The sequence below is a fragment of the Hermetia illucens genome, chromosome 4, assembly GCF_905115235.1.
Source record: "Hermetia illucens chromosome 4, iHerIll2.2.curated.20191125, whole genome shotgun sequence".
Classification (NCBI taxonomy): domain Eukaryota; kingdom Metazoa; phylum Arthropoda; class Insecta; order Diptera; family Stratiomyidae; genus Hermetia; species Hermetia illucens.
The window spans coordinates 136,791,395-136,855,375 of NC_051852.1; the positions used below are offsets into that span (position 1 = coordinate 136,791,395).

The window sequence follows — 63,981 nt, forward strand, 5'->3', positions numbered from 1 at the left end:
CTGTATGGGAGAGAGTTCATGTTTCCCACGTTTCCACCGAATCTGCTGCCAATAGGTGTAACCATTTCGAAGAAAAATGCTTATAACCGACAGACCGACAGACGGACAGACAAACCGATTTTAATTAGATTATGTTTTAAAAAGTGCAAAATATAATTCTCTTCAAGAATTAATTACCTCTAATGCCTTCCATTCTTCATCGATGACGTCTGAACAACGGCCCACTTTAACTGCAGCAATGAACATCAAAACAACCAGAGCTGGGTTCATTTTGAAGCTGAAAGTATAGACACGGATTTGAAATTAAAATACTTTTGACCATCAATAGAAAGGTTTTATTATGAGGAAGACGGAGCTGAGCATCAATCTAGCCAAAACCAACATAGAACCTTCTACTAGGAAGCGTAAGCTCGATCACCTGAGAACGATTTGGTTACACGGCATGGAGGTGAACCTAAAAGCAGAGATCAAACAGTTGGGAACTACAGTAGACCAACAATTGCTCAGGAAGACACAAGGTGGAAACAATTGTCTGAGAGCTACCATGGAGCTGATGACTGGTAGGTCCATAACAGAGAAAAGTGGGGTCCCATTCCGAGGATACTACTTTGGATATACACTGCAATAGTAAGGCCAATGATAGCGTATGGAGCGGTAATCTGCGCAGAAAGAAGTGAACTTAGCACAACAGACAGCGAGTTACGCAATCTTCAAAGACTGATTTGCGTGTGTATCAGTGACGCAATAAGGTCATGCCGAACAGCATCACTGGAGACCCTTCTGAGAACAATTCTTCTCTATCTCAGCATGTACAGGTGAGGGCAGAGAGGGCGACTGATAAGCTTTTTAGGCCGCACCCCGAATTACTGATGCCAGGGGCAATAAGAAGATGACATTTCACTTCAATAAAAAGTTTTAAATACGTTGGGGTAACAGAGCAAACTGGGAGAGCATGGCTGTGACATAATACTCAAACCAGCAACTAATTAACTGGTACACTGACGGATCCCTCGCAGCACTGGGACTCCGCACCGGGATCATTGGTCGAAGGAAAACGTATTTTGAACCAATGGGCAAGCACACTAGCATATTCCATACGGAAATAATCACCATAGATAAATGCGTCCCTTTAGACCTCCAAAGGAACTGTAGGCAGAATATTGCTATTATGGCCGACAGCTAAGCGGCGATCAAGGCACTTAGCTGCAGCCAGGTGAATTCCAAACTAGTGGTCTGGATACTTCGAGTCCAGACCATGTTGGATCGAAAGCCAATGAGACAGCGGACTAGCTAGAAATATAATAGAATAGAAAATAGGGATAGAAATTTATCGGCCAGCACCCTGGAAATTCTGAAACTTTATTGTTACCGAAATGTCAACAACGCCTCGGATAGGAACTGACCTCACAGCAACGATATTAGCCTATCGAAATCGGACTATGATTAGAGTCTGAAATGTGCGCATGCTCGCCAACAACGGCAGCAAGACACGTTCTCTAGACCTAGTAGCCGGTTCTTAACAGACTTCTAACTGCAAGATTTCGGCCCAGTTTAAGGAGTATCACAATTGTACAATACTACGCACTAACGAAGATATCCAATGTGGTGGAGAAGGATGTTCTGTACGCGCAATGAAACGCAGGGTAGGCATCCTAAAGGGGACATTGTGATCGCGATGGGTGACCTGAAAATGCCACCTTGCTCGGACATGTGATAGGAAAACACGGCCTTGGCGATCGCAACGGTGAGATGTTCGTGCATTTCTCCAAATTTCCACCGACTAGTCATTGGTGGCACATTGTTTAAGCACAGAGCCATTAATAAGTTCAATTAGGTTTCAACTGACCGACACCGTACGAACAATTAGATTGCCCACTTCGCGATCACCAGAAGATTTAGTAGTTGTCTCAAAGCGGATCACTATCTGATTGTCGCTTAAGTTTGCTTGCGGGTTGCGTCCGCACTTCTTGCATGGTTAGGGACCTGTGGCCGATGAGCATTGGACCACCATCAAAAATGCTCTTTTCTTGGGTGCTATACAGGTTGTTGACCACTCGAAGGGGCATCATAACATCTGGCTGGTTGCGGAAACTTGAAAGGGGATCAATGAGCGGAAGGATCGAAGGCTCTGCGGTCCGCTGCGAATGATTTCGAGTGTGACGCGTTCGAATTGCGATGCCGAGTAAAATCTGGTTTAGTGTGCGTCATGACAAAAAGGAACGCGATGATTTCAGAAGTGTATACCGTATCACGAAAGAACTTTCATGTGGTCGCAGATCTTTCGATGGACCTGTGAAGAAAATTAACAGTGGACTCTCATCCACGATGACGAGCAACTGGAGAGATGGAAAGAACACTTCACTACGGTTCTTCACCAGTTCCTCCTCTTGCCGATGAAATCGCTATTCATCGTAAGATGCGAATACGGACTGTTCCTCCCAATAGATGAGAAATCATTTCGGTCATCAATGCGCTCGAACGGAGTATAGCACTTGGGCTTAACGGTATCCTCGCTGAGTTATTCTACTCTTACGGAAATCTTGGGAATTCGAGAGCTTTCCCAGAGAGTAAAAGAACGGGGGTGATGGTCAAGATCCCAAAGAAGGGGACCTACTTTGAGTGTGACAATTGAAAGGGTATCTGCCACCCGCCGCCGTCGAAAAAATAGTAGCTAAAATAATCCCGGAAGACAGCAAAGAACGAACGTTTGATCGACAGAGAGGAGGCTGGTTTTCTCTCTAGATCCTCTTGCATTCAATGCGCGAAGTGTAGATCTTGGGTGCACCTACTCTTATTGATTTCGAGAACGAAAGGATATCTGGAGTGCTCTACGTATGAGGGACATCCCGGGAAAATTAATAAATATTAGCAGAGCGACATATGATGGCGCAAAATGTCACTTACTTAGCGGACTTTAAATCTAGGAGGGTTTTGGGACTCAAAGCGGAGTCAGCCAGGGTTGCATCCTGTCACCGATATTATACCTTCTTTTTATTCGGTTACATTCTTCATGCTGCCTTGTGGACGTGGAGGAATTCAATGAACGATTACATATTTTCTCAAACACGTCGACAACGCTGATGACAATTGTTTACTCTCTCAGCAGATTTTGGATCTTGGCCAAATTGTTCTGGATTTGGAAAGAGAGGCAAGTAGAATTGAACAGAAGATAAACATCAACAAAACCAAAGTTCTCAGTCTGATGGGTCATAGCATTCTCCTCATCTGCATTAATGGGCAGAGCATCGAAGGCGTCAATTAATTTGTGTATCTAGCAAGCGCGGTTTCTGCCGACAATGGCACCCAACTGCATGTTATTCAAAGCATTAACAGCGCTAGATCCGATTTCGCTGGCTTGTCACAAATTTGGAAATGTAGTTATTTCAACATCAAGATCAAGTTGAGACTCTTTTGTGCTAATGTTTTTTCTGTGTTGCTATATGGGAGTAGCACATGGAAAGTGAACTCTCTCTCTCTCTCTCTCTCTGTTACTCAAAGGTTCTAAGCTTTTATCAATACCTGATTGCGTCATATCATCGGAGTGTGCTGGTCTGACACTATCCCAAACGAATAACTTAGTTAGCGCACAGGGTTGGCAATTGTACGCACTGTGATCGGAAGAAGGAGGTGGAATGTGGTCACACATTAAGAAGGAGCGATAATTGCATCGCGGGCTACGTCATGCAGTGGAATCTACTCTCCCAAGGTGGCCAACGAGTGGGTCGCCCCAAGGGCAATTGGCGCAGAATAATAGAGGAGTAGTTGGGCCGCCCGGGAAACTCGAAGGGGTGGTGAAGAGCATTTCAAGTAACCGCGATCGATAGCGCGTACCCCGTCAAGGGGTGAATGGTAACCATATTACATTATAAAGGAGCAACTTAGGTTGGGTCATATGACAGATGTCCCCAGAAAAGAAGTCCATTCTGTGCGTAACAATTATTTGCCACATCAACAATCTCTTACTGTGTGGACCCACGTTTTAATGAAATGGTGAAAGTTTAAATATGTGATTGCCGCAGATATCGAAAAGATGTATTGACAAATCGGTGTACATGAAAAGGGTCAGGGTTTACAACGTATTTCGTGGCGGAATTATTCTTCTGAAACACAACAGCCCCCATCTGACTATTCGAGCTATGCAGTAGTTAGCGAATGAGGAAAGCTTGAATTTTTCGAATGCATGTCAATTGTTGGAGGAAAACTTGAATGTTGACGATGTTCTGTCAGGTGGTACCACCGTCGAGGAAGTAAGTCGGATGCAAGAGGGCCTTATAATGGTACTCAACAAAGAAGCCATCGAGCAATTAAAAAGATTCTAAAAAGTTTTTGAACCTATCCGTTGGCTACAATCGTGTATCATCACAGGCAAAATGATATTGCGACAGTTATGCATCAATAAATCCGGGATAAGCGCATTGACGACGAGCTCAGTAGGAGGTGAATTTCCTTAGCTCTTGCTTGCCTTACGAAACTTGTCAATTCCTCGTTCCACGGGGTTACCAGAAGACTGGAATAAATAATCGAGAAGAACCTTGAACACCGAGGAATCCACGGCCAGCAAGGCAAGTCGTAATGGCAAATTATGCTTGTGGGTGTGAACATTGATCGAGGACTTGACTTCATGGCAAGATTTTCATCTGTCATCTACCTCGTCAGAGTAGGGTAAGGCTTAGAACCGGCGCTAACATATTCTTAAGTAAAGATAAAATGCGTGAAGTTGAAAAGGTGGGTGTGCGAGAAGTGCATCGTAACGTTTTCCCGGGAAAATTATGCAGGTGACAGGTGACATTAACGGCATCCAATATAAATTGGTTGTCTCCATTACCGCGAGGCATCATTCATTTTCTTTTATAGTCGGCTGGCATTCAGAACCATAGGTGGTGACAGGGCGACTGACACTGCGGTTTATTTTGGATTTGAGACGTTCGTTGATGTATCGATCACAAACATCATCTGCATAAATTAGTGTATAAGGCGCTGAACGTTAGATAGCCCATGTGACAGTGTTCATAACAACAACAAAGAAGCGTGACTACACGGCATTTCCTTGATAAGCACCGACGGAGAAACGAAGCGGTTTCGATATACCTGCCACACTTCAAACTTCACTTTCCGGATCGTGGTAGAGCAATTTAACCCAGATGTTGTCGCAGAGCATGCTAGATGAGCTTATGTAGCACACAGTCAAACGCCATCTCTAGTTTTAGGAATGCAATCTAGAGAGGACGATGCTTTTCATGGTGTTTTTTCGTGAGTAACCGCACAGCGTGTATTGTGTCAGTAGTTTTGCAGTTCTTGAAAAATCCGACTTTTTGCGAGGACAACCGAAAAAATAGTGAATCAATTAGAGAGAAAGACGAGGAAGAAGTCGAAAATGATAACAGTTTGTTTTACTGTATCTTTTCATACTTTTCATAAATTTTGTCAATATGACCATCCGCAAGGGGTGATTTTCGAGGTTGTTAAAAGTGGAAATGTTCAAAAGAATGTTAATTAACGTTTCAAATTAAAAACAGCCTTAATTTACCACATTCCAATTCAATAAATAAATTAATTTATGGTTTTCTAAGAAATAATTTTGTGCGTACTTTTGAAATAAAAGATAACATGAATTTAATCTCGAATTTTCACGTAAATCCATGTTGACTAAATCCAAGCACTCCATCATATATCACATTCCTTAAGAACACACAATGCAGAGCGCTGCTCTTGCTTCTTTTGGAGCTCATTTTTCTTACACCGTGGGAATCTTTTCCAAAGATAAAGCCATGTGGAGTGGTTGTAGTCTTGTAGCAACTACAGGATTGTTTCATATGTGCTTCAAGGCGCAGTTTCCGTTGCTACTTACCCTAGCCATCCCAATAATATAATACTTCAAAATATCATAAATACTTGTATCGATCCAGCCTTTATGCTGAAGTCTCGAGGTGTCAGTCCCAGCACTTCTTGCGGAAGCCCACTGGAGGTTTCCCTCTCCAATATTGGAAAGGACGACCTGATTGCCGTTGTGGGTGTAGTGTTCGTTTTGGTACAAGATCACCACACTCACAAAAGCGGTACTGATATGCGTCAAGGTGATAATTAGTCGCCCCTTCCGTTTGGTAGATGATTACGTTCCCAACATCGATCCGTGCCATAAAGAAGATTCTGAGCCGTCTCGTAATCGTTGAGGTTAACCAGTGTCTCTCTTTAGAAATCTAGACTTGAAATACTATTTTTCACAGGACACTCATTGCCCAAAAATTTGTAACCAAATAAACCGAGTTCGATAATACATTCTTCCCAATATTACCACAAACTAATTATCACACGTTGAAGGACTTAATAAATTTATATATAATTTACTAAAAGGAAAGAAGAGCATACAGGAGCCATATTTTTCTAAACTCACTTACTAATATCCTTTCCGTTCACAATTCAACACTAAGATACTTTATAAGGGCTAAAATACCCTAAACTGGTTTGAACTCTACTTCCAAATGATGTAAACTATTCTGTCATACCCTTTTTATACCCATGCAAAACATAAACAAAATTCCATTTCATTTAGACATCAGCCACATTTCCAGACTGGATAAAAGCAAAAGTAGCAAAATGCGAAAATAATGTAAATTTACATCGCAAATTTAGATAAATTCCGTTAATCCGACGAATTAAAGCTCAACATTTTATCATATTGTTTATAATATAAACGTATCACTCAGCTGCCTCGTGATTATTTTGAGGGTTAATTGTACTAAAGCGTTTTTAAAATGTGCCCATTGTGAGCCTAGATTACAAGGTTGAAATTTCCAAACGGCAGTGGATCGGATACCTCCTTACTCCCACCTACATTTCTGTAAGCTAACGTATAGCACAACATGGCTTCATGGAATGGACGACGTAGATTTCATCCAGAGCACAGGCAACTTATCAGACGCTGTCTCACCTCTGTCCTGGGGCAGTCTGTTTACATGGTATTATTTGCCTCCTTATATAATACATAAACACGTCCCGATGACCCCAATTTTCTGAATATTGCCGACTATAGAAGACAATGAACGATACCTCGCGGTAGTGGAGAGGAAAATGTTACGTTGGACTGTGTAGTGTCATAAAACGCCATCATCATCATCATCATCAACGGCGCAACAATCGGTATCCGGTCTAGGCCTGCCTTAATAAGGAACTCCAGACATCCCGGTTTTGCGCCGAGGTCCACCAATTCGATATCCCTAAAAGCTGTCTGGCGTCCTGGCCCACGCCATCGCTCCATCTTAGGCAGGGTCTGCCTCGTCTTCTTTTCGCCAAAAATGCCATGCCCACATCAAAAGTGAGGACATCTGCGAGAAATAGTCAGAAAGGTGTTCTCAATGGTATGGCATGTAATCCGCGCTGATGGAAGCTTACTTGGTAAGGTTGGTCTGTTAATGGGAAACGACGAAAGGTCGGCCGAAATGTTAGATGATGGTTTGAGATCCTCTAGACTAGATCCAGATGAGACATGTGACGGAAAACCTAGCACAACCGATGAAAATGAGCTGACCTCGCATTTGAGAAGGACAAAGGAAAAGGAAGATGGAAAAAAAACGAATTCGCTTAAAAAATCACAAAATTAAACTTAACTTTTAAGGTTCGGGTAAACCCATTAAGGTACTCTGAATGGCAGGACAAACTCTAGGCGTTTTCGCCAAATGCGGTGAATAACTGTTCGTAATAATCAGTCGTCATTATTAAATCGATTTATCTTCAGAAATGTAATAGATACAGGTACAGATAGAGGCCATTTGTAGGGATTTATGGATGCCAACGTAGGGATTTATGGATCGCCAACGTCGAATAAACTGAGAAAATGCAAAGATCAGGTTTTGTCCAAGGATTTTTCAGTTCCAACTTTTGAAACCAAATATAAATTAATGGAATTCAAATTAAGTTACAACATAATCGGAGCAGACGCTAAGTAACTTCCGTAGATAGGTGAGCAGCAACAGCCATTAACCACGAACTGCGGCGCTGGCGTATGGCATTTCCGATAGCAGCATACTAGCGCCGGAGTTGTGAACCATCGTTGAGGCCCCGCTTTAATTCCTCTCAAGTTGTCCGTGGGGTTCACGTTATAGCTTGCGAGGACCAATTCTCCAGGAGGTTAGTGCCTCGCTAAGGTCAGCGAAGCCTGGGAGGGCGTAAAGCTAAAAGTTATCCCCTACAGCGAGGCTCGCAGGAGACCGAAGATCCGTATCGATAAGGAGAACCTCATCCAGTCCCTGCGCCTTAAAAAACCTGGATTTCTATGGACAACTAGGTAGTTATCAAGGAAGATGAACACCAGACGAATAGCGAACCTTTTCTGCTCTGTATAAACGGAAAGTGCCTGAAGGTACTAGAAAAGGAATAGTGTAAAAGTGCAGTTCTGAATCAGTAACACACAGGTGAAAGTGTTCCGGATGACGACCTGGATCTAATCGACGGCGCCAATGAGCTGTTGTAGGAGATGAGGATCGACGCTAGCAAGCAGAATACGCTGAGGGTAGAACAGAAAAAATTACAGCACTCGAAGTGAATCTCAGTCGATCTGCTTTTCTTATTCCTAGAGGAAGACATCGACATCGGACTAATACACGAGCCCTGGATTGGAGGCGATCGAAGCATCCAAGGACTGGAAAGCAAACATTACAATATATTCTACAGCACAGGAGACGCTGATCAGGACAGACCTTCGGAAGAAAGAGTCTCCACGCTTTCCTGTGTCCAGATCTGAGTTCCAGCGACCTAGTCGTAGTCAAACTAGAGCAACCGGTGGCAGACAACGTGTATTTTTTTCGACTTTGTAACAGTGTGAACTAACCATTAAATGTAATACATAGTGTGAATTAACAATTAAGTTTACTACAACTGTATTTAATATACATTCAACTGTCAAATAAACATGATTCCACAACATACTGGCGACGAGGACGGTCGTGTTTTTCGTTTTTCCGAGCGCGAGTTAAATATGGACGCCACACAGTTTGCCGAATTTTTACGTGTGCAGGCGGAGCAACAAACCGCCATTCTAAAAATTCTTGAAAATTTCGCTACCGTGACGGTTGGTAGAGAAAACATCTCTACAGAGGTAAAAAAAACAAAACATCCTAAAAAACTTTAAATGTGAGAAATATGATGGCGTTACAACGGCTAGTGTTTTCGTAGATTATTTTGAAGCCCAGTGCCACATGTGGGGAATCGCGGATGATATAAGTTCGAAAAGAGAATTATTCGTATCATGTCTAAAGCCGGAAACCTATCGTGAACTAAAAATTGCATTTGCGGACGCAAAGAAAAAATTTGAAAACCTGACTTACACGGAAATCGCGGAAAAATTCGTGAAGCTTTTTGAACGAAAAACCACGCGCTTCAAAGCTCTAACGAACTTTTGGAATTGTGTGAGGAAAAAAGATGAGTCATTCGAATCTTACGCGAGCAGGCTAAAAGACATAAGTCGCGATTGTGGCTACGACGGCGACATGCTAGAACGTCAATTACGTGATCGGTTTGCAACGGGTCTCAACCATCCCCCACTTGAAGTGGAATTGAAACAAAGGTGGCCAGAGCTAAAAACATTCGATGATATTGAAGGCATAGAAAACGAAGTGTCGTTCACGGAAGTTTTCAAAATAGCGCTATCAAGAGAGTTGGCGGAAAAAGACATTGTAGAAAGTAAATGCGCGAAAGTGAAAAAGATAGTAAAACGTCGTGCGAAAATCGGTAAGCGGATCCGAATTTTGTCGGAAGAACAATGTTTAAGATGTGGTGCGCGTGAAAGACATTCAAAAGACAACTGCAAGGCGGCGAATCACAATTGTGAAGCGTGTGGCAAACGTGGGCATTACGGGTCGTGCTGTATAAGAAAAGGCAGAGCTAAATTGATCGCGACAAAAAGAAACAACAGCGTATTTACAACGTAAAAAATAGTGATACATCTATTTCGAGTTGTGAGCAAGTTTTCAAAGTAATGAGTGCCATTGCTAAGAAAAGAAACATTGACGTTAAGATAAACGGTGTCACGTGTACGATGGACTGGGATCCGGGCGCGTCAGTTTCCATTATAAGTACAGATTTTTGGAAACAGATCGGATCACCAACGCTTAAAGGGAAGCCAAAACTACGGGCTTATGGCAATTTCGATTTACCTTGCCAAGGGGAAACTACAGTGACAGTGACGCTGAACAAGGGAACGCGATATTTGAAAGTAGTCGTGGTGGACAACGCGAATCCAATGTTATTTGGCTTAGAGTGGAATGAAGCCTTCAATTTGCCACTGCCCGAACCAGTGTACAACGTAGATCGTGTCAACAACCACGTGCAGCCGACAACGAAACCACTGCATCAGAAGTTAAATGACATATTGGAAGAGAACAAGCAGCTATTCGAAGAAGGACTGGGAAAAATAAATAACTACCAAGTTAAAATTCACGTAAAGGAAACAGCAACACCAATACATATTCCAGCCAGGCCAGTCCGATTCGGAATTCAAAAAAGCGTGGAATTCGAACTTGAAAGGTTACAGCAGCTTGGAATAATCTCACCTGTTGACCCCAACGAAACACCGATCGAATGGGCAACACCCACTGTCAACGTGGTTAAACGGAACGGAAATATACGTATTTGTAGTGATTTTCGTGTTACACTGAATCCAGCACTAGTAACAATACGACATCCAGTACCAACATTCGAAAACATCCGTCAGCAGCTTGCCAAGGGTGAGAAGTACACGAAATTAGATCTACGCGATGCCTATCTACAATTCGAGATTAGTCCAGAGTCAAGAAAATACCTAATCATATCCACACACAAAGGGTATTTTCAGTATAACCGTATGACTCCTGGTATATCGAGTGCACCCGGAACATTTCAAAATTATATGGAAAATCTACTTGCTGGCATACCCAACGTTGCAATCTATTTCGACGACATAGGCATTACAGGTCCAGATGAAGATAGCCATCTAAGATCATTAAGAGAAGTTTTTAAACGTCTGCGTGAAGCTGGTTTTCGTATCGAAAAGAACAAATGTAGCTTTTTTCAAGACAGTATCGACTATTTGGGCCATCAATTCAACCGAAAAGGGATCTATCCAGTGGAAGACAAGCTGATAGCAATAAAAAATGCTGCAATACCCACTAACAAGAAGGAGTTACGATCCTTTCTGGGATTGGTCAATTTTTACGAAAAATTCATACCCAACTTATGATACATGGAGCATGTTCCGAACTACACGCGTTAACTGGTACAAAGTCGCAATGGCGATGGTCAATAAAGGAACAGAAACAATTTGATAATGTTAAACATATGATAGCTAGCGCCCGTCATCTAACTCCTTACGATCACACAAAACCGCTTTATTTGGCAACAGACGCATCCGATGTAGGCCTTGGTGCTGTTTTATATCATCAGGACGAGGCTAACAATGAGTTACCTATCGCCTACACGTCACGAAAATTGAACGAAGCAGAACAAAAATACGCTACCATTGACAAGGAGGCATTAGCAATATTTTTCGCCGTGAAGAAATTGGATCCATATTTACGTGGGACAAAGTTTACATTAATTACGGATCACAAGCCGCTTCAACACCTGTTGGGAGACAAACGAAATTTGCAAAAAATCGTAAACAACTGTCTGACGAGATGGGCACTAATGTTAGGTGCATACAATTACGATATACAGTATCGTCAAGGCAAATACAATATTCTAGCTGATTGCTTATCACGCTTACCAAACGCACATGAAGCAATTTCGGAGGAAGCGCAGAAGATTCATAAAATTTATGCGGTAATTCAAATACGGAAGCTTGATGATATTGTACTAACAGAACAGGAACTTAGGAAGCAGACGAAACATAACCTAATATTACGACGAGTAATTGAGTTAATTGAGTGTCACTGGCCAGACACGAAGTGTATCAACAACGAGCTGAAACCATACTACGACAAACGGGAGGAACTATCATACGAAAACGGTATTTTGATGTGGCAAGGACAAATTATCGTGCCCGATAATCTTCAAGAAGTAACATTGAGGCATCTTCATAGAGGGCATCCAGGCATTGGCTCTATGCGTGCGTCAGCGAGGTACTATGTATGGTGGCCGAACATCGACAAGGACGTGGGACATACAGTGAAATCATGCATGGCATGTCAACGTCAACGCCCAAAACAATCTGAACTGCCAATCTACTTTTGGTCCCTGCCAGAGCATTGTTGGCAACGACTGCATGTGGACTTTGCAGGTCCCTTCGAAGGAAAAATGTGGATTGTGCTTGTTGATGCTTTATCAAAGTGGGTAGAAGCAGATGTACTTTATGCTGCCACCACAAGAACTTTGTGCGAATTCCTAGAGGAGAAGTTTATAACATTTGGTTATCCGGAAATTATCGTGTCGGATAATGGTAGTCAATTTACGTTAGAAGAGTTTCGAAATTATTGTCAAAGTCATGGAATAAAACATGTAGCGTCTTCACCGTACCATCCGAAAACCAACGGACTAGCCGAACGATTCGTACGAACATTCAAGGAGCGCATGAAAGCCAGTGAATATGATGGTTTATCACAACGTCAGCGCTTGCGCACATTTCTATTTACATATCGAAACACACCACACTCCTTTACAGGGAAGGCACCATCTGAATTTTTGCTAGGTCGACGCCTGCGAACTTTATTTGACAATCTGAAGCCTAATGTACGGCGAGAGATGCATTTTAAACATGTAAAACAAAATCTTCAAGCAAAGCAGTCTAACAGAGAGTTCCAACCAGCACAACCAGTATTCGTAAAGACAGACATCGAGAAAATGTGGGAACCAGCCAACATAGTCGAAAGAACAAATCGATATTCCTACCGTGTTCGAACAAAGGACGGTGTAGAAAGAAGACGACATGCAGATCATATCCGAGAACGGAGGGTAATACCACCATCAATCGACTTCCGGGATGTCTCAGATTTTAGGCGAAACAGTTTCCATTACCAATCTGCAAGCCCAACAGCAAATGATGAACAGGAACATCAGCAGTCTATGCAGCCCGCTATACCGTCGCATGAAAACGGAAACATGAGTGAACAAGAACAACACACCGAAGCACAACAAATTGAACATCCAATACGGCGAAGCCAACGGCTAAGAAATCGACCCAAGAGACTAGTCGAAGAGATGTAAAATTACTGAAGGAAGGAGAAATGTAACAGTGTGAACTAACCATTAAATGTAATACATAGTGTGAATTAACAATTAAGTTTACTACAACTGTATTTAATATACATTCAACTGTCAAATAAACATGATTCCACAACAGACTTACATGGCTCACGATTGATCAGCTCCGCCAGAAGAGCTGCAACATTTGATGACTACTATAGCCGCAAAGAAAGCCAACTTATTGATAGGTTGCGACGTCAATACAAGGCATACGCTTTGAGGCAGCTCGTAAATCAAGAAAGAGGTGAGTCTTTTTTCGATTTTATTATTAACACATATCTATCAGAGTGAAACAGGGGCAGAACGTCAACCTTCCATTTTGTCAGTTCGGAGAACTCACCCTACAAACTGACAATGGCATTCTTAGGTGGACTGGAGAATGTCTGACCAGAGATCCCTTTCAGATCATAGCTGGATATCATTCAGTCTAAATTTGGCCACAGAGTCTCCAAACCTTTCAACGACCCCAGGAGAATCAACTGGAGGAATATCGGTATCAAGAACAAACTCTTCAGCGCCTAATTTGACGAGATTGGTACGACAGGCGAACTGGAATCCAAGATCGGGGCTCTGGAAAAGGCGGTATCGAATCCGCCTTTAAAGTCTTGTGCCCTGCTAAATACAGCAAGAAGACACTTCCAAAGTGGTGGAATGAAGGTCTGTTCTGCCTCAGGGAGGTAACTAGGGAGATCTTCAACATCTGCCATTCATGCTACAAAAGCAGCAGGAAAGGCTTATGCCGTGGCTTGTCGAGATTTATAAGAGTCTTGGATACGTGCGCGAGTGATACTCATACCGAAAACGGGCAGACGCGGCATGAGCCCGTGAAGGACTTTCAACCAATCTGACTCACCTTTTTCGTGTTGAAGACCCTAGAGCGCGTGTTGGACATCCACTTAAGGACTACTATGGTGACAGCTTCTTTCTCTAAGTCCCCGCATACTTTCCTCAAAGGAAAATCCACAGAAACCGCTCTCCACGAGACAATTGCACGGCTGAGTGGTCACTACACTACAAGCAGGAGCATTCAACAATGTTAATACCGACGCCATCAGGGAAGCCTTGACCAGTATTGGATTGAAGGGATGTCGTACATATTGGACAATATCCATGCTAAGAACCAGGATAATCCAATCGGATCTGGGAGGCAACCACTAGGTCAGAACAGTAAACAGAGCAATGCCCCAGGGTGACGGTATCTGTCCGGTGCTCTAGTTAATAGTAATGGACGAAATTTTACAAATATTGGACAGCAGCAGGGTGAAGGTAGTGGGGTATGCCGATGATATGGTGATATTAGTGACATTATAAGTGACATCATGGAAGGAGTGTTAGGAGAGGTGCGTCTGTGGGCCGCAAGATGCGGATTCGACATAAACCCAACCACAACGGAAGTGATGCAATCTATTACCAAGCCAATGGTAAGCGAATATCATCTCCCGCGACTGAATGAACAAAGATTGGAGCTTTTTCGTAAAGTAAAGTATCCGGGTCTTGGATCCAAAGCTAAATTGGAAAAAGAACACAGAACTGAGGGTTAAGAAGGCTTGTACAGCCTTTTATGCCTCCAAGAGAATCTATTCAAAGAAATGGAATCTATGGTCGAGGATAGTTATCTGAATGTACACAGCTGAACGCATCCTATCTTAACGTACGGCTCTATAGCATGCTGGCATGCTTTCAGCAAAAAGTCCAATAGAACAATTCAAAGAATCCCGTCTGCAGGTGTCACATAGGCTACACATTTATGTCCAGCAGATGCTCCCAACATACTCCGGCACCTCCTCCCCGGACTTCCACAATAAATATCTGGTAGCGTATAATAGAGTCCGACAACGCGAGTCCCCGCGGTGGGGTGGATAGCAAAGCTTTACGGCCATATCCACATCCTAGATGAAGACCCCCAACCCATACATCATTTTCAACGTCAAAATCTCCTCTATACTAGTGATCACGAATTAAGCTAGTTTTGTCGAAATGCTGAATGGCTAATCTGCGTATCCCTTGATACACTACTCTTTGGCCTCTCCGTATCCTTTTTGCGATGTTGAGAAAAAGCGCGTTCAGTCGACTTTCAAATGAGATTTCGTGACTGATTGTTCTTGCGTATACTTCTTTGGGGAAAATTACCTTCATGAATTCGCATTTTAATTTATTGTTGTTGTTCTTCTTGCTAATTAGCAAAATTAATGTGGAAATTGTTTAGTAAACATCAAAACAGGTGGACAGTAAATGAGCCCAGAAGCATAAACACATTAGAGAAGATTGCTTGTAGAATGACAGTGCATAGTGCACAAGAAATGATCAGGTTTCAGAGATCTTCCAGGATGTGTTTAGATAAGATAAAATAAAACGTTGATAAACATTGCAATTTACCCCGCTGACTGTAAAAAACGAACATAGCCAGTTTGGTTTTTATGACTATGGACGTCAGTTTGAGTATCGCTGCTGGAGTGATATGGGAAAAAGTGCGTCCATCTCTTTTTAACACGTACTGGTCAGTTGGGAAGGAGAAGAAAAGCCCGTGAAAGAAACATTGAAATTTGGGATGAGAAAAACCCAACAACAAAAAGAAAACATCGAAAAGCGGATTCGATTTTGTATTTTGTTTTCGTGTTTTTGACAGAAGAACCGAGAAGTGGGTGACGAGTGGCTGTCGTCCGATGAGAAGTTTCGTGGTCAGTGGAGTGGAAGCGACTTATTATTTGCGTTTAGTGGCTCAAAGTGGTAGAACGTTGGACGAATTCGTTAAGTGATATTAATTTAGTGTTATCCGGGATTTAGTTTTAATAATTTTAAGTTAGAATTTCTCAATTCGGTAAGTAACAAGCCAACCATCTTTGGCTGTTTTACACGTCCTTGGACAGTTTCTTATTTCGCATTTGGTACAAAACAAAGAAACCGCATTATCATAGGCGATCAGATAAAATTGCGTATCACCGTTGTTTTCTCTGAGACGTGTGTCAACGTCGGCTGTTTCTGAATGGACTGGACTGGTTTGTGGATGGGCAGCTACGTACCAGCCGCGGCTTCATCTGCCCCTTTAATTGCAAATATTGCATCATCCGCGTCCAGGGCAGATGGATGGTATCTGGAATTTGTTTATTATCCAGTTATGAAGCGCAGTACTTTTGAAACACATCAGATTATGTAGGAAAATTGTTTATCTAGAAATGAAGCGACGCCTGCAAACTGACGGCTCCCAGGGAACCGCTCGCAGATTCTTTTCCGTATCAGGGTTTATCTGCTTTCCGAGAATTTGTGGTGACACATTCGTTGCTGTTTGTGGAAAACAATTATTTTGCATGTAAAATATCAAATTTGCTTTTTGCCAGACGTTTGGGTTGTTTGTTACGCGCTGATATGATTCACGTGTCATCGCTCCCCATTGGAGCAGTCGCCAATGCTTTGTTTTCATTTTCCGCGCATAATTTTGCATAGAGTACAGTTTCGTGCCACTCTTTTTGGTGAAATCAATGTCATGTGACTGTCAAGTGGTTGGTCAATGGATCAGCGGTCGTAATTTGACGCTGGTGACTGTTTGGAAGGGCGAACAAATAGAGCAAATTCATTCGATATTTGATCCAACTTTTCAATGATTCAATCGACGGAAACTACCCTTTGGATACTTTTGGGGAACCTCGAATGTTTCTACATGAGCCGGCCTCCAACTACAATGAACTGAAGGCCATTTCTTGGTTATGTGTTCCGACCTTTAACCGAGGCTTCATGAAGTTTACGTTTCTTTCCATTGGTTCTATCGTAGGCCAACCATTCGTAAAGGTTCCTACTAAAGGGTGGAAGCGGCAGTGAATAGACGGCACATCGAGGCAAGAAGTACGCATTCACTTCCTACCATTTCGACTTAGAACTAAAACTTGTTAGTTGGTGAATAATTAGAAGATGAAACGCAGTGTCTACAACCGGTAGCGATGGCTCCAAGAAAGCTGTCGGCTCCCTACGTTCTACGGGGGATTTTCTCCATCATAGATATTGCGTTTATGCAATGAAAGAAAAAATATCAACCACTTATTCCAAGAAAATGATGAAAACCGGTTATTCAAAGTATTAGTCAGAAAGTATTAATTTTCCGCGTAATTTACGACGGGAACAAGTGATAGATGTTGTCCAGTAAGGGTAGACTCCTTCTATGTCAGTAAAGTCTCATTGTTTAGGAATAATTTTTAAGGTTTTGTGTTACGAACTGCGCCTCGTGCCGCTATTTGTAACGTTCCTCCGTGGGCAGATAAAAACAGCACGGTCCACATCCTTCGGAATCATCACACATGTCGGGCAATACGGAGAGTCTTCACGCCCGAAGCGATAAAGGTATGCACGGTACCCTCTGTGCACTTAGGAATTGAGTTAGGTGGTAATTACCGAACTCAGCACACAAGCCAGGGAATAAGCTCCAAAGGCTGGCTTGCGGGTGTATCGTTGGGGCTATGAGGACATGCCCAACGACATCGCTGGAGGTCCTTTAGGGATTAACCTCTCTTCATCTGCACATACAGATGCAAGAATACTTGGTACACTGACGGATCCCTGACAGCAGAGGGAGCGGGTGCCGGTTTCATTGGTCCAAGGAAAATGTGTTTTGAGCCAATGGGCGGAAATATACGCCATAGACAAATGTGCCTCTTTAATCTGCAAAGGATCTACAAGGGACAGAACATAGCTATTCTCACCGATAGTCAAGCAGCGATCAAGGCACTTAGGTCCAGCCAGGTGAACTTTAAACTAGTGTGGGAATGCCTTGAGAGGCTGAGTACACTCGGCTCGGCCAACAAGGTCTGGATACTTTGGGTTCCAGGCCATGCTGGGATGAAAGCCAGCGGACGAACTAGCCAAGAAGGGAGCAGGGACGCCTTTACACGGGTCATACCCCTTCTGTGGAATCGGAAACGGTTTCATGGCTATGACTCAAAAAAATGAAGAGGAACAGTTGAGGGAACTATACTGGGCGGGCCGTCCAGGGTGCTTATTGGGGATATGAACCCATGCGCACAAAGGATTGCTTAAATCTCACCAAAAAGAACCTCCAAATCATAGTGGGAATTCGCACTGGTCATTCTTGGCTGAACTATCACCTAGGGAAGCTAGGGATATCTACGGACACTGCCGTTTTGTGAGGAGTATGACGAAACCTCTATACACGTCCTGGGACAGTGTCCGGCACTTGTGCAAAGTAAGTCGAAGCATCTGGGAAAACACTTAATACCAGATGCAAAACTGAAAGTTCTGGAAGTAGGGAACATACTAAAGTTCCTGACGATTATAGGCCTATCGGTACACTATAACCAGTAAAAGGGGCACAATAGTTCTTTAAGGACGACTTTCCCTTAACAGAATAATAATAGGTGGTAATTAACCTCATCGTGCGTTCGTTTGATCCATTTTGGGACATCTGGAATAATCCTGTGTGTCCAGCGTCCTTTAGGTGAATTATCCCATCTTTTTTTGCCATTCCGAAGTAGATTCACTTCGTGCTAATTGCCGCCGATAGGAGTAGGCCTCGCCGATTGCATATGATGGGTCATAGAGGCCTCGATCCTCCTTCGCCAAGATATCGATGGAGACCATGCCTGGTATCACACAGACTGCTTCGTCTGATGTTGTACGGCAAGCGCACGACGTTCGCAATGCACTCAATCGGTATTGAGCTGCGATTTTCCTTCTATTTGTTTCCAACTTCAAAGAGGGTGCCCAGACTGGAGCTGCATAAAGCAAGATGGAGCTGACAACTCTCGAGATAAGGAGCCGACGGCTTTGCCTAGGTCGACCTATATTTGGTAACAATGTAGCCACCCCGGAAGCTTTGGTTGCTGAATTCTCAGAATCCGACTTGAATTTCAGTCTTTGGTCACCCATGACTCCTAGGTATTTAAGCGTTGGCTGCGACTGTGTGATGTGTTCACCAATCTTGACCGTTATCGACGTGTGCTTCCTTCCTTCCTCCTGGGTTTAAGGCAAACTTTACGAAGTTCTTCGATTTCGGCATTCCACCAGAAGTTAGGCATTCGTTTCTTGAGTACAGTGCGGCGTGGGTATGGAAGCGTCACATGGTTTTTGTGTCTTTTCACCTTTACTTCTGCATTTCCCACAGGCATCGCTTCCTGCAGCAGTATTTCCTCGAACATCTACTTGTCAAGTTTTTTGGAGCGGATTGGACGCTACTGCAGTTTTCATGATTCGTTTTGCTCCTATCATCTTCCAAATTATGCTCCATGCCTGATGGTCACTGTGCGTATATTAATCGCTCACCTGCCATTGGAGATAATTAGATAATGTATCGCTAACAAAAGTAAGGTCTATCACCGATCCCTATATCCCGTTTCCGAAAAATATTGACGCCGCTAGTATTTGGCAGAACGACATTCACATATGAAAATACTTCGAGCAATATGCGGCCTCTAGCATTTGTTTCGCGATTACCCCAAGCGTTAAAATCGCCAGCTATTATTATTGGGTTGCGACGACTTGCTTCGGAAGCTAATTTTTTCACCATTAGAACGAATTCATCTAGCGTGAAACTCGGCGTAGCGTAGCAGGTGAATATGTGAATGCCGCTCACCTTAGCTAGTGTGAATTCGTCTTCTGGCCTATTGCTCGGTTTCCACAAGTCCAGATCGCCGCTTTGCCGCTCCTGTCTGATACAAAGGCATCACTGTGAAATTCTTTGTAATTTTCATTTGCAAGCGCGCTTTGAGGGGGCAGTTCCTAATTCTGGTTAAATTCAGCTGTAGGAACTTCATTCACGAAAAGCTAAAATCGCCTTCTTAAACGCCAGACATCTAACTGCCTGTGATATGGTCGATGTTATCCTACTGTGTTTCTCTGCATAGCAGGCGTTTGAGATTCCCACTCCATGCTTTGGCAATATGCCCTTCTTCTACGCATCTTCTGAAGTACAAATCGCTAGACAGCAAAATAATTAGACTCATTGCATCCTTTATCACGATTTCAAATCGAGGTGAGAGGAGTGTGAATGTAAAGGGTAATGCATTTGTTCGCAATAGATGGAACGGATCAAATACGGCGATGTGTGTGTGTGTGTGTATGGTGGGGGAGAAGCTGCAGCTTCTGAGCACTCAGGCCGTGTTGGCCCATTGTACTCGCCTCCCCCGTCTAACAGAATATTCCGGATTCGTTTACGTAACGCAGGATTTCCGTTAGTGGATGTGATGCTACCCGTCGCAATTGGAGGACATCGGCACCAAAGATCTGATGCCTGATGCGTCCATAGGCGGGGCATTCACATAGGAAATGCTCCGTGGATTCCGCTTCCTCATTACAGGAGGGACACGTATCATCTTCGGTAATTCCTATTCTGAACATATGCCCAGCTAGTGAATTATGGCCTGTCAGAATGCCCACAATACACCTGCAAGTCCAATGCTACTGATACCCCAATTGCTGGCTCCGGTCCCGGCATAGGGGAGATTGACCCCTCTTTCGCTAAAGCGTCTGAGATTTTATTTCCCTCTATGCGACAGTGACCAGGTACCCAGAGTAGTTCCACCGTATTGAATCTAGACATAGAGTTCAAACGGTTTCTGCATTCCTGAACGATTTTCGAGGTGATCAAACGACTGCTCAATGCCCTCAGTGCAGCTTGACTGTCACTGTAGATTGCGATGCGCCTGCCCTTCAACCGCTCGTCAATCAGCTAGTTTGTCACCCTTAGGATCGCATAAACTTCGGCTTAAAAAACCGTTGCATATTGTCCCAAAGGAAAAGCCCACTTCTCGTTTTTATTCGAGAGGTAAACTCCGGCTCCAGAACCCTCTTCTGTTTTTGAGCCATCGGTGTAGAAGACTTCCGTATATCCCGCCACGCATTCCTCTGGGTCTTCCCAGTCCTCTCTACGCTTCAGGGTAACTACATATCTTCTACCAAACAGATGTATGGGGACACGAGAATCGGAAGGCATTGTAAGAACTGGATTTAGTCCTCCCAGTAACTCTTCCAATGCTCTGTGCCCCCCACATCCGTTGTTTTCTCATAGATCTAATCGAATTAGCCTATGAGCTGCTCTCATTGCAGTGCTTTGAATAAATATATCCAGTGGCTGCAAATTGAATAGTGCATTCAGAGCTGCGCCGGATGTCGTATTCATGGCACCAGTGATACCCAGACAAACAGTTCTTTGTAGTGCGGCTAGTTTACGGTGAAAACCTTTTTGTCTCACCTTAACCCACCACACTACGGATGCATATACGAACATCGGCCTAATGATGGCAACGTATATCCACATTACCACCTGAGGCCTGAGTCCCCATGTCGAGGCAAAGGTCCGTTTGCACAGCCCATAAGCTGTGAGAGCTCGTTTCATCTTTATCTCTACATATTTGTTCCAAAGAAGTTTTTTATCTAGAGTGACCCCCAGATATTTTACTTCTTCGGAGAGTTGAAGGGTAGTACCCCTCATCTCAGGGAGACAAAAGTCCATCCAGTTTTCTCCTTTTTGTGAATAAAACCATTGTGGTTTTATTTGGATTAACTAACAAACCATGTCTAAAAGGCACCAGTTGTCTATCAAATCAACGGCATGCTGTATATTCCTACACACCGTTCCAAGATCCTGATCAACAGCAAGTACAACCACGTCATCAGCATAAGCTTGAGCGTGTATTGGCAAATTTTGCATAGCATGGATCCACTTAATTAAAGCATCATCAACACCATGCGCTCTGGCGGCATCACAAAGTTTTTGAAAATGCGCACAGTCAAAATCCCCTTCAATGTCCACGAACACCCCCATCGCGTACTCACCATTCAAAGTTGCATCCTCTATCTTTGTGACCAAAGAATGAAGAGCAGACTCACAGCACTTTCCACGTTGGTAAGCATGTTGGTTTTCACTAAGTGGGTGTGACCTAAGTGCGTTTCCACGAATGTGACGCTCCACCAGTCTCTCCAAACCTTTCAGCAAGAATGAAGTCAAGCTGATTTGTCTGAAGTTCTTTGGATTAGAATAGTCATCTTTCCCAGGGTTCGGTATGAAAACTACCTTAACCTGTTGCCAAGAAGAAGGCACGTAGCCCAGAGCAAGACATCCTCGAAAAATATTTCTTAGAGGTCGCTCTAAATGCTCCATACCCTCCTTTAGCATTGCCGGATAGATGCCATCCATGCCAGGTGCTTTGAAATGTTCAAAGGACAGTATGGCAGCTCTCACCTTTTCATGGGTAACAACCGCTTTCGCAGTGTTCCAGTTCCCCTTGCAACACTTGCGTGTTGAAGGGGTTGCAAGAATCGTGAACTCTCCCCCTACCACTTCCCTCACCCGTTCTCCCGGGTGGTGTACTTCCAGGAGGGTCTGTACTGAGTCCAGTCTGGAGCTCGTGAAAGTACCGTCGGGTTTTCTAAGAGAATCCAACTTGGCCGACTCATCCTTTTTGAGGACTCTGCACAGCCTTGAAGTCTCCCTTTCGCCTTCCAGTTCCTCACAGTACGCTCTAAAGGAGTCTCGTTTCGAGCACCTCACGAGCATCTTATATTCACATTGTGAGTTCCTGAAATTTAACCAGTCTTCGTTCTTGTTACTTTTGCAAGCACGATTTAGAAGTCGCCTGGTTGATTTCCTGAGTTTTTGCAGTTCTCGGTTCCACCAAGGAACCGTTTTACCGCTTTGGCCTCGGGAAATACGACAGGCCTTTTCATAGCACTCTAAAAGTGTGCAGTTCAGAGTTTTCACTTCATCTTCCAGCACCAAAGGAGTCCTTAGTCGCCTAGGGAACTGTACTTTATTGCCAAGAAGATCATTGAATTTTGCCCAATCCGTTTTCCTAGGGTTCCGTCTTTGTACTGCAGACTGTTCGCCCGCAATAGTCAGATTGAATTCTAGATATTGGTGATCTGACAGTGAGACCTCGTCTAGCACTCGCCAGTGTGTAATCAACTCTAACAATTTTGGGGTACAGATTGTTAGGTCAATTACTTCGCTTCGCGCACCCTACGTTTGCAGTCATAAGACCAGCTGAAGTGATGAAATCAAATAGCTTCTCCCCTCTTGGATTGCATTTGCTACTGCCCCAACAAATATGTTGAGCATTCGCATCGCAACCTATTAAGAGTTCGAGACCACTGGATTCTGCATAAGCCACCAGATCCCTAAGTTCTTGCGTCGGTGGAGGATACGAAGAATCATAGGGTAAATAAGCGGAGGCAACTATGATGTTTTTCCTCTCGCCATTTATTTGGTATTGTATGATGACCGTAGCTAAGTCCTGGGAACAATATTGTCTCAGCATAGTTGCCTCTAACCGTCTTGACATCAGGACGCAAGCTCTCGGTCTTATAGATCTTTCGTCGTAGAAGATCCTAGCCCCCTTTACTGATCCAATACCACAGATTCTGTTGAATCGAACCCACGGTTCTTGCACCAGAAAGATATAGGGGAAATCCTGCAGCTTTGTCATTCTCGCTGCCAACAGGTAGGAGGGAGCTTTGGCATGCTGCAGGTTGATTTGACCAATCTTTATGTTTTTCGACATAAACTTAGTCTATTGTCTTATGGAAAACAGTTAGAAGCGTATGCGGCAGTCCGCGTATGACGGGGTTTTCCCCACACCGTACCGCCAGAGACTCGATCCCCTCGTGATTGATTTCTCTGAGAAAAGCCGTACTTGGAAGTACCGCAATTCCCATGTTCTCATCCACGAAAGATCTCATTTCATCCCGCAGAGCATTCGTCTGTTCTCCACTTAGCACCTTAATTGGTTTGCGGTGTCCGGGTTGCATAGATTCGATCACTCGAACTGGCATCAAGTCAGCTCCGTTCACGTCTCTGGCTTCCCTTCCTTCCGCCTGTTCCAGTGCGAGCCCCCATACGGGGGGCACACCGGTCCTAATCCCCGCGAGACGCGTGGATATAAGCCCTGGTGCGGAGCGGCGATAATAATACCAGGATCAGATACTTGCAGGCTGGAAACGGAACCAATGTTGCTAATTTCTATTAGGCAAAGGTGTAGCAGAACTTTTATTATTTTGTGTGTAATTATTCGGAAGGGTTTCCTCCATTCCTGTTCTTTTCAGTAAACATCCTTCATTCCTCATAAAAAGGGTTTTAGTAATTAGATTTAAGCCTGAATCATCTTGTACGAGATTACGTACGAGATAGAATGATAGAATCAATAGAAAAAGCGTTTAAGCACAGAATGTTGGACTCCCACCACAACACGTCATCGGACTAACAACTAAACCTCCCTGTCAGGGAAATAGCCTGGAATCGTTTTACACATTACTTCAGACTAACACTCCCGCTCCTCGGCTTTAGTTATCTTCAAGTCAGCTAATTCTTTTCACCAAAGGTTGAGGAGGGGACGAAAAGAGTTGTTAATCCAGGGAACCCGTTGTCATTCGATCCCTCCGCCGGTCGAGCTCAATTTTCGCAATAAGAAGAGCCCGAAAATAATACGCAACACGACTCCAGTTGCCAGTGCTCCTTAGCATCTTTCTGATAATGTTGTCTGGAGAGAGCTCCCCTGTGCCTACATAAAGCTGCTGACGAAAGACACAAAAGAAAAGGTGTATTCAGCGTCGTCCGGCACTTCATTGCAGAACACCACACAATCAGGAGATCGCACCTTCCCAATCCTGTGCAGGTAAAACAGGAAAACTCCATACCTACTTAGAAGTTGGGTAAGGAAGCAATATTATAGGTCTATTTCAGCTACTTGGATCTGGTTAAATGCTCTCTTCTTGGTAGGTAAGTTAAGTTGTTTAATCTCGGAGACAATCGTGATGAGAGTCTGGAAGAATTTACTGTAGTGTACCGTTACGATCTTCAATCAAGTGCTCTAACACACTTCAAGGCCCTAATCCAATATGGATTGTAGCGCCAATGATTATGGTTATTATTAAAAAAGTAATCAATCTCAGCATAGGTTCGGTTCAGCTTTGGGTCTAAATTGTCGATGAGCCGCGCAGTCCATCACTTCCTTGTCAAAGGCATCAACCCATACATCCGCGCCATAGACCAGAACGGACTGCGTTGTTTCCATAAGAAGACATCTCCTAATAGATATAGGGCTCCCTAAACTTCGTCATTAGCCGACTCAAGGGCGAGACTCTAGCTGCAGCCCTGCCCGCTGCTGCTTTGATTTGCTCGAAGCTCTTCTTCGAGTGGAGCATTCAACCAAAGTATTTAACCGCTGGTTTTGACTCTATAGTCAACTCGCCGATCGATATAAGACGCAGGGTCGGGATTCTTTTTCTGGTCAAGATGATTACTCCGGTTTTTATCCAGCGCAAGGCTGAAACCATGAGCAGTCATCCATCCCTGTGCCTATTCAACAATACAACGAGTGCAGCAACATTGTCTGCATAACTGACCAGGCGCGACGCTTCTGGCATGTCGAGTCTTAGCAAACTATGGTAAGAAGCGTTCTAGAGGTTTGGTGTTACTCGCGACGTGATCTCCATACTCCTCTAGGAGAAGTCGGGCTCTAGGATGGACCCTTGTGCTACTCCCGATGTGATCTCGATCCTCCTCTGGCCCTCTAGCGTCTCATAGAGCAAGTAGCGGTCTTTCAGATAATCCCTTGATTTATTTCCGCAATAGATAGCTTGGCACGCGGAAAGAGTTTTTTAATGTGCCTAACATATCTGTCCATCTTACGAACTTGAAGGAATTTGTGACATCAAGGAATGTGAGCAGCAACGTGTTTGCGTTAAATTGGACAAATCAATCACGGAAACTTTTCAAATGCTGCAGCAAGCCTTTGGTGATGAAGTTAAGGGTGCCACACGACTGGTTTAAACGGTCCAAGGAAGGCTGAACATAAACGGAAGATGACCCTCATTCAGGACGGAACGGAAGATGACCCTCATTCAGGCCTTCAACCTCAATTGACGATTTTCTTGTGGCCAAAGTAAATGCCATTGTGTGTTCCATTGTTTGACGATTCGAGAGATGGCAGAGGATTGCGACATCTCACTTGGGCTATGTCAGGAGATTTTGACCCAAAAATTGAAAAGGAGAAGGATTGCAGCCAAGTTTATTCCACGACTGAAGACAGATGATCAAAAAGCACCTGGAGGTTTGGAACTCTTGGAAATAGCCAATGCTAATGGAAACTACTTGAGAACCATCTTTACATGTGACGGGTCTTGGATGCCAAAAACTCGATGACTACCCTTCCACATCCACCCTATTCTCCTGACGTGGCTCCGTGCGACTTCTGGCTGTTACCAAAACTCAAGTACCCAATGAAAGAACAATGGTTTCAGACGTTACAGGAGATCAAGAAAAAAACGACTGAACAACATCCATGAAACAGTTTTCCAGATGATTGGAACAGTGGAAACACCGGTGGGAGAAGTGTATTCGCTCCCAAGGAGAATGTTTTGAAGGGGATAAATTAGAGGAGTTATAGAGAAAATCCTGGAACTTTTTGATCAGACCTTGTATATATTTAACATTAGTTGGTAAAGTCTTTGTTCCATCCGCCCCCTTTCCCGTCCCTTCTCTGGCTTTGTTGAATAACATGGGAAATATTTAGTTCAATATAATAATTTTAGATAAATAATGATTTATGCAAATGATTTGATACTTCTCCTTCACCATAAAACAAAAGTTCACGCTTCTCGTTTTGAACAATAGGCCAATTATTCCCTCTCAGTAGGGCCCAATATTCAGAGATCTGTATGAACATTTTAATATTTCCACATCTTACTTCCGAATTGACAATAATGTTCCCTCATCGATTATTATATTTGATTTACACGCCATCAAATCGAACAGTTGAAATCAAGTAGACATTTCGACTGAAGCGTAATTATCAAAATAATCAGCAGCACATTGGCTATTATAGGGGCGGCTATTTTCCCATTTGGAAACTGATTATTTTAGCGTGTATGCGCATATATTTGTGAGTGAATAATAAATAAAAGTATTCGCTCGTTATTAACAAAAACAGAACAAAGAAATTACCAGATTACGCCCAAATTCAAACTGTAGTCATACGTGAACTTGTCTTTAATAGGAAATTTTCGCTGATGACTATTACTTGGAGGATTTCACAAATATTTGCATGAGTCCTGCTTATTTTATATTATTAAATCATACGGTTAACCACAAATATGAATAAAACGCCAAACAAGGCTTTATCATCTACAAATTAGTTGACGACTGCTTTCGTAAGAAGGTTGTTAGCGTTGTGACCTATTTCAGAATGCGACACGTTGATAACCTTTCTACTTCTATCAATCATATGACTTGCGTGAAGACACCGATTGACAAACTTTGTTTTGCGGAGTTATTGAGTCGAGATTTACTTGCGAAGAAAGTAAGCAATAATTAAAATCTACGTAAGACACGCGTATTATCATCTGGCTTAGACTTTATTGCAATAACTCAGAAAAAATGCACATGCGACTGGACGGGCTTCTCAAATGCATTTTTGAAGACCCAATAAATCTTCGCAAGTGATTGACAATATGCTTATTTATATACAATAATGCACTCAAGATGTCAGCTCGCAGAAGGAATTATAAGATAGTTTTTTCACTCAACTGTGAAACAGCGTGCCAGACAAAGAAACCAAAGATAAGGAATATAAACACTTTGCCCGTAAGCTTACTTAGGACATCCATATCTAATCGGACGGGAAAAAGCTTGATAAGATATGATAACAGTTAAGCGTTACTTCTTTGTAAAATTCTTATTTGCATTTTTTCGCAATACGTTTCTTTCTTCGGAAATGTATAACTTCTTGTGTTGTGAGAAGTTGCCTGTCGAGGGATTGGTTTAAATTTTTATGTAGCTTAGCTGTTTAATATTTTTTTTAACTACAAGCGCATATCTCTTTTAATAGCTTCACTGACTGTCCGTGGAAAAGAAATGTACACATAGATCGATTTGCTATCTCTCAATAATATACCAATCCATGTCATGATAATAGCGGACAATATATTAGAAGTGGATATTAAGTATATAAAATTGGTATTTGTCATTGTTGATTCCTAACTTTAGTTATTGATTCTCATCTTTTTTCCTCTCTTCATTTTAACTTCCAAGTATTAGGTCAGGGTGAAAATTTTTGGAATATCTTAAAAGTACTTGTTGAACCGCCTACAATTTATCTACCGATTAGGCATTGTGGGCATGATAAAAGTAAGAAACCTTCTGCCATCATCTATTTCCACAATACTATGGTGTTGTTGCACTTCATTACATCAACATAAAACCGAACCCAATGGGAATATCCGCAAGACATTCACTCAAATTCACTTCCAAAATGTATTATTACGCACGAGCACGAATTCCCTTAGTTAGTGTAGTATAGATAGATTTCAAAAAGAAGAAACGATCTCACTCATACGATTGCCGACCATTACGAATGTGGAAGAATTATGGAACCAAATGAAAGTCACGATCCACAAAGCGGCCTAGGGGTCACCAAGCCGGGTAAGCGATACATCAACCGAGATACTTGGCTTTGGAATGATGATGTTGAAATGAAGGTCTGTGAAAAGAAACGCCTCTACCACAAATTTCTCGACGATAAAACGGCTACTAATTGGCAAATTTATAAGAATGCCAACCGGGAAGCAAAGAAAGCGGTCGCAGTCACCCGAGCGAACCATTTCAAAAATCTTTACGATAAACTGGACACTCGGGATGGCGAGAGAGATCTTTATCGACTTGCTAAAAGCCGTGATGAACGCACACAGGATATCGAACACTTCTGTTGTGTTAATGACAAGAACGGTACTTTGCTTACCAACCGTCGAGCCGCAACGGATAGATGGCGAGAATACTTGGAGGAGATTTCAACTGAAGAATTTGCTCATCCTCCACTTCCACAATCATTGCCGACATTTGGAATAGTTCCACCAGTCAGCGCAACTGAAGTCAAGGAGGCAATAAAACAAATGAAGTCGGGGAAAGCAACGACATCGCATCTGAGCTCTGGAAAGCGAAGAGCTGGGACGCAACACTGTGGCTCAGTGAATTCTTTAACCGGGTTATTCTGGAAGGAAGAACACCATCTGATTGGCAAGAAAGTACCACTGTTCCAATATGGAAAAAAAAAGGTAGTCCAGCAGAATGTTCAAATTAGCGTCCGATGCGGTTACTTTCCCATACCATGAAGATTTTTGAACGCATTCTTGATAACCGTATTCGGGAAATCGTTGAAATAACCGTGAATCAAGCCGAATTTGTCAAGAACTGCGGAACTACTGACGCAATACACGCTGCGCGGTTACTCATGGAGAAACACCGTGAGAGGCATCGCCCTCTTCACATTGCCTTTCTAGATCTAGAGAAAGCGTTTGACCGTGTACCACACGAACTCATCTGGTATGCTTTACGACGACACTTCGTGCCAGAAGAACTCGTGCGCTGGGTTCAATTGCTCTACCACGATCCGAAAAGTAAAGTTCGAAGTATGGCGTCTGTTGGTGTTCATCAAGGAAGCGCCCTCTCACCACTCCTCTTTGTTCTTGTTATGGACACCGTCACACGGGATATCCAACGTCCAGCGCCCTACACACTGCTTTATGCAGATGATGTTTTCCTAGCATCTGATAGCAAAAATGATCTTGACCAACTTGTTCAAAAATGGAATGATCGCCTCATGCAACACGGTCTCAGATTAAATTTAAACAAAGCTGAATTTTTGACGACCGATCCCCATGAAAGAGACGCAATCACTGTCAGCGGCAGTGATCTGCCCAGAACTGAGCGATTTAAATACCTCGGGTCAACGCTATCAGCCAATGGAAAACTGCGTTATGAAATTGCTTCACGCATTAACGCAACCTGGATGAAGTGGCGTTCCACAACTGGTGTTCATTGTGATCGACGTATCAACGAAAGTCTCAAATCTAAAATTTACCGTAATGTCGTCCGTCCAGTCGCTCTCTATGGTTGTGTTGGCCGACTATAAAAGACAATGAACGGCGTCTTGCAGTAATGGAGACGAAGATGCTACGTTGGACTAGTGGCGTCACACGTTTAAATCACATCCGAAATGAGGATATCCGCAATCGTTATAGGGTTGCACCGATCGTGGAAAAGTTGTGAAAGAGGTGTCTTCGATGGTATGGTCACGCAATTCGTGCCAACGAGAATTCACTTGCCAAGGTTGGTCTGAACATCGAAGTCGATGGTAAACGACCAAAGGCAGACCTAATCAACGGTGGCTTGATACGCTAGATGGGGATTTGAAGGCCTCAAGATTGCACCCAGATCAGGCATTCGATAGAGCCAAATGGCAAAGCCGATCACGACGAGCCGACCCCACTTGTGAATGGGACAAAGGCGGAAGAAAAAGAAAATAGATTTCAAAAAGCAGCTCAATAAAATCTACCAGAGATTTCCTAAAGTCGAACTTGTGATTGGGTTAGGGAATCTTACTGCTATCGTTGGCCCTAATGGCCCTTTGTATCGCAACTTCAACAGAACACCGACAACACGCGCTTGTTTATCTCGCCTGTATGAGCTCTCCCTCAAACTCAGCAAAAAATGGTCTTAATTGTTACATGTAAAGGGATTCACAGATCACATCTCACCAAATTTCGTGACAATTGGTTTAGCCGTTTTCAAGTAAATCCAGTGTGACAGACAGGCAGACATTCAATCGATTTTAATAAGGTTTTGTTTGAAACAAAACCTTAAAAAGCACCTGACTTTGGTCTGATGCGTTTAAAAAGATGAGCGTCACAACCCAATAAATACGGCAATCCCGGGGGAAATGTAAAACAAAAAGTAAAAATAAAAGCTTCACTACGAACCCACAGGCTTGGATGCTTCAATACAAGAACAAATATCGGGTCATGTCCAAAAAGTAAGTAGAATGGGGCTCTCGCGGCCGTGTGGAATGGGGTTTCGACATGTTAGCAACACTGCCGTGTAACCTGCCTTCTCCTGTTAAAAGGAGACCAGTTCGATGTTGCAAAATCTGGTCGATCCGTTGTTTAGTGTTGGTTTTTTAGTAAATTTGTAAAAATGGAGAGAAATGACCATAGTTATGTCATCCAATACTTTTATTTGAAAACTCCCAGCGCAATCGATATAAAAGCTGAACTGGATTATACTTTGGATGCCTGCTCCTTCGGCCTTCGACCGTACGAGCTACGAAGATGAGGACCGCTTTGGTCGACCAAATCAGGTTATGACTTCAGAAATTTCGAAGAAAACCAATAAAGCCGTACTGGATGAGCAACAACTGAAAGTTTAGCTAGGTTTCTCAGGAACAAAACAGAATTTTCACGCCGTTTAATAATAATGGATGAAACATGCGTGCACCGCTTCACATCCGATCAATCAAAACAATGAACTTAAGAGGGACAATCATTTCCAAAGAGGGCGAACAATGTTTCATCTGTAGATAAGGTGATGGCGTCGGATTTTTGGGGGTGCCCGTCCAATAATTTTCATCGGCTAAAGAAAAGGAGTCTCCTGAAAAAGAAAAAGCTATCTGTTTACTTATTTTAGGCTTTCCACCACTGTTTCCAGTTCGCTCCTGATATCACCGCTCACCTTCCATACGAATCCCATTCTATTCTCCTGGGATTCGTTACTATTATTTTTACTTCAGAGTTACCTTTCGGATTATATCCGACATACGAGGCTAATCGCTAATTCCGGTGGGATGCGAGTTCTTGCTTTTCACAAGGAAAGTCCCAAATTACCTGCATGCTTCCCCTTTAAGGACTACGAATTTGCCCCCGGTAGGCACAGCGTTCTTGAGGCTGCACTTTTCGAATGTTATCCGTGCCCTTGCAACTACTACAGATGCATCATTAGAATGTTGGAGGTTTACCTGGGTTATCTTAGTATTAAAAACTGGCTCCAAAAGCACTCCCTTGCATATTTCTATCTGCCTTAAGCCCTAGAAGATCCAAGTCTTGCTCGTCCAGCTTCTCCTCAGTGGGAAACGAGTCGATTTCCCTGTTGGATTCTGCGCTTTAAGCCTCTATGATCTCTGCGATTCCTTCGGAGATCCTGATACGTAAGTGAGTTACGTTATTCAATTACCTCCAGAAGTCAGTCGTCTACCCCAATTGTGAGGAGTTTACCTTGTCTCTGAAGACTTCAATCATGTGTAAAATCCTTACTCTGAGCAGTTAAGAAACGCAGAACCTTCTCCGCCTCCATCGTTACGGCTTTGTGAAGGTATACTGTCACCATGTGTCCCTGGTATATCATCGTGAACTTGTCAACATTCGCGGTACATAGGATAGTGACGGAGGATTTGCAAATGCGAAAGGTTTGTGTAAAGCTTGTTCCGAAGGTGTTGTCGGAGAAAAAAAAAGTACGATTGATTATAAAGGATCCAGAGTTTTTTTTGTAACTCCACTCTAAGCGGGGGATCTAAAATACAAAAGCCAGAGCTCCAAGTGGCACACACACAATCTTCTCCCAAACCAAAAAAAAAGCGCGCATGAGCAAGTGTCACATCAAAACAATGCTGATTGTCTTCTTCGACGTCAGAGGAATCGTCTATTCTGAGTTTGTACCGCAAGGACAAACTGCCAGCGCAGCCTTTTATCTGAAGCTGCTCAAGAAACTGAAACGACGGGTCGCACGCGTCAGGCCTGATATCAAAGACGTTTTCAAGCTCCACCATGACAGTGCCTCCAATCACAGGACCTTCATCGTTACTAACTTTCTGACCCAGAACAAGAGCTCCATGGGGCGCCAGTCTCCTTACAGCTCGGACTTAACTCCATGTGATTTTTTTTGTTTCCCTGACTGGAAAAAGAGCTGAAGGGAAAGCACTGGGGGTCGGTGGAGAGTGGAGTGAGACGAATGCCTTCACCACACTGGCCGTGGCTTCTACTTTCACATGTTTCCTTCCTTCTTAGGTTCCGATTTTGATTTCTTGGGAGCAATCCTCTATTTTGGGCTCCGCTGCTCCCTTCTTCCTTAGGTTCGTTGTTATAGGTTTAGGTCTATCCTGAGCCTTTCATATTCAAGACCTATCCTGTTTAGGCATATCGGGGGCGCGAACCTAAGCGCCAACATGAATTCGCCTCCACCGCTGCATTCAATGACCGCAGAAACAGCTAACGGACTGACATGGAAGTTTTGGAACAGAGCATAGAAGAAGAGTCGAGCCATCTCCGCCGACCGGAGGGAACGAAATGTAATGTTAACGAATTGAACAATATTGGAAGTAAAAATATATTACGGTGACATTGTTAAGAACATAATAGTGTTGAAATTTCGTGACGCCAAACAATATATCACCGTTTCAGCACATTATTAGTTTCGTACCCTTAAAATTATTTTGTTTTCGTTCAGAGGAAAACATCCCCTGAATTTTATCTGCATCATCCTTACAAAACACTTATTATGTGCTGCCCCAGGCATGCTAAGGTAGAGGTTAAATGACAATTTTCGGTTCTTCTATGATTCAGAGCTTTTATAGAAGCCGTGGTTCCCTTCTTTTTCGTATTGAAATTATTTTTCATTCGTTCATTCACTGCAAACATGTTAACTAATCAAATTTGTCTTCCTTTCGTTTTCCAGGTAAAACATGAAGGCTGCAGTGATTGTACTAAGTTTATTGGCTGTTGCTAATGCAGTCTCAATTTTCGAAGTAATCAAGGAAGAGTGGAATGCATTCAAGGTAAGTTGATGTGCTTTAAGCTATCGTCAAATATCAATAACTATATTTATTGGCTATTGTACGACTGATAAATGTTATATCCCGAAACGATAAGAAATTGCCGATAATAAGTGAATAATTTTTTGAGTCATCGTTCTCTGTTGGCTAACCTCAAGCTAGAGTGGACAAAAAAGTGGGCGTATATCAGGCGACTTTGATAAACAATTTTGTAATCTTTATGGGATAAAATTGACTCACTGACCAAGAGGATAATTTTATGTCGTTCTTCAAAGTAACTGACTTCAGCATCTCCAAAAGCAGGCAAGCTTGATTAGCTAACAAATTAGATTTTTTAATCAGATATTTCCTTATCAATACAAAACACTAAATTTGTTTTGTTCAATATACTTTCCTCGCCCCTCATACGCTTTCACACTTTGCTCCAATTTCCATTCAGGCATATTTATCATCACACTAGAAACGTTAGTAACAATTGCTCTTTCTTTGTTTTGCAATGCGAAATGTGTCACATGCTTTGCGTCGGTATCAATGGGAAGCAAAAGTGATAACTCAGCTCCACATGTCCCTACCATTGTCCAGACTCCCAATGATCCCGTGCTTTGAAATTTCCGCGTACGCCTTGTTGACGGCCTTTGCTATGTGGCTTTTTCGTTTTTTCCCTTTGGGACGTAATTCATAATCGGAGGAAAGTCACGCGGATCTTGCTTACAAAGCTATAAAGTGAGATAATTTCATGATATTGTAGGAGTAGCGCTGGAACATAGCCCGTTGCACTGATTAGGAATATATTATGGTTGCGGTTTTGCTTGTGTTGGGCGGCAAGTGGAAGTTATTGAATAGTAACTCTGAAGTGAAATCAATAAATATTGCGTTTCAATCTTTGAAAGAAACTTTATGGCCGATTATCGCGGTATCAATATAAATATTATTTTTTGGTTGATGACATTCCATTGAAACTAAAGACGTACTTCAGCGATAGTCCAGACGCAATTCGTCTACAAGCTATTCCATCACGATGATTGTGGACTTGCGGTCTATTTTAACGAATATATACACGTTAGGTTCATTGTACTCGTTATGCAGCCATCAATTATAAAACATGTTAATTTGTGATGTTTATAAAAATATAAGAGCCAATTTTACTAATGCGAGTAGAAATCAGATATCAAACGGATTTTGTTTTATATAAATTTAATAGTCATGGAGAATATTTAACTTTGTATCTTTCTCCTACGCCCTAAATATTCCTATGCGTTTTGGAAACTTGCAAATCTCCTCTCGGATAAACTTAGAAATTGAGTCATCAAATAATTGCTCATACTCATCGCCTACATCGTGGTTCCCATGTTTTTTGTCCCGGGAAAAAACAAAACTGAGCAGGCAAACAAATTTGGACTGTATACGGAGTGTTCGGGGAATTCCCGATATATTTGTTTTAGTAAATCTTCGATCAAAGCCACCCTTGAAGGGAGTTATCGTGACGATAGATACCAATTTTCTCACAACAATATCCCACCGTTTGTAGGTTACACTTACTGTGTGTTGATCAGACAGAAGATCGAAGCACAAACTCTTCCCTGGTCAAAAAGAAAATTGTTTCTCGTTTCTGTTCCCTATTCTTATTTTTTTGTTTGGGTGGTAAAGGCGGAGCCGTATCTCATCACATGTTGCGGCTTGATACGCTTTTCTTTCTATCGCCATCGATTTATGGGTCTCTCGTTAATTTGAAATCAAGTTTGTTTTGATTATAAGTCAATAGCCTCAGTGCCTATTCAAAATATATTTTTTAGACCGAGATGTTCGTTGATCATTCGAGAAACTGATATTGAACTCCTGAAATGATTTCATCAGCAGTGAACGATTAATATCCTTTGGTAAGATAATGGACTGCAGGATGTTATCATTTGAAAAACTTGACCTTATGCAACATCTAGTTCCAGTCCAGATCATTTCAGTATAACTTGAGTCTTCTCGATGGAATGGCCAGACAAACAGAAACGGGATAGTCCAGGGTTTCTATAGAGAATCCTAAAATTTCTGCCGGTTATAGGGCTGATCGAAAATACTGTAGTTTATAAATATACCATAACTATGATCAGAGTATCACTATTTCTAAGTTTTTGTAGTCTCTATCGATACCGGATTTTACGTAATACTAGCACTCTCTGCCAGGCAGTTACCCTCGGACTATCTTATCTATTTAAAAACAAGTCGGGAAACCGAAAGCTGGACGCTTCAGCTATGAAAGGTTTCGTGTATTTCTTTTATAAGGACTTTTGAGCGTGCATTTGTCCCATTAGTACTTAAAACGTAATATATGCATATATTATGTGAAAATATCCACCTTGAAGCGATATTGACATGCGATTTCCACCAAACTTGGTAGGACCATGCTATATTATATATACACTAGGCAGAAAAACTGTGCGTACACTCAGTAGTATGATACTTTTCCTTAGTAAAACAAAAAAATTAAGCTAATTTTTGTGGCGAATTTATTATCCAAACATTACAAATAGTTCCGTAGTTTTAGTGTATTTAATTCACTAAGTTATAAGTCTTACAAAAACCAGGTTATAAAGCCAAAAATTAAAAGAATCGCAATAATTCAGTAGAAAAAGTCTGCGTACAGTAAACAAATATTTAAAAAAAATTATATTTGAGTAAATATGAAAAGCAAATCAGTAGCTTGTAGGATACCCTTTTCTTTTTATGACCTCTTTTAATCTTTTCGGCATAGAAGATACAAGTTTAGATGTTTCTTCAACACTTATTTTATTCCATTCTTCTTGTAATACATTTTTCAGCATATCCTTTGAAGTTATATCGTATTGGCGAATTCTGCGTTCTAATAAATCCCACAGATGTTCTATGGGATTTAAATCTGGCGATTGTGGGGGTGTATGTAACTGTTGAACATTATATAATAGCCACAGCTTATTAACCTCAGCCGTATGCTTAGGGTCGTTGTCATGCATAAAATAAAATGCGTCACCCAGGCGTAAATTTTCAGCACTTTTAAAATATTTAGGTAGTCATATTTGTCCATGGTAGACTCTATAAATTGCAGATTTCCTACGCCACCACTTGCCATACACCCCCAAATAATTATTCCGCCACCACCATGCTTTACCGTTGGCATCAAATTTTCTTTATTCAATGCTGTACATGCTTTTCTCCATACTATTTTTCTTCCTTTTATTCCAAAAATGCAGTATTTACTTTCATCTGAAAAAAGCACATTTTCCCAGAATTTATTTGATTGGTTTACGTACTTATTCGCAAATTTTATTCGTTTTCGCCTATTAGTTAATGAAATAAATGGTTTCTTACGTGCAACTCGCCCATGGTAACCAGCTTTCTTGAGTATTTTCCGTGCAGTATCAGCACAAATTTTTTTGTTGAACTTAAGTTCAATATCTTTCGCGATTTGTGGTGCAGTTATTCGTGGATTCTTTTTCACCGAACCTATAATACTTCGCCTTTCCCTAATCGACAACTTCGATGGGCGACCAGATCGTGGCTTCGATGTTATTATTCCCGTCGATTTAAAGTTGTTAACTACCCTTTGAACAGATGAATGTCGCCTTCCTACTATCCTGGCTATTTCGCGGAAACTTTTTCCTTCTTCCCATAATTTTATTATAACTTTTCTTTCACTTACACAAATCTCTTTTCGCTTCAATTCCATAATAACAATTATACACACAAAATAACGAAAAAACGTCCTTATTTTTCACACTTCAAACACAGCCATAAACCAATAACTCACAATCAATTTACTCCAAATGGCAAGGATTTATATTTCGGGGAATCACCTAATTATGTGGCTGTACGCAGACTTTTTCTACTGAACATTTGTGACTTTTCTTATTTCCCTTTTTTTATTTCAGCTCAGTTTTAAGGACACGATCCAGACGCCGTTCAAATTCCCCCAGCAACTTAGATTTGATTATTGCTACAGCAGGTGTTGTTGCTTGCAATATGCCGAGGTATTTGTAGACGTCGTCCGAATCCATGCCCTCAATTCGGATGTTATTTTGGCTGTATCCTTCGTTGTCGGTGTGTTTTCCCCGAACAATTGTTTTTATGCGACATTTCTCCAAACCCAACTGCATGCTGAACTGGATGGTGATGTCCAGCAAGGAGCGAAGTTGGTTCTCGTCTTTGGCATACAATTTGATGTCGTCAATGTACATTAAATGGCTTAATGTACATTTCGACAATATGCCATGCTTGACTTGGAACCCGTATTTGCTTTCATGCAAAAGATGGGATAGCGGATTCAAAGCCAAACAAAACCACAGTGGGCTTAGAGAGTCGCCTTGGGAAATGCCACGCCTGATTGGTATCTCTCCTGATGTTTGCGAGGATACCGATAGCTTCGTGCTCCAATTCTTCATTACTGTTCTCAGTAGAAGAACGACATTCGGGTTGATTTTATACAAGCGTAACACTTGTAGTAACCACGAATGTGATATGGAGTCAAAGGCTGATTTATAATCGATGTAGGCTGTCGAGATGTTTCGTTTTTGATGGACAGCCTGCTTTACAGCTACCGTATCGATTATAAGCTGTTCTTTGCAGCCTCGGGAGCCTTTTGCGCATCCCTTTTGCTCCTCAGCTATCAATTTATGAACATCAAGATGTTTTGAGATGTTCGCGCACAGAACTGAAGTGAAGACCTTGTAGATGGTAGGAAGACAAGTAATTGGTCGACATTTTGAAGGGCAAGAGACACCCAAAATTCTGTCAACGGCAGCAATGATGTTAGTAGTTGCCGAAGTAAACTTCAGTTTTGGGATCTTTGGCCTAGCGTCTGGGAGAATCTCAGCATACTCTGTGAATGCGACCTGGAATGCGGTCAAAGCCTCATTATAAATTGGGTCGACATCCCCAGTTACTAAGCTTCTCCTGACTACTGGATTCATGGAGTGCCTTACAGGTGGAGTACTTGTGTCACTCCTTTGACTAGTCCGGTAATTTGATGACTCCAGCCCGAGCTCAAGTGAAACCTCTTGAAAGATTTGTTGCCTAGTTGGTAAGGCAACTCGGTTGTTATTCACTATCACCCGGTACTGGTTGACGACGTTCTGTTCCGGAACATGACTTAGCTCCGGAAATCGGGTTATGAACGCGTCATGTAGTCGATGTCTGTACCCTGATGGATTCCGTTCCAAATCCGTGACACGGTAATAGGCGCGGACGATAAATTCGTTGAGTTGGTTCGTCCAAATCATACGACGCCTAGGTCTCCCGTCCCTGGTGGTTGACGGCACAACCGCCAAAACATCCAAGGGCGAAGAGCCGCTCTGATGTTGTTGAACGACCCTTAACCGTGTTGGGTACTGTCTTCGTGTCCCTGGGGTCCCATTAAGAGAATTTAAATTGTTTTCCCCAATTTTTATTCCCACGAGTATTGGGGAAGCAGTCAACCCTGCAACAGAGCCCCAATGTTGCAATGCCCCATGGTTACCTCCAAAGGTAGGGAAGGTATTTGGAGGGGAGCCGCTGAAATACAGTGTAACGTCACTGCAATTTATCCGATAGGCGCGTCGATCCCTTCACCCCGGATTACGGATTTGTTAAGGAGGTTTACTCCCCCTGAACGGGAAGAATCGGTAAGGGAGGACGAACACAAAGGGAAACGTTCTGCTTGTCCGCGGCTACTTATTTACAAGATTAACTTGCGACATTCGTAGCTGACCCGGTGGGTCATGTCATTATCCACAACCCATGACACGCGCCTGGTCGCATGCAGCTCTGCGTTTGCAACTCAGGTGAGGATAAACCTGGTACGCCAGGTATATATATATATATATATCATCGCTGTGATGCGGGCCTTTGGATGTTGCCTTCAGCCCATCCTTAGGTTGGTCGCCCCTCGGTCCGGTTGGGCGGGAAGAGGGTCCGTGGGCTTTTTGAACTATATATATATATTAACTTTATTTGAACAGATAACGGTATGCAGGGTGTTTCGGAGCCTAGGCGCTATATAGCGGCAGCCTCTTGATTTTTCGATTCAGTAGTTTCTGAGAATGGGTCCGTTAAAAAAATGATCACTTTCAATCCCCTGCACTCACCACCTTTCCAACAAATGTCAAAGCTAAGACCGGCTTCGGAAAGTACTAACCGAGGCCTTTCATTTGATACCCCACATGACTATATTTGATGAAAAACAATTGTACACATACCTTTCGCATGTGTGGGGACCCTCAACGTAAAATGATGTAACTCACTGTATGCGTGAGCGTTTACAGTTCCCACGTTTCCACCAAATTTGATGTCAATCGCTACAACCGTCCCCGAGAAAAATGCATGTGACAGACAGGCAGTAAATCGATTTTAATAAGATTTTCTGTAAAACGAAATCTTAAAAACAGGTAGTTTGGTAATGGTGTTTGGGGATTGATTCTCACGAAAATTCGGCGAGTACCCCCGCAAAATGGAGCACATTTGCAAAATTTTTTACTTCTGCATGGTTTGAACCAGACTATGCGAGAGTCCCAAGACTTCTAGGAAAGCCGTGATGGATTTAGGTACAATATCTGCAACACAATCTCGGCAGTTGTTCATAGTTCAGTTTTTTTCGCATATTTCACTGAATTCTCTTATTATGGATAGAAACATCAATGATGTATGCGAGACAACGTCTTGTCAACTATGAGGGCATATCAAATGTAAATGTTACTAATTTTTTAAAAATTATTTTTAATTTACAAAAGGGTACTCTCCTGCCAAGGAAATGGGAGTTTTGAATCCCATCATTATCAAATTTCTTTGGACGTTCTTGAAGCCACTGGCGCACGAACGCCACCACTGCCGCATCATCGTCAAAAAGCTTTCTTCGAAGCGCTTCTTTTAGTAGCCCAAAAAGCTGGAAATTGCAAAAAGACCAGTCTGCACCGTAGGCAGGATGTTCTAAGGATTCCCAGCCAAAGGAGTCCAATTTTTGTTTCGTAGCATTGACTATGTGAAGCCTCGCGTTGTTATGAAGAAGAATCAGGCTTCTGACGGATTTGTCTTGCCTTTTCGTCGCTTGTGGTCTTCCAAAAGGAAATGCGGCATACATCTAGTGAAGTGTTTCGAAACGCCAAGTCCATTGTCACGTTTTCCAAAGGTTATGTTGATTTCCTCACTGTCACAGTAAATCGTGGAATTTGGGTGATAGTCCCTATCTGTCGGTCTTCATTCAAATCAATATCCCAAATGCTTATGCCTGTGAAGAGGTAGCGAACACATTCAATACGCTCATTTTGTTCCTCCACATGAGATGCGATTTCAACATCAGCTTCAGAAGTTCGGACAGCAAAGCATCCTCCAAATCATCAACTCGAGTACGAGTTCCCTGCAGAATTGTTAAGTATTTATAGAAGTTTGTCTCAGTGACAGCCTGGATATGGAGGTCAATCATATCCTGTCCGACATGCGGCTCTTGATGATTTTTGCAAATTCCTTGGAATTGACAGTTATTCTTTCCGATAGCATGGCTGAGCATGCCAACTGTGCACAAAAGACTTCAAAGTCATCAACACCAACATTCAATTTGATGTCACATCAAGTGCATCAGCGAAGCCATGCGCACTGAAATCATTTAGAAGGGAAAGGGGGTTTAACGCTTTAGAAAATCAAAGCTAATAAATCAACTTGGAAAGTGCCTCTCCACGTACTTATGGGCTTTAAGATGGTGTAACCCCCAGATAAGCACGCTAGCGAAATGGTAAAGCAATCTTCCATAATATTGATATAAAAAATAAAACTAATAGCGGGAGGGGAGCAGAATGGACCCTTGTGAGTTGCCTGAAGATGGGGAGAAAGAGTGCTTTCTACAGTCATCAAAAGAGACGCGGCAGGTTCGTTTGAATAGATAGTTTGGGGCAAACCGTGTTATAAGTAATGTGGGTGCACCATGAGATATGACTTCCGGTTTCGTCCGATCTTTGAGGATTGAACTTTGATTAGAATTGGTGATATTTGTTAAGAATACTCCATTCGAATAGGCTCTCTGATCAGGCATTTTCCGGTTTTCTGTCCTGAAAGTCCCGTTGCCAGCTAGTAGGTTGATATACGTGTTATTCTTCTCAACCGTTACATTTTCCCAAGGTGAGAAAGTAGGAAGCATGCAAGCTGCTTCAGGCCTGCCTCTGATCAGTGACGCTGGAATTAGTTTTCTTTGTAGCCCTTTGATAAGTCGCCCTACTATGATTCAAGGCGCCTGCATACTAGAAGGATTTAATATTTACTTGCAATTCCCCGCATGACGTGTTTATGTAAGGCACTTGTGGGGAGTCCGAGGCGTTAGTTTGATTTCGAGGAGGGGAATTCTTTGACTTGCATTCCTCACTCCATTCGTACTAATTAGGAATGACATTTCATTTGGATTTCCTCCCACTTGATTGCTACACAGTCGTCTATAGGGATCTGGGGATTTTGATGGTGAAGAGATGGGACGAGCTGGCCTTGCCCATCTAGATTTCCGGCAGTCAGATGTGAGCAATAGGTTTCCTGAGAATCTCGTCGTATGCAATAGCCATGAGCTTCACGCGTCAGGCGTCGCTTATTTTAGCAACGCAAATACTGGGAAGGCCTCTGAAGAACGTCCTCGCATGCTATTATGTGATGCCCGCAGACCACCTCGAAGGATTCATCCGGCTTTTCCTCCTTGCCGTCCAAGAGATGCTCAATGATTACCTCCAACAGCATAGTTTATACCTTCAGCGTAAATTAGTCACTAACAGCACAAACCGCAACTGACGCCGGACCGCATCGTTGAAAAACATTGCAGCACGTGTTCAGTTGGCCGACTGCTTCTTAGATATCTACGGAGATTGCTAGCGTCTGAGCCCTTGAAAACCCTGCCTCTTTTATTCGTTCTCTTCGAATTCATTATGAGATTGGTTGCGTTTGAAAGGAGTAGTTTCCAAGCGTTTATTATATTTGCCTAACATTTAACAAGATTCTTTCCGTTCCGCTCGGCGAGAGTATCACCACCCTTGTTCTTTGCGATCTTGTTTAAAATGTGCCTCTTAAGCCCCTCCATGTATTCTGAAAACCGGTATTCTTGTTAATCCTCGTTCCCGGGCGAAACTCTCGATGTCGAGGTCTCGGATCAGAAGTATTATAACTGATGCTCGCTACATCCACTTAGCGGCAGTAGTTCTCAGACTGGAAAACACTAGTTCGTCTATCTCTTCGCTCACAGGATTACCGAGGGTGTTTCGGCGAGCACCTGTTATACTGCCTTCACAGCCACTAACTCCTGGCTGGATGTGCGGCAGTACCCGCTTCTATCGTCCGTTTTATAGAGTTCTTATTCATGTCAAGTTCATCCTAGATAGTTGGCATAAGGTTCTTAAATGAAAACGGAGGGACTCAAGGTATTCAGAGTTCGCATAGCAGAAATCAAGCTCCGCCGTTAATCATGCAGCCCTCGAGGTGTACTATTCCACCTTGGCTTCGGGTGTTGTCAAAACATGAAAAACAAGGGTCAGTTTTATGACACAGCTCTGCACACTCTTGACCTGTTCGCCCATCCGAAGCGGTCAGCCATGTAAGGACTTCCCAATTAAGCATTCCGTAACCTAAAGCATAATCGGACTAGACCACTTTAACTTGAAACCAGATCTGTTTTAAAACGATGCGATGAAACCATTAAATTGTAGGAGAATCGTCTTTGATGAAGCAGGAAATTAAGGACTTTGCCAAAGTCCTATCATGTTATTCCATGTAGATCCAAGCTTTGATAGTCTAACTGCAGCCACAATTATCCACACCACTTCCTGAACAATCTTTAAAATTCATACTCTCATCATTTCAGGCTCAACATAAAAAAGCTTATAGCGATGACACCGAAGAGAAATTCCGTATGAAAATCTTCGTGGAAAACAAGCACAAAATTGCCAAACACAATCAACGATATGAACGCGGAGAAGTTTCATACAAACTTGGCCTTAACAAATATGCTGATATGTTGCACCAAGAATTCGTTCGAACGTTGAACGGTTTCAACAGTTCCGCAGTGTAAGTTAATGCAATCACTGAAAATGAGTATAACGTTTTAAGTGCCATTGATTTTGCAGATCCGCCAAATTGACCGGAGGTCGACGAGAACCTGGAGTGACGTTCATCAGCCCGGCTCATGTTGAATTGCCAACTACTGTCGACTGGAGATCAAAGGGTGCTGTGACCCCAATAAAGGATCAAGGTAATAACCAAATTGTTTTCCATTTTTTTACAAAGTCAGATTTTATTAACTCCACATTAGTACATATCCGCTTCGATTCGATACTTTAGTCACTAAATTCATTTCTTATAATTCAAATTTCAGGCCACTGTGGATCATGCTGGGCCTTCTCCACCACCGGAGCACTTGAAGGACAACACTTCCGTCGCACTGGCGTCCTTGTCTCACTCTCCGAACAAAATCTCGTCGACTGCTCAAGCTCATACGGCAATAACGGATGCAATGGCGGTCTTATGGACAATGCCTTCAAATATATCAAAGACAATGGCGGAATTGATACCGAAAAGTTCTACCCATACGAAGGAATCGATGATAGTTGCCACTTCGATAAGACCCAAGTAGGCGCAACCGACAGAGGCTTTGTAGATATTCCAGAGGGAGATGAACAAAAAATGAAAGAGGCTCTTGCAACTATTGGCCCGGTGTCAGTTGCTATCGATGCCTCCCACGAATCATTCCAATTCTACACTGAAGGTGTCTACTACGAACCAAGCTGCGATTCACAACAGCTTGACCATGGTGTTTTGGCTGTCGGCTATGGTACTGATCAGAATGGAGCCGACTACTGGCTAGTGAAGAATTCATGGGGAACTACTTGGGGAGATCAGGGATACATTAAGATGGCGAGGAACAAGGATAATCATTGCGGTATTGCCACCAGTGCCAGTTATCCATTAGTTTAGGGATGTACATAAACCATTTCTCTTATTTAGTGATTGATTGTTTTTAAGCGGCATTCCTTTGACAGTCTTTTGATTTTAATCTTATGTAAAATGTAATTTCGTTTGTGTCCTTTTATTTTAATTACGAAGAGCAAAGTTAATTTCTATTCTATTTGTTGATGAATATAGTATTGAAATAAATATATTTTTAAAGAATCTCAAATATTGTTTTTATTTCAAACGATTTTCCTCCAGATGCCTCCAGTTCACAACTGTCTTGTGCGTGTTGTACTTCCTGTCCAAGTTTTCATACCGAAGTCGGAATTGTAACACGTTTCACTTCGGTTTTTGGGTATATAGCACTGTATTGGACCAGGATCTAAATGGTCCTGTGAGTAACTACATTAATCCCTGCACGATTTTCTGGGAAGATAGCGGTCCCCCTGGAGTACTTCACCAATAGCAAGAAGGAATAGTATCGGCGACAGGATGCAGCCTTATCGAACTCCACTTTGACTTCCAGATTTCTCCTCGATGCAAGATGCAAGACACTTAGCACCATCGTGTCACTCTCCGGTTTGTCCTTTCGTCACGTTATCGAAATTATGAAAGCCAGTGAAGCGAACGTCTGAATGACTCCGCCATGCTATTAACATAGTATGCTGGTCCCAAGGCCATGTAAAGGAGGAGGGTTTGAGGCAACGTACTTTGTACTATCCTCAGTAAAACAAAAATAAAGTGCTGAGATCAGGGAAAGAGATAAATAAAGTGTAGTTGGAGTTATTCCACTATTCTAAATCCTACCTGATCTCACTTGGTGACACGTCCCGCGACAGGCCGACCAAGAAAATGCATACATTGTCGTTAGAAACAAAATGATCGGATTGAGTCACAAGCCTCGGAAAAATGCTAGAGCGTCCACATCAGTCGGCGCGGCAGGACCCGCCCCGGTCCTGTCGAGAAAGGGGCAAGAGTTCTTTACGAATGGATGTCGTCAGGACGTAAGCAAGTTACTAACTGGAAAGACCGAGGAACTCGCAAGAGCCCTTCGCAAAAGACGCATTGATATCTGCGCTCTGCAAGAAACCCGATGGTCTAGTGCCAAAAGCTGCGACATTGAACACGAACACGGTAAAAATGGCTACAAACTTCTCTATTTTGGTAGCCCACACACTCAATATGGTGTTGGTATTGCCATCTCAGAGGGTTCCCGTGATGCCATTAAAGAAGTCGAACGATTTTATGATCGGCTGATGAAGCTGACCATTAGATCAGCTGACCGCACTATTCACTTCTTCACCGGGTACGCACCACAGACAGGTCGACCTGATGCCGAGAAAGATGCCTTCTGGCAACTTTTCGATGAAAAGACTTGTCACGTGCCTGCTGTTCCTTATGAGACCATCGCACCGCAACATCGGCCGTTGATTGCCGTCATGTGAATTAAGCCATCGATAAAACAGCGTGAGGAATGCACTGGCCAGCCGCGCATTAAATGGTGGTGGCAATTTCGTGAGAAGAAAGAACCGAGATGCTTGCCTTTAGAATGATGATGTTGAAATAAAGGTCCGTGAAAAGAAACGCCTCTACCACAAATTTCTCCACGATAAAACACCGGCCAATTAGCAAATTTATAAGAATGCCAACCGGAAAGCGAAGAAAGCAGCCCCTGTCACCCGAGCGGATTATTACAAAAATCTTTACGATAAATTGGACACTGGAGATGGCGAGAAAAATCTGTATCGACTTGTCAAAAGCCGTAACGAACGTACACAGGATATCGAACATTTCTGTTGCGTTAATGGCAACCGTCGAGCCGCAACGGATAGATGGTAAGAATACTTCGAGCAGATTTCAACTGAAGAATTTGCTCATTCCCCACTTCCACAATCATTGCCGACATTTAGACCAGTTCCACCTGTCAGCGGAACTGAAGTCGAGGAGGCAATAAAACGAATGAAATCGGGGAAAGTCACAGGACCTGACAACATTGCATCTGAGCTCTGGAAAGCGAAGAGCTGAGATCCAACACTGTGGCTCAGTGAAATTTTTAATCGGGTTATCAGGAAGGAAGAACACCATCTGACTGGCAAGAAAGTAGCACTGTTCCAATATGGAAAAAGAAAGGTAGCCCAGCAGAATGTTCAAATTACAGTCCGATCCGGTTACTTTCCCATACCATGAAGATTTTTGGACGCATTCTTGACAACCGTATTCGCGAAATTGTTGAAATAATCGTGAATCAAGCCGGATTTGTCAAGAACTGCGGAACTACTGACGCAATACACGCTGCGCGGTTACTTATGAAGAAACACCGTGAGAAGCATCGCCCTCTTTACATTGCCTTTCTGGATCTAGAGAAAGCGTTTGACCGTGTACCACACGAATGCATCTGGTATGCTTTACGACAACACTCGTGCGCTCGGAGCAATTGCTCTACCACGAAAGGTAAAGTTCGAAGTATAGCGGGTGTATCAAAACCGCTTCGTGTCTTTGTTGGTGTTCATCAAGGAAGCGCCCTCTCACCACTCCTCTTTGTTCTTGTTTTGGACACCATCACATGGGACATCCAACGCTCACCGCCCTATACATCGCTTTATGCAGATGATGTTTTCCTAGCATCTGACAGCAAAAATGATATCGAGCAACTTGTCCAAAAATGAAATGATCGCCTCATGCAACACGATCTCAGATTGAATCTAAGCAAAACTGAATTTTTGACAAACGATCCTCATGAAACAGGCACAATCACTGCCCGCAGCAGTGATCTGCCCAAAACTGAGAGATTTAAATACCTCGGGACGACGCTATCAGCCAATGGAGAACTGCATTATGAAATTGCTTCACGCATTAACGCAACCTGGATGGAGTGGCGTGCCACAACTGGTGTTCTTTGTGATCGAAGTATCAACGAACGTCTCAAATCTAAAATTTATCGCAATGTCGGCCTTCCTGTCGCCCACTATGGTTCTGAGTGTTGACCGACTATAAAAGATAATGAACGGCCTCTTGCGGTAAATGGAGACGAAGATGCTACGTTGGACTAGTGGCGTCACACGTTTTGATCACATCCGAAATGAGGATATCCGCGATCGTTACGGGGTTGCACCGATCGTGGAAAATTTGCGAGAGAGACGTCTTCGATAGTATGGTCACGCAATTGGCACTAACGAAAATTCACTTGCCAAGATTGGTCTGAACATCGAAGTCGATGGTAAACGACCAAACGGCAGGCCGAAACAACGGTGGCTTGATACGCTGGAGGGGGATTTAACAGCCTCGAGATTACATCCAGATCAGGCATTTGATAGAGTCAAATGGCGAAACCGATCACGACGAGCCGACCCCGCTTGTGAACGGGACGAAGGCTGAAGAAAAAGAAGAGACCCAATTGATTAATTATTGAAAAAACTTGTGGGTCAGATTTGAGGAAGTTGAGAGTTTCTTATAAGATGCATTCAGTTCGGACCGAATAGCTCCATTGATTTTGCTGGACAGGTCTTTGAGACGGTAGTCAACGGTGCATCTGTTCCGTAACCGGTGAAATAATCGTTTCCTGCGCTGCAGTAGTCTGTTTCGATCGTGGACTAAGAGGAGGGTCGAGCTGAAAAAGCCGCCCGTATTTGTAGTAGCCAGATTCTTTAACTGGAGCGTGTCGTGTCAATTGTAATTTCGAAGACAGAGTGGACTTTCCGGGTGTATGTATCTAGCTCAACATTAGAGTGTATACGTGATTTGTCCAGGGGAGGGCCTAGTTCACTGGCTAAGTCGCATTGGAAATCGTCCCAGTTTGTCAGATTGAAGGATCTGCATTTATGCGGATGGTGGAGGGAAGGAAGAATTTGCTGTAGATGCAGACAGAGAGTGAGGGCATGATGGACGAAATGGGCTGCTAAAGAGGAGCAGCTAGTGACACATGCTCAGAGATGGGACGAGGTTATAAAGCCCTCTAAGAAAGAAGACCCACGAGGAAAAGATGGCACTTCCGTGCTAATGATGTCCACGCCAAACCAATCAAAGAGAACTTTGCCCTTTTTCGTTGCTAACTGAGTCGCCCCAAGGTACGTGCCTCGCGTTGAGGTCACCACCGATGATGAAGGCATCTAAACTGGTCGAATGGGTGTGAGGTGACGACCTGTGTCGCCCAGGAAGTAAAGAGAGGCGGTTAGGACTCGAAGGATGCCTCCACCCCTAACAGGAAGTCTGACTACTGATAACAGGAAATTTGATGCCAGTGCAGCCGATGGTATGCCATTTGCCCTAAGTCCTGCTTTGACTATTAAGGCTGTGCTTTTGTCCGCGTCGTAGCGAAAAGCATTATAACCGGGAGCATGTAGTTTTACGTTGGGGGCTTCCCACAGTCGGATTTCGTTTAGGAGAGCAAAATTAGAAATGAGCGAATTAGTCGTAATGAACTTAACGGAAATAGGAGGACCAAACAGTCATCCTAAGTTGCCGAGAACGGCCTAGAGGGAAGAGCTATCCCAGAAACCTAAAAGTTGGCGATATTGACCGTGAAGGTCCGCCCGCAAAGACTGAAGCTCCATCAAAGTGCTCGATCGACACGTTCTTGTACGCCTCTGTGCTAGCCAGGCTCGGGAATGTAAGGGAAGGGTCTTTGAGCGCTTTGATTCCTCACATGTCATTAATGCAAAATTAACGTGACTATACCGACGCGTGGGTCCGCACCGGATTTCAAAATAGCCAACAAACGAAGGAATTCGCGACGGCCTAACGAAAAAAAAAATCCAGAACGCGAGCTAAAACTGAAAAATAAAAAAAACGACTCGACCGCGCCCGTGGAGCCGTAAGTCTCCGGACCCGAGTACCGTGATCGAAAGGGAAGATCCACGATGGATCACAATCCGGAGCATGGTTTCTTCTGCCTCAGGTTGTGCCCTTGAGGTTCCCTCCCTTCCTTGACATACTCAGGCCATTATTTCAGAGGATGTCCCTAATAAGGGTTTGCGGGGTCGAAGAGGAAAAAAAATAAATAAATCAAAATAAAAGAAAATTGAAAAGTAATAATATATAAACGAAAAGAAAAATTAAATTAAATCAGAAAAAAAAGAAAACAAACGAGATCCAATCAAAAAAATAACACTTACACGTTCATTCACTCCGAGCTCGGCGTGGCGTGTATTTATGATTTTCCTCATTCTGTTGTAGATTAAAAATATTTAGACCATTGAGATGAAATATGAGTTTCATAATTACATAATCTACTTTTTCATTTTTTTGGAGATACCAAAACTCAACCGAATTTTCCTTTCAAAAGTACTTTGAGAGTTCGTGGTTGCTTCTAGGGCTGGTTTTCGATGCGTCGCGTTACATACGGTTAGCAAAAGACTTTTGGTTTGCATTGTGATATCACCGGAATAATAGTAAGACCAGAATGTCCACCGATCACTGGAATATAAATGGAATTCACATCAATTTTAAATGAATTTTCGAGCACGCACAATATCCAAAGTTGAAACATCGAAGAGATGACTGAGATAGTATTTTCCTTTGGATTTTAGAACTTCTGCGGCAATTGATACACACGAGTTCACAGGATTTGTAGATTTGTAATAATCACTATTGAAGCCTTTGGACAATTGTCCGCAATGGCGGAAGTCAAATCGGGAACGATACCAGCATTGGTGTTGAAAAAATCATCATGAGTCCTTCCAGTCCGCTGGAATAACAACTACATCTGCGCCTTTAAAACAATCAGCAACTAGCTCTGCTCCAACGTATCCCTTTACACTCCTGGCTGTGTCGATCTGGGCAAGATCAGCTTCAAGAGTCAGGACAGGGGCTGCTCGATACCACCAGATGCTCGAACGAAAATTCCTCGATGGTTACCTCCCGTCTTCAAGGCTGCCTCTGGTGCCAATCCAAACCTTTTTCCTATTTCATCGGCCGTTGCGCAGCTGTTCAACCAAGAACCGGTCCCCATGTCGCTCCGCTCGCCTTGAACTCTGTTGAACTCCGAGAGTTCATGTTACAGCAACATGCGCGTGCGCCTACGGATGCGGCAAATCATTCCCTCTGTCAAGATTAATTTGCGAATGCATTTAATAATGTGCAATCTACAGCGGACATGAAGGTAATTACACATTATGAAATGCATTATTTGAGCAAATTAATTCAGAGAGAGAGAATGAGATGCCGCTCCCGTCTCGAAGCCGCGATAACTACATAATGTTGAGTGTGAGCACCTTCACTTTGGTTGTCTAACAATTTGAAGAAGAATTGTAAGTACGCTTCGGGTTTGTCTTCAGGGGGGAGACGGAGATAGTTGTGATAGAAGTCAGAGATTGTGTTCCACAGAGAGGACAATGACATATTGAATTGGGGCCCTGGCTTCCATGAAGAAGCCCCTGGGAATGGAAGAATGTGGGGGCGATGAGGAGCTAAGGGTTTCGGGTCTTGCTCAACCCCTGGCCACTGCGGAAAGACGGGGTCAGTGAGTTAGGGGTGATCCAGTTGAGGGTCAGTCAAGGTTGGGGAAGAATGAAGCAGATCGGGAGTACGGGATGCTTTTGGCTCTCTCTTTGCGCTGAATGGATTCCAGCCATTTAGAGAAGTTCGCAGGGTGACCCATTTGGCCACAATTTGCACATTTGAGGGGCGACTCCTTTTCGGCGTTGTCTTCTACATTCAAACGGGGGCAGTCCCTGGTGGCGTCTGGGCCCGCGTACTTCACACATCTGGTGTCGTATCCGCAGTTTGAGGATGCATGACTAAATTGTTGTTAGGGTATTTTGTCTAGTGACTAAGTTGGCCTCTCTTGAGAGTTACACGGAAGAGGCTCAGATTGGCGTCATTGGCTCGTGACGTGAGACGGAAAGCCTAGTTACGCTGACAGGCGTAATCTGCGGTAGCTCCTTAATTTCTGAAGCCACTTCTTCGGGAGAGAATTCGTATAATAATAATCGTTGGCGCAATTGGATTAGGGTCTTGATGCGCAGCTGGGGGGGTCTGGGGGGTACTCTGTCATAATTATCAAAACAGAGGAATGATTGTGAGATGGCCTAGAAGCTTGTGCGATTATAAATTTAATATTCTTTACCGACGGGTCAGTCATTAGAGGCGTATTGGCTCAAAGGTGGTCTCGGGAAACTCAATTCGGGAATTGGTCTGACTAAGTGGAAAATTGGTCCACTAATCGAAATATTTCTGCTGTGCGTGTCAAACATTTGAACATCGCTGGCACGGAAGATACTTCTTTGTCAAGGGTCCGGTTTCGCAATACTGGGATCAGATTCAGTATTTGGTGTTAGGCGACATACTATCAATTGTACCCGTGAGAGCGTAAGTGGAACATAAACACGGTGGTAGTAGCTGTAATCTTCATGACTGTGAGAAAGATGAGAAGATAACCCTGCATTTCAGTTCGGCCTTTCCAGACAGAAATACCTCGGAAGAATCTAAATAAAAGGCTGTGAATGTCATTGATGGGAAGCTTTTGAATAAAAGATTTGAGAAGACAATACAATGGACTAAATAATAGGCATGCGTACTTAGAGCTGCCACTCCCTCCGCCAAACTAACCTAATCTACTTACATGAATTTTAGCAAGATTCAAAGCGTAGTTTCTATCTTAATATTTCTAATAAGTACGGGAGAGGATGAGGGTTGGCTTCCTCTCCTCCTTCAGCATGATCGAATGGCCTTCCAGTTTGTTGATCTTGATTAAGGGAAGTAGATTCTTATGAATATTAGAACAAATGAGCCGAACTTTGAGCCTGTCGGTCGGTAGGTTGGTAATTTCAAATTTGGCATTTTTGTCAATGTTCTTGATGACATCCTAGCAGTCAATCCATACAGAAAAATCGGAGGGAAAAAGCTAATTCTATTCTTATCTTTAACTAACGATGGGTTGGCCGTGTCGGCAGATTTCGAGATTCCGGGACGTGCGTGCGTCGCTTCGGGACGACGCTCGTTGTCAGAGTGAAGATAAAAGCAGTTTTTGTTCGCTGGGGCCTCGATGTCCGAGATGCCCGAATCTTTGTCTTGAAGACAGACTTACTTGAAGCAAGTTTGAATTCGTCTTGAAATCCTTGGATATAATTTACACAGGAATTTGCTTCACCGATCCGAGCCTCCGGCTGGTCCCCAGGAGGGAAGCTCTGGTAATCATTTCTTCCGCCGTAACGGTCTTGTCGGCTAAATGCAAGAGTTATGTGGTGATGTTGGAATTGTAAGCTGGTTCCGCGTCCTTTACACGCTGTGGTTTATTGTCCCTCGAGTAAGGATGAGTTCCGCACTCGCGGCGCGAGGCTTGTACTGGCTTCACTTTGTTATCGAGAAGCTCGTAAACTTGGCAATAGCGCTAAAGTCCGATCGGAACACAGGCGAGAACAACCGGGGAACCTTAGGAACAACACAAACGCTTAGGCGGACACAACCGAACTCTCCCCTTCCAACAGCACAGTTAAGGAATCAGAATACGTATTTAAAAGCCTTATCATCGTTAGAAAATTTGCAACGGTCATACAAACCCCGAAATGCTATTGTGAATACACGATAAGGCTACGTTCGTTCTGCCTCTGCTTCATTGACGTTGACAGCTGATTTACGCTGAAACGGGAGGTTATTTTGTGTTTTTGGATGATGTGTAGTTGGAGTGTCACGAAATGTTTACTCTGTGGGCTTTAGTTGAAGTTTCCTTGTTATGTTTAAACGCCGTATGTGTCCTCCACGAGGAGCGGTTTCTAGCCAAAAGTAATTTCACATCAAATTGCTAGCGAAGCCGTTATTAAAGCGTTTCATTTTCTTCCTTTCCAGTTGGCTGGGGGGCCAACAACGTCCAGGGGTTCGGCGAGCCGCCTTCAGTTAAGTCGCAAGTCCTCAACCTGATCCGGTCAATACGGACCGTCATGAAAAGTAATAATTGTCAGTTCCTTGCTAACTAAATGCTAATTGGAGATCTCTTTCAGTTCCGCTGATATTCCTCAACATAGTCGCAATTATATTCAAACTCGTACTCGGATAAGCATAACTTTATTCAATAAATAAACGAATTTGTCATATTAAACTCTCTTTTGCATTAAAGCTTTGAACTTGGTTTCTAGCGCCAGCGAATATGAGTCCAATTTGTAGACGGCGGCCTCCAGCTTGTTGACGGTCGCCTCGATCTCGTCGATTTGGTTCATGAAGGGTTCCTGGAAGGTAAGCAGGGATTAGACTGGGAGGCAAGTGCTGAGGGAGGGGCACAAACCAGGGCAACAAGTTTGTCATGGAGTTCCGTAGTGGAAATGACTAGATTGTCTGCGATTTGTTGCATGTCCGAGTATTTGGCTTGAGTCGCTTTGTTCATGTCCTCCAGGAGTTTGTAATCTTCAAGTGGAGCGTTCAATTCGTGGGCAATGTATTCTTCCGTCGTCCTAAACATCTTCGTCGCCAATTTGCTTAGATTCGGGTCGTGCGGATCGAACGCTTCGAAACTGGACGTACTCGTCGACAGCGTTGGGCCGCGCATCGGCGAGTCCGTGGGGCAAGTGTTGTTTGAGCTCATCGCGATTTTGATAACAAAACACAAGAAAACATTGAGTAGGTGCAGCTCGACATGACACTGACAATTGGTTGCACTTGAGTCTTCTTCTTGGTGTCGTGGTGCAAATTAGTCACACCCCGATTTGTGAAAACAAGCTCCTTCTCCCCAAATTACCAGGTTTGCACCCTGGATAACCTGACCAGCTGTTCTCCGGCTACGTGATAAGAAATGTCACGGTCGCCGCCGTCTAAACACCGTAGAAATGTTCTAACCTCATCAAGTGATGCTTGCAATTCGGTTTTTAAGGTCCGTCTCGCCGCCCCTGAAATGTGTACGCCGCTCCTACAAGACCAACGTTAGTGCCCAGAACACCCTAGAGATCCGCAACAATGTCTACCAAACGGACGAGTGGACGAACATCACCCCGAAAATCCTCTCCTACATTGGCTTGAACAAACACCTTCAGAAGAATCACCCGCTCTCGATTATCCGGCAGCGCATTGTTAACTATTTCTACCGATCCTACACCAACTCGAGAGGGAATCCTTTGTTCAGTGTCCACGATAAAATATGCCCGGTCGTTACGGTGCAGCAGAACTTCGACAACTTGTTGGTGCCGGCGGATCACCCAAGTCGCGCCAAGTCCGACTGTTATTATATTAATAAACATTATTTGCTTCGAGCGCACACCACAGCTCATCAGGTAAACGCTTTTTCTAGAAGAAAGACTAGAAATAGTCTTCTGATAGCGCTTCCTCATTCATTTCGCATTGATCCCTCCCACATTGAACTTTCAGATCGAACTAATCAAATCCGGCCTGGACAACTTCTTGGCGGTAGGCGACGTGTATCGCCGGGACGAGATTGACTCCACTCACTACCCAGTCTTCCACCAACTGGACGCAGTTCGGTTGATCAGTCAAGACAAACTATTTGGAAACAATCTCGACCTGCACATCTTCGAATCGTCCTACAAAGTCAACCCGTCGTCCTTCTCGCCGATCAACTCAAGCTCGAAATGCATAGACCAGTCGAAGCAGCCGTGCCACACCTTGGAAGCGGTCAAACTCACAGAACACGAACTCAAAACAATTCTCCTGGGCTTAGCCAAGGATTTATTCGGAAACAACATCGAGCATCGCTGGATCGACACTTATTTCCCCTTCACACAACCCTCATGGGAGCTGGAAATTTACTACAAAGGTAACTGGATGGAAGTGCTTGGCTGCGGAATCATGCGCCATGAAATTCTGGAAAGTTGCGGCGTAACTAATTCAATTGGCTACGCTTTCGGCTTGGGGCTGGAGCGCCTGGCAATGGTTCTCTTCGATATACCGGACATTCGACTGTTCTGGAGCAACGATACTGGCTTCCTGCATCAGTTCAACGAGAGCAATCTATACAAACTGAATAAATATAAACCTGTGTCGGTGTATCCGCAATGCAAAAACGATCTCTCGTTCTGGCTCCCCGAAAATCAGGATATCGACTCGTTCTCCGCAAATGACTTTTACGATATCGTGCGGAATGTCGGGGGTGACATTGTCGAACAGGTGAGGGTCTATCATTGTCGTCCGACTCGTATCGAAGAGTGAAATGTTTTTTTTCTTTTTTAATTTCGCAGATATCCCTCGTCGATAAATTCAAACACCCGAAAACCGGGAAGTCAAGTTTGTGTTTCAGAATAGTTTACCGACACATGGAGCGGACTCTAACTCAGGCTGAAGTGAATGAAATTCACTCTAAAATTGCACAATCATGTGTTGAACAATTGGAAGTAACAATTCGATAGATTATGTTAAGATATTGAAGATTTTTAGATAAAAATGAACGTTAAGCGAATTTTTTCTCAATTTTTGTATTGTTCGAAAGTTTTAATGGAATTGGGAGCACTGAAGCTTCCAAAATGCTTCTTAGAATGGTTATTGTCTCCAGAATCATCTCATTGCTATGCGCTTTCCACAAAGTATTTACCAGAATTTCGAAGAAGGAGCTCAGATTTTACATTGAGATCCTGATTCGCGAATGTCAAGATAGATTTAGGTTTGGGTAATTTTGAAGAAAGATGGGATTATACCACACGTTTCTAGACGCAGGTTTTTTGGGAGTAGGGTAGGTGAATGCGTTAACGCGCAGAGTGCTTGACTCCCGCCAAAGTACGCCGTCGGACTACCAAATAAACACCTCTGTCTCTGTCATCAGCGAACTAGCCTGGAATTGTTTGACACATTACTTCGGGCGAGCCCTTCCATTCTTCCGGATGTAGGAGCCTTCAAGTCAGGGAATCCCTTTCACCAATAAGAGAAGAGTGAAGGAAGCGAGTTGTTAGTTGCCCTCCATTCCCCCCGCCGGTCGAGGTCAATCTTCTTCACAATAAGAAGAGCCCGCACTTAATGCACAATATGACTCTAGTTTCCTGCGCTCCTCAGCATCTCTCTGCCAATGTTGTCTGGAGAGAGCTCCCCTGTGTTTGCATAAAGCTGGTGACGAAAGCCGTCTCATCTTTCACAAGAGAAAAAGGTGTGTTCAGCGTCGTCCGCCATTGCAGAACACACAATCAGGATATCGCCCCTTTCCAATGGTGTGTAGATAAGACCGAAAATCTCCATGCCCACTTGTAAGTTGGGTAAGGAAGTAATCAATCTCACCGTGCGTTCGGTTCCGCCACGGGTCTAAATTATCGATGCCAAGTGCCATAAGCAGACACCACTCGCAAAACTCCCCGTCTTTGCACTTCAGCAAGGCGCTTACAATGCACCTTCTTGTCAAGTACATCAGCCTATACCTCCGCGCCATAGAGCAGAACGGACTGCGTTGCTCCCATAAGAAGACATCTGCTAGATATAGGGCCCCCAACATTCGCTATTAGTCGACTCAAAGCCAAGACTTCAGCTGCAACCCTGTCCGCTGCTGCTTTGATTTGCTCGAAGAAGCTCATCCTCGTGTCAAGGATTAAATAATAATAATAATAATAATCGTTGGCGCAACAATCCATATTGGATCAGGGCCTTGAAGTGTGTTAGAGCACTTCATTCAAGACCGTAACGGTACACCACAGTACACTGTGGGAGGCAATGTGGTCAGCATTGCGCTCGCCCGAGATTATTACCCTGATTTGACTCAGGTACTCATTCACAGCTGAGTCGACTGGTGTCCGACATCCAATCACGATAACAAATTCCTCTGCCCCCAGCGAGATTTGAACCGCGACCTTCCGCTACGACAGCCTAGCGCTCTAACCACTTGAGCCATCAGGATTAAACCTAGGTATTTAACTGCTGATTTTCACTTTATCGTCAACTCACCGATCAACGCAGGATCGAGGCTGTGCACCTTGGCTCGATGAACCGCATCCACCATCCATAATAGCAACCACCGTGGATCTCCTTACTCTGAATCCGAATTCCTTTGGGGATAAGTCCCCGGTAGCCCGGATCACTTCAGCGAGTCTACTCATGATAAGCTTTTCGAACACTTTTCCGGCCGTGTCAAGCATACACAGCGGTTGGTATGCAGGCGGCAACTCCGAGTCTGCTTTTCCCTTGCTGATCATCGCGAGGGCGGTCAAAGGGTAGTATAGGTCCCAGGGCGAAACGTGGATTGGTACCCACGATGGAGCATAAAACGGGGGGGAGGGGGGGGGGGGAGGAACACCTGCTGAATCAACACCAACAGCTCTACTACCAAACCTTATCTCCACGTGGTGATCGCTGGGAGTTCTTTCTTTATAAAAAACTGCAAACGGAGAAGGATGAAGGCTAGTCTCCCGCGCCTAAAAACGGGACAAAATGTACGAACTGGTCCTCCAGGTTGGGGGTTGGGTAGGGCTGACAACCCGACATGGAAAACCGATGTTACGAAGCCAAGAAAGGAGCCTCGGACAGGATGGATCTTACAACGACGAACCCGGCAACGACAACGGATTAACGATTTGCGCATTTTCTCATGGAACGTGCGTTCCCTGTACAGATCGAATGCTGCTGAGCAGCTAGCCGATACCCTGTCCCAGTATAGGGCTGATGTAACAGCGTTACAAGAGATGCGATGGACAGGGACCGGTTTCCTGGAGAAGAGCCGCTACACCATATATTATAGCGGCCATCCAGTAAACCATGTGCTCGGAGTAGGTTTCTTAATAATAATAATAATCGTTGGCGCAACAATCCATATAGGATCAGGGCCTTGAAGTGTGTTAGAGCAATTCATTCAAGACCGTAACGGTACACCACAGTACACTGTAAGAGGCAATGTGGTCAGCATTGCGCTCACCCGAGATTATTACCCTGATTTGACTCAGGTACTCATTCACAGCTGAGTCGACTGGTATCCAAAGTCAAATCACGATACAAATACCACTGCCACCAGCGAGATTTAAACCGCGACCTTCCATACGACAGCCTTGTGCTCTAACCACTCAGCTATCCGGACACTAGGTTTCTTAGCCAGCCAAAAAAACTAACATGCTGTTATCGGCTTTGAAAATATAAGCGAAAGGCTACGCACTCTGCGTTTACGAGGCAAGTTTAGGAATATAAGCCTCATAAACGTTTACGTCTCTACAGAGGAGACTGCAGAGTCGGAAAAGGATACCTTCTACGAGGCAGTTGAGCGGACCCTCGAAGCCTGTCCCAAGTATAATATCAAAATCATACTTGGAGATTTCAACAGTCAAGTAGGGACGGAGCCAATATTCAGGCGATACGTTTTCTCCTATAGCTTACATAGGGATACTAATGATAACGGATTGCGCATTATCCAGTTAGCAGCATTACACGAAATGGTTGTTGGAAGTACCTGGTTTGTGCGGAAAGCGGTCCACAAACATACGTGGGCCTCTCCAGATGGGACCACTTTCAACCAAATTGGCCACGTGCTGATTGAACGCCGCCACCTCTCAGCCTTGATGAATGTCAAAACATATAGGGGGGCCAACATAGACTCGGATCACTATCTCGTTGGCATGGTGCTCCGAGCTTGAATTACGACACCACCTACAATCCCCTCTGACAATCAGGTGAGAGTGAATACTGAAGCCATCCACAACACAGTCCTCCGCGACACCTATAAGAGGGAAATGGATGCCGCAATAACTGCAGTTAACAGAGGTCCTGGAGATGAAGCATCAACAAATGATCTTCACAACCACCTGAAGAACGTTATCATTGATACGGCCATAAAGACACTTGGCCCCAGCCGCAAAAAAAGTCGGAATGGCTGGTTTGACGATGAATGTAAGCTAGCAACGGAACGGAAGAATGCTGCAACCGCAGGCACGCGCGGAGACTTAACACGAACTCCGGCGAGCGGAGAAGCAACTTCACAGACGGAAAAAGGAAGCCTGGGAGAACGAACAGGTCTTTGAACTCGAAAAGTACAGGGAGCAACGGCACTAGGCACGCAAGTTTTACCAACAAGTCAACAGGATGAAGCCTTACACACCTCGATGCTCATCCTGCCGAGACAAAGAGTCAAATCTGATTTCCGGCAGAATGGGCATATTGGAGCGATGGGTTGAGTATTTTAATGAACTACGGAACAGCCAGAACATCGGCTAGTTGGAGATCCCCCCAACTGAAGACGACGGGCAAATCCTGCCACCACCAAGTATGGAAGAAACAGTTCGTGCAATTCACCGGCTTAAAAACCTTAAGTCGCCAGGAGTCGATGGAATTATAGCCGAACTGGTTAAATATGGAGACGATCAATTGCACCAAGTGGTTCATCAGCTTGTGCTCAAGGTATGGGACAGCAAATCAATGCCTGACGACTGGTAAAGAGGCATTATCTGTCTCATTCATAAAAAGGGAGATATCACGCAGTGCAGCAATTATAGAGGTATCACGTTGCTGAGTACCATCTCTAAGATATTCTCCGCTATCTTGCTAGGGTGGATAGCACCATATGCCTAGAACATCATTGGCCCATACCAAAGAGGCTTCACTCCAGGCAAATCAGCAATAGATCAGATTTTCTCTCGGCGGCAAGCGATGGAGAAACTGTTGGAATATGGACATCAGTTGCACCATCTTTCCATCGTCTTTAAAGCCGCCTATGATAGCATAGCCACGGTAAAACTACACGGCCATGAGAGAATTCGATATCCCGACGAAATTAATAAGACTGACTAGGCTGACCCTGAACAATGTGCGAGGCCAGATAAAAACAGCAGGATCACTCTCAAGACCATTCGACATCAACAGCAGTCTACGACAAGGGGATGCCCTATCATGCGTCCTCTTTAACCTGGCCCTGGGGAAAGTACTCCGTGATGCTGAGGTAAATGCGAGGGGTACGATCCTCTTTAAGTCCACCCAATTACTGGCCTATGCTGACGATATCGACATCATGGGAAGACCGACCCGAGACGTACAAACTGCTTTCATCCAAATCGAGCAGGCGGCGCGAGATCTTGGGCTGCATATCAATGAAGGCAAGACAAAATATATGGTGGCACCAAAAACCAACCAACCAACAACATCAAACCGTACGGGAAACAGGAAACAGGAAGAATAAAGATAGGAGAATAAAACTTTGAGACCGTTGATAATTTCCCCTATCTAGGGTTGAAAATCACAACCGATAACAGCTACGATGATGAAATCCGCGAAGGTTGTTGGCAGCCAACAGTGCTTATTTCAGCTTACAAAAACTGTTACTTTCGTAACGTTTTACCATAGCGACAAAGCTCTTACTGTACCAGGCAATGATCTTGCCAGTTCTCATGTATTCCTCGGAAACTTGGGTTCTTAGCAAGAAAAATTGCGAACTCTTGGAGGCGTTCGAGGGAAAAATCCTGCGAAGAATTTTTGGTCCTTACATGAGGATGGACGATTCCGTAGTCTACATAATGGCGAAATCTATGAGCGATACCATGACCGTCAAGTTGTGGATAAAATCCGGGTCAATAGGTTATGGTGGGCGGGTCACTTAATCCGTATGGATGAGGATGATCCAGCCCGGAAAGTCTATAAGGGCAATATCTATGGTAGAAAAGGAAGACGAGGCAGACCCTGCCTAAGATGGAGTGATGGCGTAGGTCAGGAAGCCAGACAGGTTTTAGGGATATCGAATTGGTGGACCTCGGCGCAAAACCGGGATGTCTGGAGTTCCTTTTTAAGGCTGGCCTAGACCGGATACCGGTTGTTGCGCCGTTGGCGATGATGAACATTCCAGAACGTAGACAAATAAAAACAAACAAAACGTTGTGTATGTAGATGCTCTGTGCGTTGTGTATGTACTACTCTCTTTCTTTGTGTTGCTAACTTAGCGGCACAATGTGCATTCGAGGACTCATGAAGTTGGAAGCGTCCACTTTTTGATTCCATGCATGGCCGGAAGTTATTGGCATGGTTCGTTGCGTGTGGCTTTCAACGTCCAAGAAAGAGACACTGTGGTCTCTTTCCGTCTTCATGGTGAAGATTGGTCAGACCTACCAAAGCGGAGCTTGCGTCTTGACCATCGCGAGGACATCATCGACGTAGATTATCCAAACCCCTTTTCCCATCTAACCCATAAATACTTCGTTATGTAACGGATAAAGGGGTTATCCATTGCGACTCCTAACACAGTGCCTGTTTACAGGGATACTGAACAACAGAGCGTTCATATCGAAGAATATTAGCATTTCTGTTATTTCCTTTAAGTCATCGTGGATCCAACCGATGAGGTCTTCTTTGTTTTTCATTGCATATTTGGTTTCGTCCCCAGATCGCTTACTTTTCCTATTAGTCATTTCAAAAGTTTTTAGCGTGGCGAATTGTTTGCGACGATTATCTCCCTCGCTTCGTTTCCAGGTGTATGGATTTTAGGCAGGAACCTTGGGGTGGTTGCATTAGACTTTGGGAATTACTCGGTGAGGTTGATAGCAGAAATTCAATGAAAGCCGTGTATATATATTTGATTCGTTTATTTAAGTGCAACACCTGACCTGCTTCTCATTGTTGTGTTCACAAAGTGAGAGCTGTTATTGGACTAACTTTCTACTGAGTGACTGCCCTACTTAGCCGTCTACCAGTTAGCTAATTTTTAGGGAGTAGATCACTTCGGCAGAAAAGAAAGATAATTCAAAGTTCTAATTTCAGGCAACTATCTGGAAGTAATTAGCACCGTGAGTGATTGAGTGCAAGGAAATTATGATAATTCAGCTGGCCGTATCGTGACGCCAGCTGAAGGTTTGTAGTGTTATCATCGTTGAACTGCTGGTGGTGTACGAAATTAATGAAGTCCTGCTTGGTAACAATCAGCAAATCTAGCTCATCTGTTGGATTTCGTTGGGTTTGCCACTGCAGGTTGTTGAATCGGAGTTAAATAGGTTTTTGGGATGTCCCTCCTGGGAGCGTGTATTGACGCGATAGTTTGCTGGTGTTGGTTCGAGATCGGGTTCCGGCCGTTGATCATCGAGTAAGAAGATTCGAGTCAATCGATGTTACTCATAGACGCGCTGGTCATTGCCGCAGGAGCACTGTCTAGCAAACTCAAGACAGGAGCACTGTTTGTGGATTCATTTTGCGACGTGCTTTGTTGGATCGATTCCTGAGAAATTGACGCCACTTTTTACACATCTTGGCCACGTGATCGTTGCCGTTGGCTTGAAACGTCTATTTTTATATGGTCCTTGGTATGTGGAGCACGGGTAAATGCCTATAGGTAACCGTATTTTCGTGTTTTGGTTGAACATAGACGGGCGTCGTGAAGGAGGCTATTTGCATTCTCCAAAGTCCAATTACATGGTTTCGTGATTCCAATTACATGAATCTCTGGTGGTACCAACTTATACCCTTGGGGCGAAGAGTTTCGGAGCTCCGTTGTGTACGTGACTCGGTCCGAAAACGTCGAGATTTCCGTCTGAAGGAATTCACCGAGTGAATCTTCTGTTTAAATGTGTGTATCTCCGCTCGCAGTTCCGCGAGTTGGGTTAACAATTGCTGAACTAGCTGGGTTAAGCGTGTTTCCGTTGCTGAAGGCGACGGTATTTGTATGGCTGACGTTGTAATTAACACCGCCATAAGCCATTCACACCGGTGACAGGTATCAGTGATAACTTCGCATTCTTAGATTTTACCGACTCCGGTAGAGGGTAATTCCTCAATTCATGGACTTCATGATTGTTACGTGGTGCTCTTCCTTGTTTATAATAACGGTCGCATTTTCTTTATCTACCTTCACGTAGTAAACCGGTTTTCCCTAGGGTTCTTGGCAGTGGTGGCTTATTTGCTCCTTGTTTTGGTTCTGTTATCCTTTGGATCGCCTAGTACAGTTTTGGCTAAACCGCGAGCAAAGCGGTTTCTATTTCCTCCGTTGGGCGATACTGAATAGCTGCTTCGATGTTCACGATGATGTTGGGAGCCTCCCTGCCTTTTAAGAGTGTAGTTCATGGCATGGTTGAGGGATGCTAGTTGTTCCACTAAGAAATTTTCCTTGGACAAATTTACTTGAAGTTGATATTGGCAAACTTTTCTGTCTCACGTTTCCTCTGGTTTAGTTCGTGTCTGCGCTGACTCGCCAGATTGAAGGATGTCACCGCCGACTCTAAAGCTTTGAAGACGGCTTGACTGGACTCCCTGCCTCGATGACAGTAATAAGGACATTGAACGCATATAAAAGGCTTATGAGCCCGCCCAAACGGAGGGAGTTATGCCTTTTATCTTGCTCAAAATTTCATACAACTATATTCGTTCCGGTTCGTTGTCTTTGGTGATTGATTAGGACCTGAAATTATTGAAGCGGGCAGGCAGGTTCGTGATTGACTAAGAGCACTCTGGAGTAATTAAAGTTGGCAGATCAGGGCAA

General features: G+C 43.6%; 6 protein-coding genes across 6 annotated transcripts; 5 read left to right on the forward strand and 1 right to left on the reverse strand.

The window, feature by feature from the left end:
- The first annotated feature begins 9,970 nt into the window (after positions 1 to 9,970).
- On the forward strand, positions 9,971 to 11,209 carry LOC119654105 (uncharacterized protein K02A2.6-like). The gene has a single exon (XM_038059269.1). It carries the CDS (start codon positions 9,971 to 9,973, stop codon positions 11,207 to 11,209), a length of 1,239 nt encoding a protein of 412 aa, XP_037915197.1.
- Positions 11,206 to 13,170, forward strand: LOC119654107 (uncharacterized protein K02A2.6-like). The gene has a single exon (XM_038059270.1). The coding sequence runs from the start codon at positions 11,206 to 11,208 to the stop codon at positions 13,168 to 13,170; it is 1,965 nt and encodes a 654-aa protein (XP_037915198.1).
- Positions 13,171 to 15,841: 2,671 nt separating this feature from the next.
- Positions 15,842 to 44,885, forward strand: LOC119653862 (cathepsin L). The gene is made up of 5 exons (XM_038058919.1): positions 15,842 to 16,027; positions 33,701 to 33,800; positions 43,618 to 43,820; positions 43,880 to 44,004; positions 44,128 to 44,885. The coding sequence occupies exons 2-5, from the start codon at positions 33,708 to 33,710 to the stop codon at positions 44,724 to 44,726; spliced, it is 1,020 nt and encodes a 339-aa protein (XP_037914847.1). The 5' UTR covers positions 15,842 to 16,027; positions 33,701 to 33,707; the 3' UTR covers positions 44,727 to 44,885.
- Positions 44,886 to 53,253: 8,368 nt separating this feature from the next.
- LOC119655239 (immediate early response 3-interacting protein 1) lies at positions 53,254 to 53,733 on the forward strand. The gene is made up of 3 exons (XM_038061025.1): positions 53,254 to 53,420; positions 53,484 to 53,582; positions 53,636 to 53,733. The coding sequence occupies exons 1-3, from the start codon at positions 53,333 to 53,335 to the stop codon at positions 53,689 to 53,691; spliced, it is 243 nt and encodes an 80-aa protein (XP_037916953.1). The 5' UTR covers positions 53,254 to 53,332; the 3' UTR covers positions 53,692 to 53,733.
- On the reverse strand, positions 53,684 to 54,294 carry LOC119655238 (biogenesis of lysosome-related organelles complex 1 subunit 2). Its single transcript, XM_038061024.1, has 2 exons — positions 53,917 to 54,294; positions 53,684 to 53,860 (listed from the first exon to the last, which is right to left on the reverse strand). The coding sequence occupies exons 1-2, from the start codon at positions 54,211 to 54,213 to the stop codon at positions 53,729 to 53,731; spliced, it is 429 nt and encodes a 142-aa protein (XP_037916952.1). The 5' UTR covers positions 54,214 to 54,294; the 3' UTR covers positions 53,684 to 53,728.
- LOC119655237 (probable phenylalanine--tRNA ligase, mitochondrial) lies at positions 54,276 to 56,029 on the forward strand. Its single transcript, XM_038061023.1, has 3 exons — positions 54,276 to 54,895; positions 54,990 to 55,745; positions 55,817 to 56,029. Exons 1-3 carry the CDS (start codon positions 54,476 to 54,478, stop codon positions 55,982 to 55,984), a joined length of 1,344 nt encoding a protein of 447 aa, XP_037916951.1. The 5' UTR covers positions 54,276 to 54,475; the 3' UTR covers positions 55,985 to 56,029.
- The last annotated feature ends 7,952 nt before the right edge of the window (positions 56,030 to 63,981 follow it).

Coding starts and splice junctions, on each gene's coding strand:
- LOC119655238 (XM_038061024.1), bottom strand. CDS start 54,213: ATGAGCTCAAACAACACTTGCCCCACGGACTCGCCGATGCGCGGCCCA. Junction 53,861..53,916: donor ATGACAAACTTGTTGCCCTG/GTTTGTGCCCCT, acceptor CTTACCTTCCAG/GAACCCTTCATGAACCAAAT.
- LOC119654105 (XM_038059269.1), top strand. CDS start 9,971: ATGAGTGCCATTGCTAAGAAAAGAAACATTGACGTTAAGATAAACGGT.
- LOC119655237 (XM_038061023.1), top strand. CDS start 54,476: ATGCTTGCAATTCGGTTTTTAAGGTCCGTCTCGCCGCCCCTGAAATGT. Junction 54,896..54,989: donor CGCACACCACAGCTCATCAG/GTAAACGCTTTT, acceptor TTGAACTTTCAG/ATCGAACTAATCAAATCCGG. Junction 55,746..55,816: donor GGGGTGACATTGTCGAACAG/GTGAGGGTCTAT, acceptor TTAATTTCGCAG/ATATCCCTCGTCGATAAATT.
- LOC119653862 (XM_038058919.1), top strand. CDS start 33,708: ATGAAGGCTGCAGTGATTGTACTAAGTTTATTGGCTGTTGCTAATGCA. Junction 33,801..43,617: donor AAGAGTGGAATGCATTCAAG/GTAAGTTGATGT, acceptor TCATCATTTCAG/GCTCAACATAAAAAAGCTTA. Junction 43,821..43,879: donor GGTTTCAACAGTTCCGCAGT/GTAAGTTAATGC, acceptor TTGATTTTGCAG/ATCCGCCAAATTGACCGGAG.
- LOC119655239 (XM_038061025.1), top strand. CDS start 53,333: ATGTTTACTCTGTGGGCTTTAGTTGAAGTTTCCTTGTTATGTTTAAAC. Junction 53,421..53,483: donor GGAGCGGTTTCTAGCCAAAA/GTAATTTCACAT, acceptor CTTCCTTTCCAG/TTGGCTGGGGGGCCAACAAC. Junction 53,583..53,635: donor AATACGGACCGTCATGAAAA/GTAATAATTGTC, acceptor GATCTCTTTCAG/TTCCGCTGATATTCCTCAAC.
- LOC119654107 (XM_038059270.1), top strand. CDS start 11,206: ATGATACATGGAGCATGTTCCGAACTACACGCGTTAACTGGTACAAAG.